The following is a 71,634-nucleotide window of genomic DNA, read 5'->3' as shown; positions in this document are numbered from 1 at the left end:
AGTTGTTTTATCACATAAATCCAAGATTTCTGAAGGAGTTTTTAATCTCTGTGGTTTTGGAGAGAGGACCTCTACAGCTTCTCCAGAATGTGGGTAAATAGCCTAAAATGCCATGTCTTGTAGTGAATGGCTGAAAAAGCAGAAAATACTATATGGAAATAATAATAATAATAATAATAATAATAATAATAATAATAATAATAATAATAATAATAATGCCTTTTTGTCATATAGTAAGACTCATCAACAGCACTTACAAGGCTTTGCACAAGGATTTATCACATCCTCTCTCTTTCTTAGATGAGGAAAGAGAGGCTTACAAAAAAGCAATTTTCCATAATAATAATAATATAATATAATATATTATATTTTCCAATATAATAATAATAAATCAGTGGATCAATGGGGGATAGGGTGTGAGTTTTGATTCCAGGATGCCTCTGGCCAGAACCAGAGTTGGAAAATAACAGCTTAGCAATTAGAACATCTGGGGTTTTTTCCTATTTGTTTAGGAAAAGGGCTAATTATTTTCAGATAAATTTTCATTATTCTTTTTCCCTTATGACATTGACATTTTTAAAGGGGACCAAGCAAATTATCCATGATGAAATATTTGACCTGAAACAAAACATCACATTTACTTTGTGTGGGCACTTGGTGAGACAGCATATTGAAATGAAAACTGGGACTTCTAACTTGCTTTGAAAAGATGTTCCAGCTTTTAGCAAAATCACAGGATTGAGAGTCTGGCTTCCTGGGGAAGAACATCCTGAAAAATGGCTGATTATGTGTGTGTCACTGTGCTTGAGTCTGTCCTCAATCATTTTTGAGCTGTGCATCTCTCAGTTGAGAACGTTTTTACTGATCTACCCACAATGTATCAGTGGAGTGGGGAAATATCTTCAATATCTTCAATATCTTCAATATGTTCCTTCTCTCACATCTGGCAAAACAGGGGCTGGTGCTGATCCTGTGCCTCTGTGTTCCAACATCCTCCTTCCCCTGCAGCTGAAATTAATCTTGAGGCAATTTCTCCTATTTCCAAATAAAAAGGAAATCTTCACATTCTGCAAAATGCAGCTATTGATCAGGCTCTAACCAGAGAAATCCTTTTGAAATGAAATTCCAATGAAGCAGTAAAACTTACTGCTCTAGCAAGTTTACAGTGCAAAACTTACTCGACAATGCAATAAAATGTTATCTCAGTCATGGAACAGATTTGAGGGTACCTTTTAAATGAATTAGTGTTTCCTCTTTGCAGAAACTCCAGTGCCAAGTCAGATGCAAGCTTATTTCAAAAATACAGGTCTGGTGCAAGGTTATCCTTGTGACAAGTTTCCAGCAGAGCCTGTAGGAACAATTATTCTTTTAGAGCTATTAGTAATTTCTACTGTAACTCCTCACAGTGGCAGAAAGCTTCAGTACTGGAAAAACTGGAGGATGGGCTGAGATTGAATTTAGTTTTAAAATGAATATTAGTAACATTAAAGTGATTTTTCTGGAAAAATTAGGCTTGTCAACAATATACTTACATGTCAAAGAGAAATGTCTTAGCATTAGAAAACTTATTACCATCATCTGGATTTTTAAAATAAAATATTCATAAAGCCAGATCTGAATTTCAAAAAGAAAAATAGCCTTTAAATTCTGAAGTAATATATTCTCCCATCTCATTAAAAAGCAGAAATCTATCTTGGATCTTATATGCTCTTCCTCATTACAAGACTATTTATATAACACTCTGATAGACATCAGCTCTTCTTGAGCTTACAGCCCTTGAAAATCATATAAAATACTTTGCTCACTGTTTTAGCCTATATAGCTAATTTTCCATTATTTATAGCATACAAGAGCTCGACTCTCAAGGTCACACTCCAAAGGAGGTTTTGTTACATCTCAGAATTCCAATCAGCTGAAAGGAAAAAAAAACACCACAGAAAACACAGTAAAGGCAATCAAGACCATAATATGGGTTTGGTAAATGCTTTTCAAGGGTGGAGAGTTACTGAGGAGCTTTTTAGCTAAGGCTTTGCTTTAATGGTACATTTAACTCATGCCAAATTGCACTGGGCTGGAGTGAATGTCTGTGTGATGTGCATGTAACTACCCAAGAAATTCATTCTGACAGTTCTTTTCTTTTTTTTTTTTTTTTTTTTTTGCAAAAATACCCTAAGACAAAAGGAGACCTTGGAGCTCTCCCTGCTTTGTATTTTTGTATTCTGACTCTTGCTTCCCCGAGGAGCATGTCCAGGCATTAATCTCAGGAAAGGTTTCGTGGCAGTGCATTATTCCAGGAGGGCAGAGCTGAGGCAGAACTCACCCTGCAGTCACTGCTGGTTGCCAAATATTTACCACAGAGCACCAGATTTTAACCCTGCTGGCTCTGGGAGGCTGCAGGCATGAGTTTGTGTCATAGGGGGAGGGAGACAGAGGATGTGAAGTCCAAAGTTGGAAGGGCTGGCTTTGGAGAACAGCTCTACACTTGGCACACACACTCTGTATTCTCTTTACAGCAGAATTAAATGGAAAAAGGACTCTGTAACATGCTGTGGAGCTCTGGAAATTTCTCTCAGGATGCAAACTGGCTTGGACTTGAACACAAAGCATAAAATAAAGAACAGGAACGGGAAGGGTCAAGATCACACTGGAGTTCAGCCCCCTCCAGAGAACAGGAACTCATTAGACACAGCACATCCTCCCAAGCTCCTGAAGGGGCTAAAGCTGCCTGTCACTGCACACCCAGCAGCCATGGCACTGGTAGCAATGTGCCAAGAGAAGAGCCACCCTAATTCCAAGCCATCAAAGATTCCATGTCACCCCAGTCATCAAAATGGTATTATTTCTAAAGCAAATAACTAACCAAATAGGTAGGTTCAACTGGATGTTGTTCTTATCCTTCTAGAAATACCCCTTTCCTCTCTATCTGTTGAAGATTTTATCCTATCATCATCATCATCATCACCATCATCATCATTTTTAAAAAGCCTTTTTGTCATACAGTAAGACTCAGCAGCAGCATTTTTTGGATGTTGTTCTCATCCATCTATAAATACCACGTTCCTCTCTCTCTGTTGAAGATTTTATGCTGTCATAAGAATGTGTTGCAGACTGCTGGCAAAAATGCTAAATATTCAAAATTCCCTGATTGTATATTTATGGCCTAGAACACTGTATGATTTATTTCACCTATTATCCACTGAAAGGGTCCATCATTTACTTGTCTCTTTACTTTCTAGTCTGAGAAGGACATGGGAACAGCACCATGGAAAGAAGGATGCCCTTCCCTCCTCTTAGAGGATTCACTCTTCTGAGCTGTCTGCAGAGCTGGGCCAGAATCTTCCCTTGGGAAATGCAGGCCTGCAGCATTTATCATGACTTGCACCATGGGTACCCAGTGGAAATTAGATGAGAATTTGGCCACTGCATCCAAGTGCTTCCCATCTATCTTTCCTGATAATGTTATTATTCTAATGCCAGTGGTATGTTGCAGTTCAACACCTTATCTTCAGGAGTGCCACAGCACAGTCATGCACTGCTGCTGCCCATAACTCACCAGTGTCCTGCTAAACACCTGCTAATGGGATTGCTCTGATTTAAATTTGGAATAAGCCCTCTGCTTCTGCTACTCATCAGTAATAAACTTGGCTTATGGGAAAGAAACCAAACACTTCTCATGTGAGAAAAGCAAAGCATACAGTGCTAGGAGAATTTTATAAGGACACCAAGCTCAATGACTCTTCAACAATTTTTTCCTCTACCTCAAAATCTGTTTTCAGAGTGTTACATGTGTGTCTCAAAGGTCTGAGAACTCTGGTGAGTTCCCCCTAAAGTCTGTAGTTGCCATCATGTGCTCCATCTGTGCTTGTTCTAGTTAGGAGTCTCCAAGCTTTACATCTCACTATGGAATGTCTAATTCTCATTAACTGAGATTCTCTGCATTTTTGAAAGATCTGAAAGCATCACATTTTTTTCCCATGGGCCAAATCCTGACATCACTGAGCATCCTTTAGGTTTACAACAGCCAAGACTTGTGGATCTTCCTTTAAAACAGACATGACAGCATCCTTCAGCCTCCTTCTTGCTGAGTGCCCAAGCCCTGCTGACAAGGTGGCTCCTGATTTCACTGGGCTGTTTCACTCATCACCTTCTTTTTCCCACATCCCATGGCCAGAGGTCCTGAGTTGCAGAGCCAGCTTTGCATTAAATGCACAGAACTTGTACAAACGGTATCAGCCAAACTTCTATTTGCCATCTTCAGCCTCACACAGAAACTGGGGAACTGGCAGCCTCAAAAACCTTGTTTCTCTTTCATCTCCCTCTCCACCTTTTCCTCTGGAATATCCCACAGGGATTCAGCAGGGACTCTGTTGTGTAACCCCACTTTTTCTACTTTTGAGAGATTTAGCACTTCCTAACAGTCACAAGGTTTCAGCAGACTCATGATGGGCAATCCCAGACCAGAAAACCATTTAGACTGAAGCTGCTCAGGTTCCTCAGCCTGGGGAGGAGACCCCCTGAGAAGGGTGGCCATGGAAAGAGCTGGGTGTGGGCAGAGGGCACATTTGGGTCCAGGGGAGTAGAGCAGGCTATCAGGACATGTTGTGACATACTCTGAACCACCTGCACAATGCAGCTAACAAACCACTCAGGGCTTGGGACAGTCTGTAGAACTCTTGGTTATGGGGACAGTTGTCTGTGACAAAAGAATTACTATGTTGGTGATGCCTCAGGTTTTGGCTTTTCTATTTTTCATGTTCTGTGCTGCTTTAGTGTGTGGGTCTGGGCTTCACATCAGGGGATGGTGAGCTCTGTGCACAGAGCAGGGAGACAAAACAATTCCTGCTCCAGCTGGGCACCAAGGACAAATGATCCAAATCTCAGCCCAGGAGCACAAACCCCGCGGGCTGGAGAGAGAAAAACAAGCAGGATGGGACTTCATAAGCTAAAGTTATAATTGGACAATTAACTCCAATAAGCAAATGGACCAGAACTGCTAAAAGTGAGAGACCCCATGCCCAGTCGTGCATTTTATGACCATTTTGTGACTATTTTGTGACCAGACTGATGACTTGTGCAGGCTGACCTAGAACAGAGGCTGGACAGAGCTAAAGAATAAAGCAGGGATTTATTGAAAAGCCTCAACAGATCCACCTTGGGCAGCACCAGAGCCCAGCCAGAGCTGCACCCAAGATGAACCAAAATGGTCCCAAATGGGAAACCTGAGGCTTTTGGCACTCAGCCGTCCTCCCAAAGTGCCTGGGAAATGAAAGCAGCCTTAGAACAGATTTAGCAGCTGTGAACTGCCTACTAACAGCAGGTAAAGCCCCAGCTGGGCAGGTGCTCTCTGCATTACCACTGTTACCTTCCCTTACCACTGGAGATGCCTTGGGATTTTAGCTTTTGTGCTTTTCATGTATTTGTCATCCTGCAGTTCTTTAGTGTCTAACTCTAAACTCCACACACAGTGTGAGCTGCTGCTTTCCCATTTTGGGCAGACACAACAATTCCTCTCCAGGCCTGGCAGTCAAGGACACCTCACTGCCTCAGGCTTCCAGAAATGGAAACAAAAGTGATTTGGGGGCAGCAAACTGGGGGTACATGGCTTCATTACCTGAAGCTGTAATTGGAAGATTAACCCTCAATATGCAAATGGAACAAACTTATAAAAGTGTAAAAACCTGTCACCCATGGTTCATTTTGAGGGTAGCCCCTGGGGAGCTTCATCTGCCCAAAATGTACCTGAAGGCCCTTCAATAAACACATCTGCTTTTTATTCCCTTGATTTTGTCTGGCCTCTGTTTTTAGGGACCAAAAATGTATTTTAGATGCCAAAAAGGCATCAGAGGTAGCAAAGGCACTGCATTCTGGCAAGTCAGATTTAATATGTGTCCAGCTGGGATTTAAGTGGCAGCTTCTGCAAACGAGGGAGCAGTGAGAGCAGCCCACCACCACATGGATCAGTGTCTCTGGGGATGCACCAGGGCACAGCATTCTCCTCTTTACAAGCAGTGTTTTCCTTGACCAGACATTGGCTGTCCACGTGAGCTGACAGTGGTTAAAACCCAATGCAACCTGAAGGGAAAATAAATGGAAATAGATGACCCTTAGTTAAAATAACATTTTAAAAAGGAAGGTAGACTTTCAGTGATTCATAACAAGAATTGTGACGGGAAGAAGAGAGGTCACCCTGAAAAATTTAAGGAGACTTAAGCAGGATCTAATTTGTACAAAAGGATCTGCAGTGCACCTTGAGGCTACAGAGCTATAAATCATGCTGTTTCAGGGCTCATTTATCACCACAGTTTGCCCCAGGATTTGGAAAAGGAGGTAGAAGCCTTCCAGCTGTTTCGTGCAGCAAAGTGTCATTGATAAACGCAGGCCTGCAAAGCAAACAATAAAATATCAATTACAAGTGAGACACTTGCAAGGAGCCTGCACAGAATCAAGTTTCCTGTGCCTTACAGAACTGTCTAGATAGTGTCTTCTTCCTCAGTAGTGACAGAGATTCCTGCATATTTGGAAATTCCTGCGTATCTGGAGATTCCTGCATATTTGGAAATTCCTGCATATTTGGAGATTCCTGCATTTTTGGAGCAATTCTTGCAGCTGAAAACAGGTGACCCAGGCTTCACACCCATTTTCTCATCAGCAGCAGTGGGCAGGGAGTGAGCAAGGCTGGGGGAAGGAGCTGGCCACTGTCCTGCTGTCCTTGCCAGGCTCCTGGCAGCACAGCCAGGGCCAGCACTGACACCTGGAGCCATATCCCACTGCAAGGGATCTCTCCTTGGAAGCCAAGGTTCTCTCAGGGAGGGAATGGCACTGAAACTGATTCAAGATACCTGCACCCAAATAAAGCCACTGGTGAGAGAAGTGCCTTCTGGCCAGGGTAGGGCAGGGCTGGGGTGGGTTTGGCTGCCCTTGCAGGTGCCAGGTGGGCAGAGAGGTTCCAGCTGTGTGGTGAGCTGGGGCAAGCTGGGACTCACCTTTATAAGTGGCCCTTGCCCAGGCCACTGGCAGCAGGCAGGAGCATCCCAAACCCACTCTGGTTCACAAGTTCTTTAACAACAGCTGATCCAGTCTGTTAGAGAATGAATTATTTATTTAATTGTAAAGATTTATTATTAAAAAGTTACATTGCTTTTTCTTTAATTGCCTGTAAAAATTCATGGATATTGTTAAGGAGTATAATTTTTCAGGCTGCTTTTGGACATTATTTTTACTAGGTGTTATTGTATTATAGGACAATTTATGTTTTGCCAGCAATCATAAGCAAAGTTACTGCATTATTAGTTAAGCTCATTAGCCTAAGACTGAAGGCAGGCTCCTGTGCTGCAGAAAGCTCCTCTGCAATCCAGCTTGACTTGGATGCCTTCTGCTGGCCAGAGGAATCCAGCCCATTTTCAAGACACCACTGTTTTTTTGGTGGCACTAATAATACAGTAATACCTAGTAAAAGTAATGTCCAAAAGCAGCCTGAAAAATTCTACTCCTTAACAATATCCATGAATTTTTACAAGCAATTAAAGAAAAAGTATTGTATTTTTTAAAATTAATTTTTAATTAATTCCTTACAATTAAGGAATCATCCATCATTTGTGGCTTGAATTCCCCCAGAACAAACAGGCAAGTCTAGAGGATTCTTATTTTCTGTTGGTGATAAAGGACTTGTTCTGTTTTCTGCTAAACTGATTTGACTTTGGGTATTTCCCTGGCTGTACAGTGTGCTCTGTGGCAGCAGCATCAGGTCAGGGAGCTGTGGAATTACACTCTGGTGCTGTGGAATTGCACTGGGTTCCCATCACTCATGGCAGGAGAGATCAGCAGACAGAGCTCCACCATCCACATTCTCTTCTCCAGCATGTTTACATACACACATCTAATTTTTTTACAAATTGAGGGAGTTACAGGGAGTTTACAACAGCTTTAACATGCAATGGCAGCTAACACCTTGGATAAACACAAGAAGCCTTGCTAAAAAAAGTTTGTCTGACAAGGAGCCTTAGTCTTGACAGAGCAGCTTTTCACCTGGTGTAGAGGGGCTGGAATGATTCCCCCTCTGCTCAGTAAAATTCTGGCCCTCTGGTTGTATCACTTCATTAAAAACAATTGCTGCAGTTTAAACTGATCAGGAAGGAAATAATTTTCAAGCCTTCTAAACCTGAGAGTAAGTGGAGTTGCTGGTGGTTTAATAATTTATCAACATCTTGTGAAAATTCCTTGTTTTCTGTAGCAGCCATCAGCCCTTCTGGAAAGCACAAGATGCATTAGCCAACCATGTAGCTAATCTGAGTAAATAACAAGAACTCAGTAATTTAAGCCCCTGTTTTCTGTCAGGATTCTGTAACTTCAGGGGAATCAGCCTGCCTAAATGTGGCTCATGCACAAGAGCCAAGCTCCCTGATGATCTCATCTGTTTCAGCAAGACAGAAATGTTTTCAGGCTCAGAGCTCCTGTGGGCAGGCACAGATGGAGCAGGGCCAGGGGAAGGCTGGGGCTCCACTGGCTTCCCCCAAACACCAGCCAGGCTCCCTGCACATCCTCACCCTTCCCTGTTCACATCAGGGCTGCTGGTCACAGTCTCATAGAGCAGACTCTGCATAGATATTGTTTTCACTTAGTGACTGGTGAAATTAGGAACTTTCTGGTCTTCATGCCTCAGGTTTTGGCTTTTCTATTTTTCAGGTTCTGTGCTGCTTTAGTGTGTGGGTCTGGGCTTCACATCAGGGCATGGTGAGCTCTGTGCACAGAGCAGGGAGACAAAACAATTCCTGCTCCAGCTGGGCACCAAGGACAAATTATCCAAATCTCAGCCCAGGAGCACAAACCCCGTGGGCTGGAGAGAGAAAAACAAGCAGGGTGGGAGTGCCTGGGCTAAAGCTGGGCTGGGACAATGAACTGCAAGGTGCAAATGGAGCAGAACTGATCAAAGTGAGAGATCCCATGACCTCGTGCCCATTTTGGGGCCATTTTGGTTCATCTAGGGTGCAGCCCTGGCTGGGCTCTGGTGCTGCCCAAGGTGGATCCATTGAGGAGATCCTTTGAATAAATCCCTGCTTTATTTTTTAACTCTGTCCTGCCTCTGTTCCAGGTGAGTCTAAATAAGGCATCAGTTTGCCCCAGATTTATTTCTTTTTTTCTTTAAAGAAAGTTGATTCCAAGAGTTATTTCCAGGCAGTCCATTACCTAGTGTATCAACTAATTGGTTTTTCCATTATTGCTCCTCAGGCTCTCCTTTAGTTTACAGTTGGACAGTCTGAGTCAGCAGGCCACGTTCAGCCCTGCTGTGATCCTTAAGGCAAGATCATAAATACCAATTCTTCTGTGTCTGTGCCCCCAGATCACTTCTGCTTGAGTTGCAGGGTCTCAGCAGCTCACAGAATTTGGCTGGGAGGCTGTATGGGCTATTAGCCAGTGTGGAATTGTAGAGAAGGTATTAAAAGTAATTGCTTTCAAACTTACTATGAATTATGGTTTAGGAGACAAAATGAAAAACAAACCACCTTGACTTTCCTCTGACCTCTTCACTGGCAGTCTCTTCAGTATGACCCTGAGCCCAAGCAGAGCCTGAATCCTCCCAGCCTCAGTCCCACAGCCTGGAGAACACCTAACAGCTGGAGATGCTGCTATGGAGCTTCTTCCCCTGCTTATTAAACACAACTGTCCTAATTCATCCAGCAAGCTGGAAACCCTGGGAGGAGATTGGGCAGCTGTGGCTGATGACAAGGCTCTATGAATTTTCCTTTTTCAGCCAGCTCCCCCTGTGCTGGGGCTTTCTGGTCTGTGGTTCTCATCTGGGATGTAATTTATCATTTCTGAAGGGCTCACACTGTCTTCACTCCTGCACAGGGTTGGATTGGAGTCAGGCTGAACCTAACCACTACTTGGTGCTCCAGATCTGAGTTTTTCTCTGACCAGACTGAAAGCTGTGCTGAGCTGTGTGCTGCTGATTTTCTCTGTCTCAGCAAACTCCCCCCAAATGTCTCCTGCCTTGCCAATGAGCCCTGATTTTCTAATGGCAAAAGGCCAGAACATCCTTATCCCAGCAAGTTAGCAGAGCCCCTGCAGGTCCTGATGCACTGCTACACTCTGTTATCTTCATTGTTTCCCTCTTCCCATCACTCTCAGAGTGTAAGTTATTGATTGTTCTGCCAGGGGTTGCTAAACCAGAAAATTTGGATCTCTCAAATGAAAGCGTGTATCACAACTTATTTACTGAGCTGCAGCCAGTTTATCCAGAACATTTTTCTGTTATTTGTGAGAGAGAATGACTGCCCTCAGGCATGGCAAGTTGGGAAAAATAATCATAGTGTGGATCTTTATCTCATCTCAGATAAAGGCTGAGGCCAAATTAAATCTGACCTCTGTTATTAGGGAGGGCTTGGAGAGGTCTGCACACTGTGATTCCACACCCTTCCAGCTCTGCTTCCTTCTGGCACAGAGATGCCCAGCTGCACCCCTGCATCTCCTCACTGCTTGCTGCAATGCAGAAGTGGCTTGGTTTGCAAAGCCAGGTGTCAGCCAAGGAAGGCAGGAGCCACCCCTGAAATGGAAAAAGTAAACCCCCTCCCTCTGAACTGTTATAATTTTGAAATTAAGGGGCTCTCAGGCGAAGATATGGGAACAGGAAAATGTCTTGGTTTGCAAAGCCAGGGGTCTGCTAAGGAAAGCAGGAGCCTTCCCTGAGATGCAAAATGCAAACCCCCTCCCTCTGAATTGTTATAAATTTGAAATTAAGGGGCACTCAGGCAAAGATATGGGAGCAGGAGTAACAGTTCTTTATTAGGAAAGAAAATAAAAAGATAAAATAAACAATGCAGTAAATTAAAACAGCACTGACAGAGCCAGAGCACAGCCTGACACCCTGTGGGTTAGGGTGTTGGGAGCAGTCCCATTGGAATTGTGGCTCAGCCCTCCTGCAGTGCCAGGGGTGGCTCTGCTGGAGCAGGGATCCTGTAGAAAGGTGCAGTCTGCCTCTGAAGGTCCAGGGGCAGAGGCAGCTGCTGTTCCTCTGGGAAATCCAGTGGAGAAGCCATGCTGGTGTTCCACAATCTCAGATTATATCCAGGTAGGAATGCTTGGCTCCTCCCTCTGGGCTCACATTTCCCAATGGGATGCTGTAGCTCTTATCAGCCATGCAGGGACATTCCATAGCTGTTATCAGCAGGTGTGTCCCTGGAGGGAGGAGTGGGTGTGGAAGAGGTGAGGAAAACTGCCCACTGAACAGAAGACAGCTGCCATCCAGATGGCAAATAGATTCAATTTGCTTGGCAATCCAGGGCAGAATAACAGTTATTTACTAGGAAAACTAAAAATACAAATGTAATAGTACAAACAAAAACACTGCCAGAGTCAGAGCAGGCCCTGCCCCCTGTGTGTCAGGCTGGTGGCACAGTCCCATCCCAGGGGGGCTCAGGGTGGTGGCACAGTCCCATCCCAGGGGGGCTCAGGCTGGTGGCACAGCCCCATCCCAGGGGGGCTCAGGGTGGTGGCACAGTCCCATCCCAGGGGGGCTCAGGGTGGTGGCACAGTCCCATCCCAGGGGGGCTCAGGGTGGTGGCACAGTCCCATCCCAGGGGGGCTCAGGGTGGTGGCACAGTCCCATCCCAGGGGGGCTCAGGCTGGTGGCACAGTCCCATCCCAGGATGGCTCAGGCTGGTGGCACAGTCCCATCCCAGGGGGGCTCAGGGTGGTGGCACAGTCCCATCCCAGGGGGGCTCAGCCCTCCTGCAGTGCCAGCTGTGGTTCTGCTGGAGCAGGGATCCTGCACAAGGGGGGAGTTTTCCTCTGGAGCTCCAGGGCTGCTGGAGATGGGCCTGCTCTCCCTCTGGGAATGCAGGGCAGGAGAAAGCTGCTCCTCTGGGAATGCAGTGGGCAAAGGCTGCTGTGCTGTTCCCAGGGCAGATTGGATCCAGGTAGGAATGCTTGGCTCCTCCCCTGGGCAGAGCATCTCCCCATGGGATGGTGGGATTTGATCAGCCCTGCAGGGACACTCACTGGTCATGGACAGCAGAGATCTCCTGGAGGGAGGATGGGCTGTGGGAGAGATAAAGAAAAAACTGCCCCATGAACAGCAGAGAACTGCCCCAGCTCTGACAGATGGGAATAAAATGCACACAGATCTTTCAGTCCAGGACAAAAAGGCACAAACATCCCTGCTCCAGAGCCCAGGGCACACAGGATCCCCAGGGATCTGGGGAATGGTGTGTGGAGCACCCTCTGAATACCGGACTCCAGGCACAGCAAGCTCAATTTTGGTGCTTCTGATACAACCCAAAGCTACATCTTAAAAGCCTCTCCAAAAAGGTTCAACTGTTTCACTGCAGTGGGAGAAGCTGGAGAAGTGGATTTAGTGCTGGCTTCACCATCATCCCTGACTTTCCTGGCTGGACAGCAGAAGCTGTCAGTGCTAACCTGTCAGACCTCAAACCTCGTGGTTTGAGGCAGTGGCTTGTGCTTTATGGACTAGTCTGAGAGTGTATTAGCTCCTGCTTTCCAGCTTCCCAGCTGCATTCTCTACTATCAGCAACACCTTTCAAAGTAAAAAGAGAGCCATGTTAAAAATAGCAGCGCTTGCTTTCAGGGCAAGGAAGCAGCTCCTGCTTCCTTTAAAACATAAAAATTTCCTTTAAAAACATAAAAATAATTTAAAAAATCTTGACACATTCGAAGTGTTGACTTTCAGAATATATTCCACAAATCAAAGCAGAGATCTTGGGTGTTTGACAAATAATTCCAGGATTAATACAGATATATATCCCTGAGTGCAAGGACTTTAATCAATCCCTAATCTCCCAGAGAAGTAGTTTGACTTTACCTGACAGCACTGTGAAAGATGATCTGTGTCTATGTGACTGGTGTAGTAATAGCAAAAGCCATTTCCTCCTTTTATTACTATTCAATTTTTAGTGCAGAGAGCCCACAGTTGCTGAGAGCCTTCCATTGAACTCAGAATGCTCTGGATCAAGCCCTTGGATACTTCCCTCCTAATAAATAAGGCCTAACGAGGCTGGCAGCAGCTCTCCAAGCCTGGAGGCCTTTGAAACTCCTGAAGCCCCAGCAGTTAAGCTTTGGACTGAAAAAATCCCTGAAAATGTGAGAGGAGGCAGGGAGCTGGGAGCTGGGAGCTGGGAGCCAAGATGTGCAGGCCCAAGAGCAGAAACACCATGGGCTGAAGACAGAAAAACAAGAAGGATGGGACTGCATGGGCTAAAGCTGGAATTGGACAATTATCTCCAATGTGCAAATGGACAGAACTGATCAAAGTGAGAGACCCTGTGACCTCGTGTCCATTTTGTGACCATTTTGGGGTTCCCATCACTCAGGGCAGGAGAGAGCAGCAGACAAAGCTCCACCATCCATGTTCTCTTCTCCAGCATGTTTACATACACACATCTTGATGTTTTTTTGCTGTTCTGAGGTACTGGGGCTGTTCCCAGGGGCTCTGCTCTCTCCCCCCTGCACAGAGGAGCAGCTGCCCCATCCTGCTGCTCTCCTCAAGTCCTTCAGAGCCCACTCAGCTCCTCCCTGGGCAGCCCAGCAGAAGGTGATGGGTTGCCTTGGAGCCTTTTCCAGAGCATTGGTGTGCCACTGGGCTAACCCAGGGCAAACTGCCTGCTTTATTAGCTGTGTAACTAAAGTGAGGGACCCTAACACAGCATTCTGTACAAAAATAATAGCAGAAATTCAACAGGCAGCTCTGAGAGCAGAGGTTGTTTAAACTCCAGCATATTCTGCAAGATGAGCATCAGTAATAACTCACCAAGAGACCAAAAATATCCTCTGATATGAGACACCAGGATGACTAAAAATCTAACAAATCAAGTGTTATCTATTAGCATTATATATTCTTATACAATATGTCCTTTTTATCTATTTTACTGATAGAAGCACTCCACAGTAGCATTGCAGAGGATCAGAGAAAACAGCTGCTAATTATCATCTTCACTATGGTTTGTTTCTCTTTGATTTGGACTGTGAAACTTCAGATATGCCCACAGCAGAACAGACTGAATTAATGTACCCTTGTACTTATGTTCTGATCATGCAACATCCTCAAAACTGATGGGATGGTTCAGTGTCCATGGATTACCCTGTCACCATGATATTTTCTGAAAAATCCTCTTTGCCCAGGATTTTCTCCTGAGAAGCTGAGAAGCCTCAGAGAGGAATGAAAACAATAATTATCTGATTGCTGCTCCTGTGTTTGCTGCTTTGGAATGTGGCTTGGACATTGTTTACCAGCAGGTGAATGTTGGATTGGTTCCATGTGAATTGTTTTTAATTAATGACCAATCACAGCCAGCTGTGTCAGACTCTGAGTCAGTCATGGGTTTTTATTATTCATTCTTTTCTAGCCTTCTGATGTGTCCTTTCTCTATTTCTTTAGTATAGTTTTAGTATAACATAATATATAATATGATATGATATGATATGATGTAATATAATGTAATGTAATGTAATGTAATGTAATGTAATGTAATGTAATGTAATGTAATATAATATAATATAATATAATATAATATAATATAATATAATATAACATAACATAACATAACATAACATAACATAACATAACATAATATAATATAATATAATATAATATAATATAATATAATATAATATAATATAATATATCAGCCTTCTGAGAGCTTGGAGTCAGATTCTCATCTCTCACCTGGTCCTGGGCACCCTCACAAACACCACATTAACCCAGCACTGTGAATGCTCACTCTTTACCATTTAGGGTCATGGCTAATGCTGGCTGACCCCATGGCTCTGCTCTGCTTAGCATTTTACTCAACTGGGAGATTCCTGAAAGGAATTTAGCATTTAAATAGAGGAGATGCCAGGTAACCAGGCTTAAAAGTAGGGATAACACAAAGCAAAGCTGGGAAAATGGCAAAGCAGTCTCTGTGTCACTGAAGAGACAATTCCACTGCAGCAGGCTGTGTGGTGCTTGATTGCATCTCCAGGTGCTGCTGCAACAAATTCAGAAGGTGTAAAAGCTCTGTGCCCTGAGCAGAGCCTGGTGCTCTAACTGAACACACCTTGTGCCCATCTCTTCTGGGGAAAGCCCAAGGAAACCTAAGTCTGCATTCCAAAATCACATTTTGCTGCAGTGAGCTTCTGAACTGAAAAGCCAATATGGGACAGGTAAAAGAACATGGATGGACCCACTCTGGCATCCCAATTCTGGAAAGAGAATTGTGTATAACATTATATTAACAGTTAGATTAGCAGGTATATTTTTCTTTAAATCTAAAAGTCCAGATTCTGGACTCTTTTCTCTCTTGAGAGACCTGTAGGTGACTGAACATGGGGATTTCAAGTGCAGGTGCCAGATCTGCAGTGTAACTGCAGCTGTGCCACTGTGCCAGGGCAGCACTTTGCAGCAAACCTGAGCCTTTGCATGCATATTTCCAGGAGGTTGGGGATTTGCATAACCCATCCATAAACCACTGCAAATCCCATAAGGAATCAAGCCCAGTGTCAGCTATGGCCACTCTATCACTGTGAATGAAAATACAGCTCCGTTGTGCCTTGACCTTTTCTCTTTGGAATTTGGATTTTCCAGCCCTTCTTCCATCTGTTTACAGAACCAGACCCTCAGGGAAACATAAATAAATAAATCTTTTCCCCAGTTCATGCTCATGGCATCAAATGATGTAATAAAATGAAATCTCTTTCCTTCTTTCTCCCCTTTCAATATTTATTCTGGGGATTTATTGTTTTCCCTCCTTTTCATTCAAGGTTTCCCTCTGATAGATCACCTCACTGAGGAGCATTTCTCACACTCTCCATGCATTACATCTCAAGCTATTATTTTAAAATGTAGTTGGAGCTGCTTTAAGCCAAAGACAGTGAAGAGATTTTCATTTTTCTTTCTAACTCTGCTGGACCTGCTCCATGAAAATTTCTACTCCATTTTTAGTTGAAATGCTGTTAACATGGAATTGTGCTTCATGTAGATGCATGAAGACCAAAAACCTTGTGTATGTTTACATGAGGGCTGTGTCCCCACGGGGTTCTGTTGCTGCTGTTATTCCAGAGGGCAGCAGATGAGCTGCAGGAAAATAAAATGGGAGTTGTAGAAATGTGGTGAGCATGACTTAGCTCTGCTTGTGCTGGAAGTATGATGGGAACAGAGTCAGGCTGAGGCTGAAAGTTCCTGAAAATCTCATTATGTATGTCCTTTTTATTGTTTACATCTTCTACATATATCATACAGTGCCAGTCTAAGAGCACTAGATAAGAATTGCTTCTTTTTTTACACAGATCCTTTAATTTAGAGACACCCAGAAGTATTCTAGTGTTCAGGTTTTCTGCTCCACTATTTGTAAATCAAAGTCTTAAGCTGTAGTTCTTTATTGAATACAGTGACAAATGGGGAGGAGCTGCATTCTCCCCTATAGTCGTAAAATTGATTTAATATTTCAATTAATCTTTGCTACCTTCTCAAAGAATTTATGGGAATACATTCTGAGTAAGTCATCTTCAGGACTTAAGTAAATACTAGCATAAATATCACTTAATTTATTTGCTCTCTTTCAAGTTCCTTTATATCACTCTTGCAGTCAGATGCAGGCCTTGCTTCCACCAACCAGAATGCAGGAGCATCAGCTGAGGTTGTCCTTACAAAAAGATTGTCACATTTTCATTAAATACTTCCATATTCACAGGCTGGTTTCCATAGCCAGTGAAATGGTTCTTCACAACTTTGCAGAGGATGGAAATTATGTCACAATCTATCCTTCAATATCAAACTAAAAGAAAATATGATTAAAAGGAAATATGAGTGCAATTTTTAAATCCAGAAAGGAGAACTGGACAGGCACTCTTTGTGAGGGCTTTTCTTTTTCCCCTCTTGCACAAGACTGCAGAGGGGCTGACAAGGTTTCATGCAGCATTGTGAGAACCTGCATTTTGTGATGTGATGTGCTGTGCTTCATTTTTTTTCCTGCAATGATCCTTTAATGGCCAGAATCTCATGAAGAGGAGACACACAACTCCTGCCAAAGTGCTAAGGTAGTCCAGAAGTGGTCAGCTGGATGGATGCATTGTTAACTTCAGATTTCTGAGGGCTAATAACACTTTTTGCATAAGAACTGCTGCTCTAATCCAGAATCTTAGCTTCACTAAATGTAGCAAGCAATTAACTGTTCATTAACAAGGTATTTGTGGGAGCCCAGGCTTTGAGTGGCCCCTCCCCAGCTCACCAAAGGCCTCACCCTGCAGGCTTTGCAGCCCCTGGCAAGGTGATCTCCTGCTCTGATGGCAAAGACTTGGACTAAAAACTGGGTTTAGAGGGTTCTGTGAAGCATAACATGCTGTCCTAAAAAGTGGTCTCTAATGAAAATAAAATATTAATATTAAATGGGGAAAAGTAATAGTAAATGGGCATCTTTCTCTCTTCCTGGCTCTGCCTTTCTGGACATTCTGTCCCTCCTGGTGTGTGACCTGGTGATGACTTTGAACTCCAGTGCTCCTGGAGACCCTCAGTCAGTCCCCTGTGTAGTGATGCCCACAGGTGGCAAAGCCCTTGCTCGGGACCCCCACACCAAGTTCTGGCACAGCACAAGATTCACTTCTTCACATTTTTAAGATTGAACCAATTTAAAAGCTTGGAGGTTTTGTGGGTTTTGTTTTGGGTTTTGTTTGCTTGTTTGTTTTGTCTCTTTTTTTTTGGTGGGTTTTTTTTTGTGATTTAATTTTATTTTATTTTATGGTGGTTTTGTTTTTGGGTTTTTTTGGGGTTTTTTTCCTAAAAATAAAACTGATCCTATTTGCAAGAATCCTAGAGAAATATGCTGGTGGTGCAGAGTTATGTTGAATAAAGAAGCTCTCCTATGGCAGGCCAGGCACTGAGAAGTGGTCAAGCTACCCAAATAAAGCTTGCCCATGCTCACTCTGAGCAGCAGTCACTGGTTTCCCTCACTGCATTGCCTGTAAATGGCATTTCCTGGGTGACTGCAACAGACAGATGCATGTAAAACACTGGAATGAAAAAGTACCCAGCACACAAGGTTGAAAGAATCACTGATATAGAGACTTTTCCCCTCCTATATTTCCTCACAGTCCCCCCATTTTGCTAACTTCTCAGCATAAGAAATTGAGTTAAGGGCCTTAAAATACATTGCAGTCCAGCTTGTTGAGCACAGCTGTAACAGGAAAGTCTGAGCTGCTGGGGGAAGGAGAAGATTGAGCTCTTTGAAGTGGACCTGGAGAGGAGGAGGGTGCTGGGTGAACTGGGAGAATCAGCTGGGAGAGGTGTTGGAGGTTACACAGGTCTGCTGGTAAGGGCAAGCACTTGGTGCTTGTTATTCCACTTCACAGGGCAGAGACATGTTAGGTGTCACCGAGATGTTTTCTGAAAAATCCCTGCTCCAGGATTTCTTCTCCTGGGAAGCTGGGAAGCTTCAGCTTCTCCATGTTTTGCTCCTCTGGATTGTGATTTGGAGAATTGTTTACCCAGCATGTGAATTGTTTTAATTTAATGACCAATCCCAGTCCAGCTGTGTCAGGACTTGGTCAGTCACAGGTTTTATTATTCATTCTTGTCTTGCCTTCTGTCTGTATCCTTTCTCTTTCTTTAGCATAGTTTTAGTATGGAATAAGAATAGGAATAGGAATAGGAATAGGAATAGGAATAGGAATAGGAATAGGAATAGGAAATAGAATAGAATAGAATAGAATAGAATAGAATAGAATAGAATAGAATAGAATAGAATAGAATAGAATAGAATAGAATAGATCAGCCTTCTAAGAACTTGGAGTTAAATTCTCATCTCTCACCTCGTCCTGGGGACCTCACAACAGCACAGTTAAGCTCTAAAATATCTGTGGAAACAGCAGATACAGCTAAGAGAATTCTTTCTAATTAGAAATGTACCACAATGCAGAGGGGCAGCACTGTTTCTGTGCTTTCTGATGAGTTGATGCTTTTAGAGCAATGCATGGCTCCTAACAAGGAGTCCATCCTGGGACCACCATCTGTACCCCTCAGCTCCAGCACAGTGTATCCATCATTTATTTAGTGCTGCTTTTCCACTTGGACTCACTGGTCTCTGCTCTCCTCCTGGTGCTTGCCAGATGGAGTTTAACTCTGCTTCATTAAGCCCTAAATGTTTGGGTTATGTTTGACTATCCTGCCTTGTGGTACCATCATGAGGCACGTGAGACCTCAGTGCTGTTGTAAATTCAGACAACCCTGACAAGGGGAGAGAATGATGAGGAGGACTCCATCTTATCAGAAGGCTCATTTATTACTTTATGATACTATTTTATATTAAAGAATGCTAAACTATACTAAAGAATCCAGAAAGGATACTTCCAGAATGCTAAAAAGATAATAATGAAAACTCCTGACTCTCTCCAGAGCCCTGACACAGCCTGGCCCTGGTTGGCCAAAGAGTGAAAACAACTCCCAGCAGAATGCAATGGAACAATCACCTGTGGGTGAACAATCTCCAAACACATTCCACATGAGCACAGCACAGGAGAAGCAAATGAGATAAGAATTGTTTTCCTTTTCTCTGAGGCGTCTCAGCTTCCCAGAAGAAAAATCCTGGGCCAAGGGATTATTTCAGACAATGTGAATGGCACACAGAGCCACATGCCAGAAGTTACTGAGACCTTTGTCATCAACCTGCTACAGGGAGTAAGAGATTCTGCCCCCTCCCAAACCAAAAATTCAGTGTGAGCTTGGTCAAGGCTGCCTGGAGCAGAACCTGAGTGTGGGGGACAGCTGACCAAAGCTGATGGGATCTCTGCTCTGGGGAAGAGCTGCCAGGTGGGCAGGGAGAACCTGTGATACTTTCAGTTGTGTGTGGTGTATCTAAAGTGGAAGGAAATGTGAAGGGAAAGGAAAAACTAAGCTCCCAAGAAAAGGAAATGCCTGTATTCTGATACAGTGAATGCCTAACTATCTTGGAAACATGGGTTAAACATGATATTGGCATAGCATCAGCCCCATGAAGCTGATGATAATTCTATCCAAGTGCTGTGCACAATTATAGAGGTCCAGTACAATTAGTGTCAGCTAAATTAGGTTAAAAATAATCAATAGGAGACAGTAATTTTGTGTGTCAGTTTAGATCACACGGGGGCTTTTTATAAATCACAGTGTGAAGAAAAGTATTTGGTTCTTTTCCATTTTAGTTCACACAGTGAGGGCACAGATGTCTGGCATTTTTTCAGTTGCTTTTTGCAAGTGGCACCACACTGCCAGAGGGTGCAGTGCCAAGCTCAGGGCTCCAGCAGCAGATGAAGTCCTCACTCGCTGCTCCTCTCACCTGCCAGCATGGGCTGGCAGTGGGCAAACATGGGACAGAGCTATTTATAAACAGAACATTGCTCATTTCATGCCTTCCTCTGGAAGCAATCTGCAATGTGTGGGGGGACTATTCTGTTTGAGCACAGCAGGCAGAGTTCTGAGCTGGGTCCTGGAGAGCCCCAGAGCTTCAGGAGGCTGCAAGGCTGGGAAGGAATCTGGTCTGCTGTGCTCATGTACCCTGGGCAGAATGTCTGACACCTCAGTGGAGGCTTTGGCAGCCTCCTCCAGCCTCCCCCAGCTGTGCTTCCTGCAGCACACAGGACAGCATCCACCCTGGTGGGTGCCTTGTGAAGGCTGACCTAGAACAGAGACCAGACAGAGCTAAAGAATAAAGCAGGGATTCATTAAAAAGCCTCCATGGATGCACCTTGGGCAGCACCAGAGCCCAGCCAGGGCTGCACCCAAGATGAACCAAAATGGCCCCAAAATGCACGGCCGGGCACGGGGTCTCTCCCTGGGATCAGCTCTGCTCCATTTGCACCTTGCAGTTCATTGTCCCAGCCCAGCTTTAGCCCAGGCACTCCCACCCTGCTTGTTTTTCTCTCTCCAGCCCACGGGGTTTGTACTCTTGGGCTGAGATCTGGATCATTTGTCCTTGGTGCCCAGCTGGAGCAGGAATTGTTTTGTCTCCCTGCTCTGTGCACAGAGCTCACCATGCCCTGATGTGAGCCCAGACCCACACACTAAAGCAGCACAGAACCTGAAACATAGAAAAGCTAAACCTGAGGCATCCCTGGAGCTGGGCAGGCAGTGAAAAGTCCCAGCAAGCCCTGCCTGATGTAAGTGGTATGGACAGGCATGGGTGTGCAGGATGTTCTGAGTGCAAGAGATGCATCTGATCAAAGGAAAACAATCTGATTGTTTTTCTTTTCTTTGAGGCTTCTCAGCTTCCCAGGAGAAAACCCTGGGCAAAGGGATTTTTCAGAAAATATGATGGTGACAGAAAACTAGAGTTTAGGAGTTATAACAGAAGCATCTCTGTGTATGTATGACAAAAGCCCATTGGACAAAAGTATCCACAGTACAGTAAAATTAAGTAAAGGTGATAGGTTAGAAAAGCAAAATAAACTTTGTGGTATCCATTGGATTAGGAAGTTCTATATTGCCTTGTTACAAAGAACTTGTGACCACTCTGACCTGTGGCTGAATGCTTGATCTCATAAACCTCACAGCCTCTGAGACTGATGTTTATTTGAGCAATAAATCGTTTTTAGCCCAAGGATAGTCCCATTCCTTCATTAATAATAACATGGTGCCAGGTGGGAGTCAGGTGTATTCCTCAACAATCCTGTGAGTGGCTCTGGGCAGGAGTGGGCGTGCTGTGTTATCCCACAGCTGGCTGCTGCCAGGGGAGCAGCCCTGCTGAGCTCACAGGGATCACACACTGAAGCAAAGCAAAGCAGTGCTGGACAGAGACTGAGATGGGTCAGTGTGCTCCTGGGGATAGCTAAAGCATGGGCCTGGTGCTTTCTTCTGAAGTCTCTCTGCATCTGGAAGGGCTCCCTGGCACTGGAATTTCACATCTGGCTGTGCTGGTGCTTTGTGTGGGGCTGGTCCAGCCCTTGGAAATGAGCATCCACAGGAGGACAGTAGCAGCTGTAGCTTAGGCTTAAGCCTAAGCTTAAAAGGTGCCTAAACTCAATGTCAGTCTGCAAACTACTGGGGGCACATGCTGGATTGTGGTCTGGTTTTCACATGGCTAAACATCTGTGACTCCAGCTCTGTCCAGCACATTGGTGTGAATCAGTCCATTGTTTTGGTCATGTGTAACCTGCACAGCATCAAGGGCACAGATCCACCTTTCCAAAAGAAAAACAGCTTTGGATTTCCCATACTGAGCCATCCAGGCTTCCATATTGATTCTGACAGCTTTCCCTAGCACCTGGAGCAGTGGAAGTAAATAGTTCCTTGTTTTACTGACATAGGAGAAAAATCAGTATGGCCATGCAGATTGGATCTTTTTTCCTTTAGATTAAATGATATTGCATCCACAAAAGTCATTAGAGTTCCAAATACTTTGCAATTAATCATGAAGTGAGTAAATGAATCATTGATTTAACATTAAGAGAGGTTTTTTTTTTTTTGGCAATGTATTCTCCTGACAACTTGCATTACCACTAACTATTCAATAAAGAATAAAATAATACATTTGGTCTGGTTTACAATGTGCCTCAAACTCCATAAATATCAATACAGATACAGCTAAACAAATCTTCTTGTGATTGTGAGCTCCAGCTGAGCATGCATCTAGCAGTAAAGGTTGTCAGTGGAAAGCCCTGATGGATGCAGGGTTTTGATGTGTCTGGTGGCACAGTTTGTGCAGTTGCATGTGTGTTTGCATGGCTTAGGGGCAACTCTTCGGTGAGAAAGAGTGGAGGGAGGTACTGGCCTGCACTGGAAGATGTGCCAGCTTTTTCTAAGGGGTGTGTGGGGGTGTAAAAGTGCTGTGAGCCTATGCCCACAGTCCCACAGTTGGCTGAGTACATATTTGAGTCCATGTGTAAACCACCTGCACTGGAAAGGAAACCCCAAGGATTTTATGAAGGTTATGAACTTAAGCACCCAGATATTAAAAAATATGCTCAGAGCTCTGTAAGTGGCTGATAGGTTTGATGTTTGTGTGTCAGGAGTGTGATTTCTGGACCAAGGTCTCCCTGCTCTGGGGCATTTGGCATTTGTTAGGGTGGATCAGATGTGAAGAAGGCTGCAGCAGGCGAGGGGGAAGAGTGGTCTGAGCCTCCCACTCCATGCTCTGCATCTGCCCTGTCCAGCAGTGCTGTGACCACACACACAGGGGTCAGCCTGCTGATCCAGGAGAAAATGCCATTTTAATTTTCAATTTTCTGAGAGCTCGGTGAGATGGACCGTGCACCACACACTTCACAGCCTGGGGCAAAGGAGGCTGCCAAAGCAGGAGAGAGGCTGAGCAGCCCCTCTTTTCTCAGCCAGCTGGACTGGCTGCAGTGAAATCCAGAGCTGTAGCCCAAACAGGGAGTACAGCTCCAGTGTCAAATGGAGCACAAAGTCACGTGGCAGCTTTCTGTACATTGACATGGGCTCTCTACCCCAGCAATTCCCCAGCCTCAAATTACAGAAACATCCATGCTCTGAGATTCTTACTCACCTGTGAAAAACCATCTCTGCCCACTGGTGCACCGTGGGTTACTCCCTGTGCAGGTGCAGGTACCAACACAGATGGCTGTGCACTGGGAGCCAGGCTGCCATTCCAGGCTTGGTTTGCTGCCTTCCTTCCTTTTCCTTGCAAACTAAATATTATCTATAATCACTGGATAAAATAAAAAGGCAAATCAGAGAAAATATTAGAAAAACAAAAAGGTGCCCTTAATTTGGGTCAAAAGACTGAATATTTGGGCATCTGATGTGTATTTATATCTGAGCAAACTGTTAAGGCCGGGGATTTATCCAGTGTAAGAAGAAGTGCATTAGTCAATGAAGTGCTTTAGGAAGACCTTGTAACTTTGTGCACATGAATTTTCACCACTTAAGTAAAAAATATTGCTTTTTAAAAAAGGGACTTGATTTTAGGTACCTTGCTCAATTGGAGTCCATTGTGTCAACTTCTCCAAAAGACTGCTGCTTGGATTGCTCACAGAAAGTTTTCATAGGGCTCCAAGGCTAATCTGCCAATGTCTTTCTTTCCTCTCATCCCCAAAGCAACACAATAACTTCAAACTTCCTTTGTAGCTTGTTTTATGGTTTTGTCAGCTCTAGTGGTCCTTGAGCTTAAAAATGTTTTCCATGCTCATAATACATGAGGGGTGGAGGGAAGTTTTTGGTGCATTTCACACCCCAGTATCACCTACAGGTGAAATAAAATGTTACACATATAAAAATATAAAAAATGGTAAAATATGTGTATCTCCATAAATCTGTTTAAGCACAATCAGTGATGGATGAGTGTGTTTAAATCTTAGAATTGCATTTCTTCTAACTTACTGGAAGGGGACTCCCATAATTCACTGGAGAGTCTCATTCTTGTGAATTATTGTCTTCATCATTTAAGGAATATTTCATCTCCTGAAGATGATCTCCAGCCACTGTAACCTGTATTTGGCTTTCAGCTATATTTCTTTATCTTCCTTAATGCATATGATCTTGTGCACTTCAGTGCAGAAAATTGGATAGTCCTTGCTCTCTGGTTCCTGGAACTTGTTTATTCAAGAGTGCTATTTAAGTAAACACAGTGCAGCACCGTGGCCAGCTTCTGTTTTCTCCCTCCTCCTTGTGATCATCACTTGTTTACTTCAGCAGCATCACCTGAGGCCCCTGAGCAGCATGGGGCTCCTGTGCAGGTGCCCTGGGCACACAGAACTCATTAAACTGGTGACAAAGGTGTAAGAGCCTGAATGAGGGATGTGGGACTCCAGGCAGCTCTCCAAAATGCAGTTTATTGTACCCAAGATGTCACAGCAGCCCAGAGTCATGGGTGACATTGCTGTGCTCACAGCTGTCAGCTCCAGCTGCAGGCAGGCCTGGACACCCCTTGGTTTTGGTTACAGTGCCTTATATACTCTTCTTTGCTGGGCATCTTAATGCAGAAGAACCAATCTGTACCTTAATTATTATCTCTAGCCTATCATAACTCCTGTCATTACCATATTCATGTTGCTGCTCTCCAATCACTCACAGTCAGTACATTGCAGTTTAAGTTGTTTTCCAGTTTTCTTGCAGTGGAAAATTCTGAGCCCTTTTTTCTCCTTGCCACATGGGCTGACTTGTTTGCCTGTGCTCTCTTCCTGCTTGGTAAAAACATCTTCTTGTTTGGGGTGGGTTTATCCTTTGCTCTAAGCCATAAAAGCCTCTTCTAACTAACACACCCTTGGCCTCCTTGGTTATCCAGTCAGGCTGGCTCAGCAATTCTTTTCTTCTGTATCAAAACTTGCTTCCATCTCTATTCCTTCATCAGATTCTACATTCAAAAATCTTTCTGCCAAGCACACATATCTGTGAGACTCTTATCAAACTTTCATCCTTCCCAACACAAAGGGTTTGCTCTGGTGGGGAAACGTGGGGCTAGGGGACAGCAGGACAGCTGAGCTCCCACCCTGGGACATGTTTGTGGTCACTGTGTGGCCTGGGGGCCCCTTTGCCTGGTGGCATTGGCAGCTGCAGTTGTGTGGTCACATCTGCTCCTGGCACGGGCACACGGAGCTCAGCTGGGCTTGGCAGGGCTGGGAGAGCTTTGTGCTGGGGGAGTGGGTGGGAAAGGGACTGCAGGCTTTGGGATGCTGATATTTCATATTTCAGTTGTTATTGAAAAAAGGCTTGGGAGAAATGCTGCTCACTTTCAAAAATGTAAAAGGTTTATTAAAACCTTATCAAAAATACAACAGCAGACTGAACAGAGAAAATATTTCAGCGCTGGGAGCAGAGGATTTTTCCCACCATGTGCTCACCCACACAATGGAGGTTTCACCTTTTAACCCTTTAACCCCCCAAAAGTTCTGTCCATTGACTCCTCTCCAGTGGTGGAGATCACTTCCTGACATCCTGATTGGGGGTCAGGTGCTCCCACAGTAACAATCTCACCTTCCCAAATGCCCCAAACCCAGGGCACCCCCTGAGAACAACACAAGGGGGTAAAACATAACTGTAACTCTATAAAGCTTCTCTGAACATATATCCATGATATTTGCCTTTTAATTGTGAGAGCCAGCCATGGCATCACTCATCTATCACAGGCAGAAGCACTGGTGAGTGCTGCAGCTGGCAGGGAAGGAAGAGCTCTAAGGAGCAGTGCCCTGGAGGTGAGGAGGGAGCAGGCAGGGCTGAGGCTCTGAGCACAGCATTCAGGAGGGAGGGACACCTCCAGCTGGCCTGGGGCACATGATTCCCAACATAAATCCTCCTAGGAAGAAGTTCTGTGCTTTAAAGTCATGTCTTCCCATCTTTCCTCTGGAAAATGAGGATAATAACACCTGACCTATCTTCTGTGAGTGTTGCTTAATATTTCAATACTGCTTTGATCTCATGGAGTGCTGAGGATTATGGCTTTATAATCCTTATAATTCTATTATTCCATGAGTGAAGTGATTCAAATAAAATTGGAAGGATCTTTTATGCTGACCCAGAGCCAAAGCAGAACCTAAATTTTGTATCTGTAGATAGTGGAAGAAATTAAGCTCAACCACAGAATATTTTGGGGGTTTTGAGTCATGCAAAGTCTGTGGGGGTCTATCTTTATGCCAGTGTGCTTTAGATGGGTTCAGTAGAGACAGGAAAGCCTGACAAAATGGAGGAGGAATCCCTAGGATGCTAATTCCAATTCTCCAACACAGTGTTCATCATGCCCAGATTTCTTTAAAGCTTCTTGCTATTTTTTGTTTTTGACAATCTCCATGGACATGGGAAGGGAATAATGCAATTCCCACAAAAGAACTGATGCTATTCTCTGAGCCAGGCATTGCATCTCAGCTCTGAGTCAGCTCTGATTTCACCTGAGCCATGTGGCCCTGAGCATGGGCTGTGAAGGTCTGGCTAGGAAGTTTTCATTTTGCTTCTTTCCCTGCACTCCTTTTTCTTCCCAAGTGTGCCTCTCTGAAACTTCTCAGCAGTGTTTGTTTGTGGAGCAGTGCAGCCACTGGAGATGGGTCAGTGGGCAGAGCAAGGATATTTCAAATGGGTGATAGATGAGCACCATTACAAAGCTATTAGCACACAATGCAAAACTCGAATATCCTGAGGATATGCACGGGTTTGCTAGTGAAGAAAGGACTGTGGGTGTAGAAGACATTAGAGTGGGAGTGCTCATGCTGAGGGCACTGTGCCAGGCTTGTGTGAGGGGCAGCAAGGGGTACCTCACCATTTGGGGGTAGCTAACAGTACTGTGTCTTCTTTCAGGCCTGATTTCTTATTGCTAACCACATTCTGTGGCTGAGATTTTATTATTGCCTAAGAGAGCCCTGCAGATGTAAAAATCTGCTCATCAGTCCATGGCCCTGTGAGGCAGGGGGTGTGGGGGGGTGTCCTGGGGGCACTGGTGGCTCTGGCAGTGATGGTGCAGAGGCTGCAAACAAGGTGTGTATGGTCCTTCTTCACTCATGCCTACAAAAACTGTGTGAGATACCTTCCAGAAAGGATGAGCACCTTGTGGGATGGAGCCATGGGCAGCCAGCACTGTGCCTGCAGGCCCTCCTCAGATGGCAGATGAGAGATTTCCAGCTTGGCTGGCTCCTCTCTCCACCAGCCAACACTGCCTGTCGTCCCACAGCCCCCAGTGCCTCTGAGCAATAGCACAACGTTTTGCTTCTTAGTAAATATCTTTTAAACTGATGAATTCAAAAGGCACTTTAGATGACATTTAAAATTTAGAAGCAGATGACTGAGCTGTGAATAATGAATCTTGCCCAGTAGATGGATGGCACGTTACTGTGCAATTCTCTCCCTCTCAGTCATTGTCAGCTGAGGCATTTTTCTCTTCCACCTGGTTTCCCTCCTCTCTTCCACCCCTCACACCCAGAATACACAAGGCCTATTCAGAAATGCTTTATTTTGAAGAGCATGTGCAGAGGGAAACTTTCAAACCAATCAGACAGAATCAGAGAGGCATTTCTCTCTTTCTCTTCAATCCTGACCTGAGGGTTGGTTATTTATTACACCAGTCTTTAAACTGGGGCTTTCTCTGCCCATCCTCACCCACACTTTAGCCAGCAGTTGTCTCCCAGGTGCACAACAGGGCAGCACAGCAGCCCCTGTCACCCCCTTGGACACTGCCTTGGTGCCACAGTGCATGTCACCAAATGTGAGAAACAGATTTGTAAAGAATTCTCTAAATTTAATAGAAAGTTTACATAGTTTTGTGTATTTGTGTATAAATACTGAGATAAGGGTGCTGATTTAGGAAATAGAGATGATATTGTTGAGAGAGAAATTGAACTAGGAATAAGTTTTAACAAGTTTTAAAATATGGCTTTGTAAGAAGACTAAATATTTTAGAAAATTAAAATTGTGAAAGATGTAGTAAAATTACGTGGGGCAAAAATAAAAATGATTAGTGTTGTAAGTAACAGCAGCATTGTGTGGCAAAAACTAATAAGCTGAAAAATATTTATAAGGGATTGTAACCAGGAAATGGGTTGGCTTCTGATAAAATGGTGTTGAGTTTTACATCTGTTATGTCTCACCCTTCATCGAGGCTGATAATGGAATAAAATCTTTTTAAATGCCTCTCAGTTACCCCATCTCTGAAAAAGCTGGGAAAACCAACAAGCAAACAGGTCCCTGTCACCCCCCAGGACACTGCCTTGGTGCAGGACAGCAAAGAGCCCCCCTTCATGCCAAATGAGAGGTGCCACTTTCAGTGCCCAGCCAATGTTTGGGGCAGCACAGGGCTGCTGTGATTGTACCTACAATGGCTACAGCACACCTGCCCCACCTTCCCTTCTGGAGATGGCACTCCTTGGCCATAGAGCTCATGTCACACTGTCCCCCAGGCTCAGCTGTGCCTCCTGCCACCCCCCCAGCCTCTGGCTGGCACTGCAGGGAGGTGTTTCTTTCCTCATGGCTGGCTCCTGCTCAGCAGCCTGAGTGCTTTGCTTGGTTTGAGCACATCCCTTGCTCAGGGATGTGCTCAAACCCCTGCAGGCAGGGCAGGCAGGGCACAGTGTCCAACAACTGCACACTGGCAACATCCAGTGTCCCCCCAAGCACCCAGAGTCCCTTTGTCACCCCAGAGAGGGAGCAGAGCATGGTCTGAGGGGGCTGCTCAGGATGCAACAAGCAGTGGGAACAGCATGAAGCTGAGTTCTGGCACCTGGAATTGAGCTGGGTCACAGGTGCCTCAGCACTGGGGACAGATCCAGATCTGTGCCCTGTGTGCTGTGGGCTCCACACCTGGGGCAGAGGTGGATCATGAACTGAGCAGGAGGCTCCAGCAGGTGGGAGCAGGGATTTCATTAGACTTTGGTTTTCTGACTGCCTTCAGCTGGCTGTCAGTGTGATGCCTGGTTGGGCTACCTAAAAACAGAGGCCAGACAAAATCTGAATAAATGTTATAGGGAATAAAATAGGGAATAAATAGGGAAATAAAATAGAGAATAAAATAGGGAATTTTATAGGGAATAAATAAATAAAATAAATAGGCAATAAAAAGCAGTTCTATTTATTGAAGGGTCTTCAGGTACATTTTGGGCAGACAAAGCTCCCCAGGGGCTACACCCAAAAATGGACCATGGGACACAGGATTTCATACTTTTATAAGTTTGGGCCATTTGCATATTGGGGGTTCATCCTCCAATTCCAGCTTCAGGTAATGAAGCCATGTACCCCCAGTTTGCTCCCCCCAACTCACTTTTCCATCTCTCAGGCCTGAGGCAGTGAGGTGTCCTTGATTGCCAGGCCTGGAGAGGAATTGTTGTGTCTGCCCAAATTGGAAAGCAGCAGCTCACACTGAGTGTGGAGTTTAGAGTTATGAACTAAAGAAGTGCAGGATTGAAAATATATGGAAAATAAAAGCTAAAATCCCAAGGCATCAACTGCTACGAGGGCTACATTTCCAGCCTGGAAAGGCTAAGGGCTCTCAGCTTGCTTTGGTTGCTGCATGTTTGATCCCACTGTCTGGACAGGGGGTTGGAAAATCCTTGCAGCACATAGGAAGTCAGGGTGAAGACTGTATTTATTATAGCATTGCTTTCTTTATGCATCCTCCATTGTCAGATGGAATGGTTTTGTTCAGAGGAATTCTTGACACTGTGTTACATATTACCTCCCAGTGCTGTTGTCCTGTTCCAGAAGGAAGCTGTGGGAAGTGCTGATTTTGGTAATTGCACTCAGATCTTTGAGGCAGAGATTATTCCTAGAGGAAGACGGGACATCAGCCTGGAGTGAGCACTCAGACTGGAACAAACCAGCAGGGCTAACAGCCCTGGGGCCCTGCTCCTGTATTGCCCTTAGGTGCCTGCCCTGGTCCCCCTCCCTCCCATTTAATGCTGCACTGCTGGGGTTTGCATGTGAGCACCAGGAAATTCCACCCAAGGACAGAGGAAGCAGCAGGGCCAAGCTGTCTCACACACAACTCAAAGTAGGAAAGGCTGTGTGTGTTCCTATTCTGCCAGTTGTTCTGATAAAAGTACTTCCTCCAAGCTAAAACCCCCTTCATCTATGTCTCCTGCAGTCTACTGATTTGTTTGTGCCCTTTCTCTTAATGTTTCTTGAGACTTTTTGTATGATTCAGTCAAAATTCATCAGCGAGGAAAATAACATGTTCTAAGAATCACTTTCAAACTGTATTATTCCTTGGTTGCTGGATGGGTTCCTAAAATACTTCTTCTTTCTCTTTTTGGGTTTCCAGGTGTTTTAACACAGAGATTTGAGCCTCTTTCATGTGAGAAATGCTTTTCTGCTGTGAAAACTTGCAGAATATTTGCTATGAGTGGAGGTGAAGGAAATTGCCCTGGGTGGTCAGTGCTCCCTGGGGAAGCTTCTGCTCTGTAGTAGGATGAACTTACAGCTCTGTGTGGCATCAAGTAGCAGTCAGTGGCTGTGTTGCTTTGTATTTAAAAGGAAGGTAAATGAATGTTGCAAATTATTGTTCAGAAATCTGGCTTTCACATCAAGGAGCCAAGGTAAAAAGGGGATTTTATTAATAAAATTATTTCTATTATTAAAATTATTTATAACATTATTTTTATTATTAAAATTATTTATATTATTAAATTATTTATTTATTATTATCCCCACTGCAGAACTTCTTTGTATGCCAAATAATTGCAATGCCAAGCCAGGGCATGGAAAATTGTCTTTTGAGAGAGTTACTTGAAGCATTATTAAAGTAGCACTGACCACACCTGAACCTCAACCCACTGATCCACTGTAAACCTGAGCAAATAAGGAGTCTCTGCAGAACTACAGGAAGAGTAATGAAGCTCAGATAGGGAGGGAGCATTTGGTGAGCTAGACTGTGCTTTCAGTGTGGTCACACCATTCAGCTGAACTTTGAAATGCTCAGAGAAATATTTGCCCTCGAGTATGATACAGCTGATCTGACACAGGAAGGGGTGTCTGGAATAGGGCCTGTGACTGACTGGAAATCCTTCAATAAAGATGAGGGAGAAGGAGACCTGCAAATCATGGGATTGCTCCACATAAAATAAGATTTTATTTTTTAAATGAAAGCTGGGAAAACTCAGCTGAGACTTTGAAGCTGGGAAATGGCTTAGTGGTAGGTATTGGACTGCTAATGAGCTATGAACTTTACTGAACACAATGTATTGATTAAAGTGGTATTTTCCTAATCTTGTTCTTAACACTAATTTACCCTTCCTTAAACTTCAGAGAAAGTATTGCTGTAGATACCTGTTTATTGGGTCTCAGAGTAGCTACACCTTCCTACTGGCCACCTCCCTTTGTACTCAGACCAAGTAAAAACACATTCCATGGTGCAGGCAGGTGTGTAAAGCAAGCTGGTGCTGGGAAAAGCCTCAGGTCTGGGGGCTGATTTATTTATTAAATATAAATCAGTATTTATTAAATAGTGATTTATTTGGACGTAACACTGGGGTTACATCCAAATAAATCAGTGTTCTGTGCACACCTCCCAGAGCATTTCAGATCTGAAATGAAATTTATTGCTGCTGCCTGTGGAGTGGGCAGAGCTGGTCTGTCCCAAAGCTTGCAGGTGCATAGGGGTGACTGTGCTCACCAGTGCCTCTGAAGGTGCTGCAGCACAAGGTGGGAATTGCATTGTGTTCCAGCATTAATTGCTAGGGCCTCAGAAATATAAAGGAAGAAATGTTTTCCCCTGGCTGAACAGGCTGCTCTGCTGGATTGCTCTTAACCAGGGATGTCAGCAGAGCACACAGGCCCATGTGCTGCAGTCCTTAGCTCAGGGCTGCTCTGTGAAATCAGGAGTCTTTCATGGGCCTTTTTTATTCCATTTGCCCTGGAAATATCAGAGTAACAGTCTTCTTATGTTAACATAGTCATTTTCTTTAAATATTTTCTAAAATGCAGAAAAATCTAAGGAGAAAAGACAGATGTTAACTAAAGATCATTCCCAAGGTGCTGGTTTAGCTCTTAGGGCCACAGTTCTTCCAGACAAATGACTCCTCTTTGCAGTTCTTTTGGGGTTTTGAGGTTTTCTTTTTTAAAAAAAACTTCTTCCAGGTTTTTTTCCCTCTTTCTTTCCCCTAAAAATTACTTACTTCCCCTAAAAGTTACTTCTTCCCTGGTTGTAAAGCCTTTCCTAAGTCCTTACCTCACAGCTGAGAGGAGGAAGCAAGGGCAGGGGGAGGAATCAATGTCTGAATGTGCTCAGGCCCAACACTCACACCTGGATAAGTTTTGCAGTATTACTTGTTTTATTTTACAGCTGCCTTTTTTTTTTCCCTTTCACTTGGAAAGTACTCATAGCAAAACCTTTATTGCAACATCACATGTTCTGGAAACATGATTAATAAAGAGCTTTCATGAATTGAATTATCATGAAAGAAATTGCTTGTATTGCTTTACTCTATATACATATAGATGAAAAAACTTCTTTTGTGACATGACTTCTCCTCTCCCCACAATTCCTGGCAGCAAGAAGAAAGCAAATTTCTACCAGATGTATGGAGGCAGCTCAGACTCTGCTGTGGAGGTGATGGCACAGGTGTGGGCTGTAAGACCACCAAAGGACTCACTGATAAAAGCCAGTGCATTGCAAATTATGGCCAGGAACCAGGAATTGACTCTGCCTTGGGCTGCTACTGACACTGGAATTACTAAAAGCAGTTTTGGGGTATATTCTGTTGCTGACAGCTGTGCAACAGCAGTACAGCCTCTAAAGCATGTAAATAATGGACATTGAGAGCTTTCCTGAAAAGCTTTAAAAGTAAAACTGTGATCATAAAGAAATTTTTCTTGTATTAACTTGCCTTCCCTGGGAGTGACTGTGGGTTTGGGAATAGCACTGTATGAACTGTGGGAAAGGTCTGCAGCCTGCCAAACCCAGGCTGGACCCACTCAAACTTCCCCTCCTCTCAGGGAATGTGAGGCTGGCCTTGGCCTCACAGTGAGAGCTGCTGCAAGCTGAGAATGTTTGCTGTGCAGTTCTGCAGAACTGATCCTGTGAATGATCTTCTACTTCACTTATTTCATAGGGGAGCAGTGTCAGAGCATGGGCTAAATACACAGGGCTGTTTTTTGGACATGCATGAATTTTCACTGATTGTTTGTCAGCATGCAGTCCTGCCTGGTGATTTAAACTTCATGTGGCAAACGTAATGGAGGATGTAAATCTTCATCTTGCTTATCAACCAAACCATAAAAATAAGATAATCTGGTTCATCCTATAGCTCATGCTCAAATGAGTCATATGCATGTGTAAACACTTTACAGGGGTCATTACTGAAATTCCTACTGGTAATAGGTTCAAGAAAATCCCTTCCAAGGGAAATAAGCCAAATAGCTTTGCTCTATCATCACTCCTACAGAGGCAGCCACTGGGTCCCAGCAGGGATGTCAGCATCCACCAATCTGTGTTTTGAGTGAGGCACCAGGAAGCACAGCTTTCTGGGCCTGTATTTCAGGAAAACATATGGCAGTGTCTGCTGCTCATGAAAGGCAATGGTTTAGTCAAGCACTCCATCAGGGCTTTCCCACTGCACAGACTGAGGGGGATCCAGTCTTCCCCACACTGGATTCTGGTGCAAAGCTGTTTTGCATTTCCTACAGTAGCTCTGATTGAAATTTGTTTGCAGCTAACCCATGCAGGATCTGCACTCCTGAGCATCAGCATGGAAGTCCTCAGGCTAACAACACCCAAGTCCACCAGCCAGCCTCAGGAACAGATAAGTGAGTTTCTTGCAAAATGAAAATACTAAACACTGCTTTCTATTGTAAGCTGTATTTTAATTTTGGTGTTGTAACACATCACATTGAATAGAGTTAGTAGAGGGTGACCACTTCTGTTCCTGATATCCTGTTAGGATGAGGAATGGGCTAGCACTGGGGGGAAAGGGCACTTCCCACTGCTCTGTTTTACTGTTTGAACTGGCATTGAAGTTGGTTTTGGTCTGCCTGCCCCAACTTTGGACACTGCTGCCTCATTGCTGTTGCCCTGAACACACTGAACTTGTCCATAATGGACTGTTGAATTAGTAGTTGCAAATGGACCTCTGGACTTGTAGACTGAATTTAAAAGTATATAAGTTATACTAGTTATGTCAGTTATATCAGTTATCCTGTGATACAGTCATGTTCCTCTGCTTGACAGGATAAGTAATTTTGTCTTCTGAAAATCTCTTGTTGTAGTCTTTTTCTAAAACTGGCATTAATGTCACGGATTCTAGGGACAGAGCATTCTGACTTCTTTGAGATCCTCAGCAGTTTGGGCAGCAGGTGATTGTAGGACAGCAGCAACTCTACCATTAATCACCTACCACAGTGCTATCTGGTCTAGTAATTTTTTGTCATTTGGGACCCAGTAATAAAGCAGATTTCCCCTTAAGTGTAGATTTACTTTGTTATGTAAGGTAATTATTTTCTTCCTTTCATTTCAAATGAGGTTTATGTTTTTCCAGTCTATAACCAACGTATCAGCACAGTGTGAGCTGTAGGTGGGATTTTAAGCAAGAATTGCCAAAGCATATAAAGTATGGAAATCCACACAGTCAGATGTTTCATGGGGGTTCTCATCATTAAAGTACTGTATTAGTAGCTCCCATTATGTTGCTCTCCTGGGGTGCAGCATTCTGGATCAGAAGAGACCTGCTATTTCACATGCACTCCAGCTGTTCCCTTCACCCACCACAGTCAAACCTCGTATTTTCTTATTTTTAATGAGTTACATGTGTGGAAAGCCAAAACAAAGAATTAAAAACCTAGCAGAGGGAGATGGTTAGATTGTTTCCAGCATGAAGAAGCTGAGTGAGATTACCAAGGGCCCAAGAAAGTTTTTCCCAGCCTTGTGAAATGCAGAGCTGTGAGGCTGATTCATTTCCTTGACCACTGTCCAAACAGACCAACACCAGGCTGGTTGCCTTTGTCCCTGGTGCTTTTGTTTCTGAGAGCTCTGATGATTTCTGTTTTCTAGTCTCCTTTTGTTCTTGCTCTTCTGTGCTCTGGGCTCATTATTATTCTGTTTTGATTTTGGTTTTACAGGCCATCAGGGATATTTCCCATCTCCTTATGTCTCATCTCAAACTATGTGTGCTTCAGAGCTCTGACTGATGGCCCCAGGATGGCTGGCTGTGGCTTTGATGCATGTCATAGCCCAGGAAACTGAAACCCCAACACAAATCACTGTACAACTTGACACAACTCCTATGTTTGTGGGGAAAAGCTGCGCCCAGTGAAGTCAAAGCTCCAATGAGAACAGTGTCCCTTCCTCAGGAGCCCCCCAGGACAGCACAAACTGCCCGTGTGTGCCTGGCCCACCTCTGCAGCTCCAGAGGTCCCTCCTGTGTCAGTGGCACACCTGCAGCTTTTGTACCTCATGCCTCCTGCATCCAGCACAGCCCTCCCAGAACAGGGGTAGGTCACTCCTGCAGGATGCCCTGCTGCTGGGGGTGATCTGTGGGTGTCACACTGGTGTTCAGAACTTTCCTGATGGTTTTTGGGTCCTCTCAACCCCTGCTGTAGCTGAGCGTACTAGTTTGAAAACAAACCAGTGGGAGAGTCCAAGTCAGTACAACTTGATAGAAAAATGAAAACAAAGGCAGAAAACACTGGCTTAAACTGACAGAGTCAGGATACAACCAGGCACCCTGTTGGTCAGGGTGGTGGTAGCAGTCCCATTAAATGGTGGCTGCAGCCCTGTTGGAGGGATAGATGTGATTCTGTTGAAGTGGTGATCCTGTAGAAGGGTCTGGTGTTCCTCTGAAGGTCCAGTGGTGGTTATGTAGCTCTAGTTCCCTGGGAATGCAGTAGGTGGGGACTGGCTGTGGTGTCCCAAACCTCAGCTTATATCTTAGTAGGAATGCTTGGTTCCTTCCCCTGGGCAGAGCATCTCACAAGGGGATGATGTAATTTTACCAGTGTGACTTGATGGCCCATGAACAGAAGGTATCCCCTGGAGGGAGGTATCAGGGATGAGTCATGGAAGAGACAAAGAACACTGCCCCACCTGGTTTTAACAGCTTAGGGAGATGGTGACAGAACACAGACTTTTGGTGACATCTTCCATTGTAACCTACCACATGGAGGCAGGGACTCTTGCTCTGTTTTGAAAGCTTGCCCATCATCTCCAAAGAACTGACATAACCATGGCCACAGACCTGACCACCAAGTTGGTCCTGGTGCTTCAGTGCCTTGTGACTTTGAGTAGTTGCACAGCAATTTGCAGAAAACTTGCTGACAATAACACAAATACTGGCTAGCCTCTGCAGAGGAATATCCCAACTCTTGGCATGCAACCAACAAGGCACATAAGCTTCTGTTTCCTCTTTCTTTGAACCATCTTTCTGCTTCAAATAATCTTCAGGAAAAAAAGGATTTAAAACCTCAGTATCAAAGTCATATACCCAGTGGTCATAAAGAGCTGCAGAACAAACAAGATTTGTCTTGTAGCAGAGCTGAGGGGAGGGAGTGGGTGCTGTTGCTTGTCACACTCCTGTGATGGAGCAGGGCCTGGGAAAGTGGCCCTGAGCTGCTCTGGGTTAATCAGAGTGGCATTTTAAGGTCCCTACCCCCCAGTTATACTTAAAGAGCTTTCACATCGTTAGTTGCTTCTGTACTGCTTCAATCCCTTCTGCAAGAGACCAATCCATCCCCTGCAGTATCTTTTGGAAAGAGGGATGAGTTGAAGCTCTGGTGGTTTGAGAGTGGACCACCAGTACTTAAAATCTGTGAACTCTGTATAGTCTGGAGGCCTTTATAGCTCTGCTGAGCTACCACTGGTCTAAAATACTGCCAGAATGCATTATTTGTCTCTGGAAGCCATTTGTTTTCATTCAGTGCACAAAGTAAAACAGGCCCAGGGTTACAAACAGCTCGGTCTGTGCTGGGGCTGTGATTCTGCTGCACTGGTAAAGGCCACCCTCACAAATGCCACTGTCACTGACATAACACAATAGCTCAGGTAGCTACTCCAGGGTAGTGGCACAGCACAGGTGCTTGTGGTGCTGATTTTAGGAGCTCTTTAAACACAGACACAGCTTTCTTAATGTGAGGATGATTAAATCCTGAAGTAGGATTACCTAGAGAGGTTGTAGGGTCTCCAGCTTCAAATATTCAAAACCTGACTGGCCACAGTCCTGAGGAACCTGCTTTAATTGACCCTGCTTTGAGCAGGGCATTGGACCAGATGATCTCCAGAGATGCCTTCCAACCTCAGCCCTTCATGATTCCCTTCAGAACCCCTTCAGATTCCTTGAAAAGGGGTTCAGTGCAGGGCACAGTAGTCTGAGAACTGCCTTTAGCACAAGGACAGAACTCCACTCTGCTCCTATTCCAAGAGGCCTATCAGCAATCTAACTTTAAAATCTGCATTTCCTGGCTTATGAGATCACCCGTGGAGGTAGATTCTCATTTCCTGAAATGATAAGAGCCCAACAGATAAGCAAAGGGCAAGAGCTCGCTCAATCTGTTAGTTATATAAGCACATAAATATAACAGTCACTTTTCTTAGCATCAAGTACTTACTCTGTAATTGGTACCACTTAATGTAAAGCGTTGTTCTCGATTTAAAGGCTAATGCAATTGCAGTTTTGCAGACCTTGTAGCATACCAATGCAGTCACTTCTGTGCAGAGTAAAGCACTTGGTGTGCTGCTTATGATGTGTCACTGTAAGACTTGGATGTCACAGAAATAGGACCAGATTTTTGATATAGACAGCTGGTTTAATACATTTATTATTATTATTATTATTATTATTATTATTATTATTATTATTATTATTATTATTATTATTATTATTATTATTTTGTTTCTGCAGTATTAACCCAACTACCTACATTTTCATATAGGATAGGTAGACAATATAAACATAAATATATAATATAAATGTAAATGTAAATATAAATATAAATATAAATATAACCTCTGCAGAGAGTGAGATGCAGAAAGGCTTCAAACTAATTAATATATTTTGTAAAACCATGACTGAGAGGTGCAGGTGTCAGGGGCTCGAGCCAGCACTTGAGCTCCAGCTGTAGAGCTTCTGGACAGTATCTGCTTTCCCTGAACATGCTCACCTGTGTCATACCTGACTCAGACAGGAGCTCCACCAAGCTTTGGGGCTGCTCCTGCCTCTGTTTTATTCAGGGTGGTAAATGAGCTATTTTATACAAATAGCAATCTCATTAATACTGACTCTGCAAGATTAAAATTGCTCCCTCTCCTGAGATGCTGGCTGTAGTCGCTGGCAGCTTGCAGTGCTCTGCTGTTTCACATAGGTGCATTCAAGTCTCATCTTTGTCTACTTTGTACTGAAGAGTGGTGTTTCCAGTTCTGGAGTGTGAGGAGAGGAAAGAAATTGCTGTATTCATGGTAAATTCTCAGCAGAAGAGTGAAGGTTCCTGCTTGGAAATGCAGGCAAGGTCCCCATGAGAGCTGTCCTTTGGGAAGTATCCAGAGAAAAACTAATCTGCTCTGGTCTGAATATTAATGTGGTCAGTTTTAGTAAAGTAGGCTTTCATCTGCAGTGAGATCTCAACTAAAATGCTCTTGCAAGTACTTATACCAGCAATATTTGGAACCTCACAGTTGCTTCAGTGCTGGGACAGGACACTTCCCTTCCCTGGAACTGCTCCACCATGTCTCATTTACTCAGTTTTACTGAGATGATGCCTTGGAGTGGCTCCCTAGAGCAGAGGCCAGACAAGACCCAGAGAATAAAGTGGGTGTTTATTAAAGGCCTCAAACAGGTTCACCTTGGGCAGCCACAGCCTCCCAGAGGCTATACCAAAGCTGGACAATGGGCACCAGTTTTTCAGACAATTATAAGTTTGGTCCATTCACATATCAGAGGTTAATTCTACAATTACAGCTTCAGCTAATGAAGTCATTTACCCCCAGTTTTCTCCCTCCCAATTCACTTTTGTTTGTACTTCTTGGTGCCTGAGGCTGTAGGGTGTCCTTGAGCTTCAGGCCAAGAGAGATTTTTTTTTGTCTGACCAAAATGTGAAGACAGTTAACAGTTTTAAACAGTTTTAAACTTATACACTTGAAAAATATAAAAGCTAAAATCCCAAGGCAACGGGAATATGATCATAACCAAGATCTCTCCTTCCTGCCCACAGTGTCTGTAACAATCTAGCACAGCTCTCAACTTCCCCCTTTCCCCCTGTGCCACTAAAATATGGTGCAGTGTGCTGCAACATCTGGGGGGGATTCTGTGCATGCAGAAGGATATTGATGCCTCTGCAAAACACAAGATTGGGTCACTTCTGAAGCATTTGGTAATAATTCTGATTAAGGGAGCAGCAAACTGATTTGTTAATGGCACAGGCATTTCCTTAAGTTAAAATGGCTCTTTGGGAGCCTTCATTAGCTGTAAAACCAGGGAGTGGGCTGGCATGGGGGTTCATTAGTGTTCTGCTTATTTATACTGGTGCAGATTTTGGCCTCTTTTGCACCATGTGCTGACAAACCCAGCATTCAGAAGGGTTCCTTCCACTTCCCCCACAAATTACTAATGTATTCTTGGGAGCTTTGTGTTTTTAGAAAACTGTTGTCCTGTCCAACAACACAAGAATTTCAGGATGCACAGTACATGCCACTCAAGTCAATACAGTTATTTCCATGCCTACAATTTAGCACACTGGCAGAGCTGAAATAATGGAAATATTTCTGGATTTTATTTTTGTGGTGAGGACAAAGAAAGCACCAAAGTATGATTTTTCTGCTAAACTGAAATATGCCCATCCCAGAAAGTAGCTGTGCTTTGCATGCATGGGTTGATTGTGAGGTTTTCTTTTGCAATTACACAAGGAAAACACATCTTAGCCTGACTGAGCAGAGGTGCATAGCTTTATCAGCAATTAGTTCCACTGGTAGGTTATCTGAACAGCTGTCAGAGCTATTGATCAGGACAAAACCTGGTTTAGAATAGTGACATCTGAAACAATTGGTTTTAAAACAGTCAGAAATATAGCTATTGATTGACTCAAGAGGATTCTTCTGGTCTGTACACGTACAATTTTGCTTTAACTCAGCAGGATGCTATGGTGTGAACTTTGGGAATAATCTTTAAAGAAAGGTTTGGGGAGAAAAATGATGCTGGGTTGATTGAACATCTTTCAGAAAAGTTGTGGAGGAGTATAGGAAGCCAGGGCTCTTTTCCTGATTATTTCTCAGCCATCCAAATCTGAGATTGAAAGCATTGCCTAGATCTAATGAGGAAGATGTAAAAAGGGCCAGAACCAGCCTGGAAAGACCATACACACATCATGCTCCTGGGAACAGGAACTTTATTGGGACTGGGAGATGGCTAAGTCACATTTACAAACTGAGGCACACAGAAATTGCAAGTGGTTTGTGATGCTGAGCAGCTGATTGAGAAATCAGGACTTTGATTTATTCTAGATCCAGGCAAACTGTCCTGGGCTGGTGGGATGGATTTTTTTCCCAGATGTGTTTTCTTCAGGCCTCACATTATCAGCCTGCACGTGCAGGTTCAGTACAAGACACATGGCATCCCACGGCATTACGCTGAACTTGCACCTCTGGTAGTGAAATTTTAGTATTTTTGAGGGTAGTTAAAGAACAACCGTGTCTCCCTTTTCCCCTTCCTTGTCAGCCAGTCATTGCAAAAGCACACAAAGCACTGTAAAGACTCAAGTTCCAGACAATCAATTCATGTACTCAGAGTCATGCATGGTCTGATGTGAACGACACAGTTGAATCTCCATCTGCTGTACTCGGCAGCAGTTTGAAGGATGGCAACCTAAGTGAAATGCTGATGTTGCTTATGCTGCTGTGAATTTGAAGGGAGGCACTTTCTAAATTCATTCTTCCTGTCTAGATAGACAAAGTGAGCTTGAAACATGGATTGAAATTTAGCATTTCCTTTTAAAAACATCTGTCTAAGGACAATGCTGTTTCTTTACTTTTCCTTCCCTGCTTTGGAATAATGCTCAGTCTTGCTGGTCCTGTCTGTCTGCATCAGGGGGAGATTGTGCACCAGGGACCATCCTGGGTTTCCTATATGTGCTGCAAGGTGATGGAGCTGAGTCTGCTTTAGATCAGGAAGGGTTAAAATTTCTTCCAGCTCTCATGTACTATATTCTGTGTGTAAAGAAACATGGTGCTGTTATTGAATTGCCAGCCCTTGCCCTCTGTATTCTAGGCTGTTTCTAATTTAAACACTGTTAATTGTTGTTTTTCATGATCATGTCAAAGGCCTCCGAAAATGTCAGCCCAGGCTGATATTGCTGTGTCCTCAGTGCATGCACAGAGTGGAAAAGCTTTACAGCTTTTCATGAACTTGTCTGTTCCTTTTGCAAAGCTGTCTCTCTTTTGGGGAAGTGAGAAGTGAGATGTGACAACATAAAGTGGCTCTTCCCAACATCACACAAACAGCCTGTGACAGAGCAGGGAAAACTGACCCAGAGCATCCTAATCCCAGGCCAGGGCTCCTAGCCCATCTTCCCGTGTTAAATACAGGCAGGGAAAAGCCAGATCCCCAATCATCAATCACCAGCTTTCCTTCACCTCCTGTGCTCTGCCAGCAGCCCCTGCCTGGCTGCTCAAGGCCTGCCAGCACCTGCCCAGCACCGTGGGGCTGCTCCTGTTTGTCTGGGGCTGATCCTGCTTGTCTGGGACTGCTCCTCTTTGGGGGCTGCTCCTGTTTGTCTGGGGCTGATCCTGTTTGTCTGGGACTGCTCCTCTTTGGGGGCTGCTCCTGTTTGTCTGGGTCTGATCCTGCTTGTCTGGGACTGCTCCTCTTTGGGGGCTGCTCCTGTTTGTCTGGGGCTGATCCTGCTTGTCTGGGACTGCTCCTCTTTGGGGGCTGCTCCTGTTTGTCTGGGGCTGATCCTGTTTGTCTGGGACTGCTCCTCTTTGGGGGCTGCTCCTGTTTGTCTGGGGCTGATCCTGCTTGTCTAGGACTGCTCCTCTTTGGGGGCTGCTCCTGTTTGTTTGGGGCTGGTCCTGCTTGTCTGGGACTGCTCCTCTTTGGGGGCTGCTCCTGTTTGTCTGGGGCTGATCCTGCTTGTCTGGGACTGCTCCTCTTTGGGGGCTGCTCCTGTTTGTCTGGGGCTGATCCTGTTTGTCTGGGACTGCTCCTCTTTGGGGGCTGCTCCTGTTTGTCTGGGGCTGATCCTGCTTGTCTAGGACTGCTCCTCTTTGGGGGCTGCTCCTGTTTGTTTGGGGCTGGTCCTGCTTGTCTAGGACTGCTCCTCTTTGGGGGCTGCTCCTGTTTGTCTGGGGCTGATCCTGTTTGTCTGGGACTGCTCCTCTTTGGGGGCTGCTCCTGTTTGTTTGGGGCTGGTCCTGCTTGTCTGGGACTACTCCTCTTTGGGGGCTGCTCCTGTTTGTCTGGGTCTGATCCTGTTTGTCTGGGACTGCTCCTCTTTGGGGGCTGCTCCTGTTTGTTTGGGGCTGATCCTGCCTGTCTGGAACTGCTCCTCTCTGGGGGCTGCTCCTGTTTGTTTAGGGGCTGCTCCTGCTTGTCTGGGACTGCTCCTCTTTGGGGGCTGCTCCTGCTTGTCTGGGACTGCTCCTCTTTGGGGGCTGCTCCTGTTTGTTTGGGGCTGGTCCTGTTTTTTGGGGGCTGCTCTGGGAGGCTCTGAGCCCAGGGGCTGCCTAAAGCTCAGACCTGTCATCTGCCGGCCTGGCAGAACAGGCAGGACAGCCCAAACACCCCTTCACCTCCGAGCAGGAGAAAAACGCCCTCACTTCATCATCAACAGCTCCTCAGCCGAAGCAGCTAGGGATTTGAGCATGGAAATCTGGCATGGAAATGCCTTTCATTACACTCGTGTGCCTGAGCATTCCCATGAAAAACTGCTTTTGATCAGCAGGCGGCTTGGGAAGGCTGCGCAGCCCCGCGGGGTGTCTGCCCGTGGCCGTCCCCGTTCGCAAAGCCTCGGCAGGGCCGGGCCCAGCGCCGCCATCGCCGGGGCCGCGGCGCCATCTACGGGCGGAGCCGCGTGAGGGGAGCGCGGCGGCCGGAGCCTGTGGGGCTGCCCTCACCCAGCCCCGGCACCGGCTCTCCGCCCCCTCCCTGCGAAACCCGTTCCTATGGCTAATCACCCTTTCTGGAAAGAAATTCATCCTAATGTCCAGTCTGAACCTCCAGCACAGCTTAAGGCGATGTCCTCTCATCCTGCCCCTTGTTCCCTGGGAGCAGGGCCGGCCCCTACCTGGCCGCAACCTCATAGAGAGCCATAAGGTCCCCCCTGAGCCTCCTTTTCTCCAGGCTAAACACCCCCAGCTCCCTCAGCTGCTCCTCACGGGACTTGTGCCCCAGCCCCTTCCCCAGCTCCATTCCCCTCTCTGGACTGGTTCCAGCCCCTCAATGTCCTTCCCGAATTGAGGGGCCCAGAATGGCACACAGCACACCAGGTGTGGCCTCACCACTGCTGGGCACAGAGGGACAATGGTGCCCTGGAACATGGGTGTGACTTTTCTCCTCCACTCCACTTGCGTAGCTGGTTCCATCACCACTGAATCTTCACCAAAGAACAAAGTAAGCCAGCCACACCATTGCTGACACAGGCCAGGAGCCTTTGGCCTTCTTGGCCACCTGGGCACACCTGGGCTCATGTTCAGCCACTATTGACCAGCACCCCCAGGGCCTTTTCCTCTGGGCCACTCTCCAGCCACTCTCCAGCCACCCTGTAGTGCTGCAGGGGGTAAGAGCAGAACTTGGCACTTCACCTTATTTGAACCTCATACAGCTGGTCTCAGTCCATGGATCTAACCTGTCCATATCCCTCTGCAGAGCCTTCCTGCCCTCCAGCCCAGCAACAGTCCCAATCAGCTTGGTGTCATCCATGAGCTCAGGAAGGGTAGACTCAGTTAGGGACAGGACTTTCTGCTGGCCTCCAGACCTGGGGCTTGGCTGTGGCCTGCTGGCTGGGAGCGCCCAGGGGCACAGCTGGTGGATGGCAGGAGATGGAGCTGCTGCTTGGGGTAAGCTCACCTCAGCCGCCATGCACCTGGCCCCAGAAAGCTCAGGGGGTTTATCAGGGGTCACTCTTTTTGACTTTACCTGTCATACTTTGCAAAATGCATGGCTAATCTTGGTACATAAAGTACATGGAGGATTGGGTAGAATCAGTATTACAACCACCACAGTGAGCCAGGTTAAGCTCAGCATTGTTGGTCTGAAACTTTCCCAAGTTCTCAGCACCTTAAAAATCATCACATGGCTCTTAAACTTGAAGTTATTAGTGCAGATACACTGGAGTTTTTATGAGCCCTGTGAGTTCTGAAGCCTTTTAGAGATGCCTCAAAAACCCTGAAACCCAGTGAGGTGTTCTGTGGCATCTGGGAGGCTCCAAACCAGCTGGATCTGTGCCAGCCAGCTGGGACCAGCTCTGTTTGTGGTTAGGGACTGCTCACAGCATACTGGGTGGGGGAACACTCAGCTCCACTGAAATTCAGGGAACGTTGAGTTCACTGCAATGCAGTGCAGTCAAACTGCAACAGGAGAGAGAGAGACAAGTACAGGTACTTTTAGGAATACAACCCAAGTTAATTATGGCAGTGGCATTTTGCAACCACAAAGAGGAGAGGGAATGCAGGAGCAGAGGCAAAGCCCATTCTCTAAGCTGTTGGAAGCTCAGGAAGGTGTGGAGCTGCTAAGCCTTGCACAGCAAATCTAGTTCTCTAACTTTTTCTGGTGCAGAGAATTTCAGTACAAGTGGGCTTGGGTGGGTAGGGTTAGGTATACATGATGTGCTAATAAAACCATCATATGGAACTGCTGACTGACAAAACAGTCAGCATGATGTGGAGAAAAGCACTGCATCCTCTGACATTAGCTGATGGGTTGAAATAGCAGTTTTGTTTTCATTCCTTCCCCAGTTTGGAGGCTAAAAACCCACCATCCCTCAGCAGTAAAAACAAAATGTGCACAAAGCAGATATACTGTTTTACAAAATGTACTGTTCTCCTTCAGAAGCACAGTAGTTTAATTCCCTGCAAACATGCAAGCTTGTCTGCCTTTAGGAGGGAGAGCTAGCTGTGGTCATTTAGTGTCTTCGTCAAAGCCAACTTATTGACTGTACCCAACTGCTGTGAAGCAATTCATAAACAGGAAATACCAATACAGCAACCAGTAGCATTTTGCCCAGAGCAACATCTGTGCTCTAAGCAGCTTAGTCTAACACTAAACAGTACAAATCTGTTGATAACACAATGTCAAATGGTAAATCTGGATCGGTGTTGCATATATCCAAGATTAAGCACTTCTGAGTCAAAGCCTTCAACTCCATTAGAAAGAAATAGGTCTTAATTCTAATCTTGGTATAGTGGTGTTAGTGTGGAGTTACTTTGCTGATTTCACAGACCTTACATCACGCTTATTAAATGGTAACTGAGATGCCCAAGGTATGTCAGCCTGAGCTGTGTGTACTCCAGCTAAATGAGAAGTGTTGAATAAAGGCTAGTAAACATGTCAAGACAAAGAAATTACACTAAATATGACTTTTATTGTGATGGTTATTTTGCTATAAATTAATAATAAGAACGAGAACATACAGTAAAAGCTGCAGTAAAGACAGGGAGTGCACAAGAACATAAAGGTTCTGGAGGGGAAACTTGTTGCATGCTACCCTCCATGACTTACACAGTCTTATGCTGAGGAGGAAAAGCACAAACACATCTGAGGAACATGGGTGTGAATTTTCTCCTCCACTCCACTTGCACAGCTGGTTCCATCACCTACTGAATCTTCACTGAAGAACAAAGTAAGCCAAGGTTGGATGACATGCAGGGTAGCTCCATGTGGACACTACTCAGTATGTGCTTCAGCACTGGGGGAGGTGAGTCTGCTGGCAGTCAGTGCAGTTGTTCTGTACAGGAACTCTGCCCACCCCCTCCTCCCTAGTCCATAAGCCTTTACCCACTCACTGGAAGAGACTGGCTCTCCCTCAAATTCATGCAAGAATAACCCTGGTTGACCTCTTTAATGTGGTCAGACTTTTCAGAGAGCTGAGCACTCCCACCCTGCTCTCAGGAAGCCTGGCTCTGTCCGGCTGTCCATAACTGCGAGCCCAAAAGGAACAAGTCCCAAATGAATATCTGGACTCGTGACCTCCTCAATTCTGAACAGACTGGCACTGCAGTATGACAATTTATCCTTCCCTGACAGTATACACTGCACAAAAACAGTGCTGCTGTGGTACCTATGAACCTCCCAGAGCTTTAGGGGGCTAAAGCTTCAGTATTGGGTCCAAAGCAGGAATGTGTGCTTGAGTACTATGCAAATATAACTGGAATTAGAGTCATGAATAGCACCGTTCAGAAACAATCATTTCAATCTGCTTGGAAAATTATCTTGCCACCTGCTGCCTCTTCCCATCACTGTGGTATCAGTGGTCTGCAGAACCTGGCATGGCTGTCCCTCCAAGCCCCAGATCCCATCTCCTTCAGCACCCCACCAACTGCAGATACATAAAGTGCAGAGAAAGGCTACTGAGTCCCGACTGTGCATCCAGCCAGACATTCCTGTGCATCTGACCAAAGCTCTGCTCTGTTCTGAGCAACAGAGGACAAGGGCATGTCTTCAGGAAGCAAGTCTGAGCTTCAACAACCAGAGACTTCAGGTGGCCATCTCCATGCTGCTGCTTTGTGCACCAGGATGTTGCCACTTCTGTCTCTGCAGTGAGATCAGAAAGGCTACAAGCACCTGCAAGGAGATAACTGTGCTCTTGATTTCAGGCTCCAGCACAAGTTTGTACACTTGCTTTCTGGGTTCTAACTGCCTGTGCTTCTGAGACAGAAAATAGTTCATGGTTTTTGTACAAAAGCAGCCTATTGTTTCCAAGCTGAAACTAAAATCTTTGGCTTCAGTTTCAAGTGTGTTTTTCCATTGAGAAGTGTAAGGTTATCTTCTTAATGGAGAATTACTTCAATTTGAACTTTTAAAAAGAGAATTTCTTTTGAATTTCAACCCAGGAATGTTTTGCAATCAACAATCTTTATTTTATATACTTCACTTGAAGAAACTAAGGACCTAGACAGAGTTATCTCCTGAAAACACAAAAGACATGTTCCCCTGCTGTGACTAACAGTTCTTCTGAAAAAAAAAGCCCAAACCAAAACAAAAACCCAGCTGATTCACTTTTTGTTATCCTTTTCCAATCATTAGGAAATTCAAAAAAATCATATGATGCCCCGTGGTTTTATTCTCCCCTACTCCTTACAAGTTAAGAATCACAGAGGAAGAGGAGGAGATGCAGGCATTCTGCAGAACTCACTATTGCAAAGCACAAACCAGACAGCAGCTCAGACTTGTAATCAAATTCACCTCTTAAAGGGCTTTTGAAAAGGGCAGACATGTTTGTGCACTTACATTCCATCCCTTTCTGACCTCAAGGTCTCTAAGAGAGCTTCAGTAGTGTACTGCAATTTCTTTTGGTTTGGATTAGCAATAGAAAACGTTCACTTTAGTCCTCTTTTGCACTTCCAGAACGTCCTTTCAGTACATCTGACTGGCTGAACACGTGCAGCTTTGTTAACCTGTGAAAGGACATGCCTGCACACTGGTGTACAGCTCAGAGCCAGCCTCCTGAAAGCAGTTTACCCTCCCTGGATTAGGCCACTCTTAGTAAAGCAGCCACGATGACATCTGTCTGTTTACTTCCAGTGATTCCACTAGCTTGAGTTAGTCCTAAGGCTCATGAAAGCTTAGTGCTTCCCCTGGCTGCTACCAAAACTCTTGTCCAGGACCTCTATTGCTTAAATAAGTAGGACAGAGCCAAGATAATTTTAGGATGAAATGGAGAAGATTGGGACTTCAGCTAAATTTATATAGGTGCAAGTTCTCATCTATTTTCATTTTCCTGACATGAAACCCTGTGAACCATAAGGAAATTAACCTTCTTTTAAATGGAAGCATAAGACTTAACATTAAAACAGTATGGGAATACAGGAAGCTAAGAGTGGAAGTATAAAAATAAGTCCTCTTACTATAAGAACTCAGCTTAGGCACCCTGCCTCATTTACCTGAACAAGAAAGCCCATGCATTTCTTTAGAGCTTTCTTTCTCTGCCAAGCACAGCTCAGCATGGATTAGAACAGGCCATGTAACACACGAAACAGCTGCACTCCAGGGTACAGCACACCGTGTAGAGAAACCACACATACAAGCAAAACCAGACAGATTCCTTGGAGTGTTTTTCTTAACAAGTCATGGAGGGAAGAGGAGACCTGCTGAATGTGAGGTGAAAATGTACAAACAACAAACCCAGGCTCAGCTGTGCTCAAAATTAGTTGCAAATAAGGAACCTGGTTCAGCAAACCGTGGTGGCTAATAGGCAGACATCTTATCCTAGCCCTGACAGGATCAGCAAGGCAGCTGATATCAAAGTGCCTGTGTGCAAGGTCTACTTCTGTTGCTTGTCTCTCCCCTCCTGTTCCTGCTGCACAGGGGCTGGCAGGCCCAACACAAAAGGGCTGTTCAAGTTCCTTCTCCTCCTGCAGCCTCTGCAGAGCCATGGCAGTAAGGAGCAGAGACAATGGCTGGCTCCTAACAATTCAGCTGCTGCAGTGTCTGAGGCTGGTGCTCTGCAGACACCTGCAAAGCTAAAGATCCAGTACTTCCATCTGACCATGACCACAGAAGAGGTATCCAGGATAAAGAGGGAGCTAGAACAATAAACACTGCTCTTCCTTGCCACTAGTCATTCACATTTCTGGGAGAATAAAAGAATTGAGGAGTGCTGCTGCTTCCTAGTGGTTTGCTCATACATTCTCAGAGACAACTTCACCTGGATGGTGTGAGAAGCAGGTACAGGGCTGCACCTAAGCAAACACAAGACCATCTGCAGGCAAGTCTGAAAACAAAAAAAAAAAAACCCTCAAGCATGGCAGACTGTCTAATGCCAAAGAATCTCTGCTCAGCTTTCTGTTTTTCCAGGGAATGTTTAAAAGCCAGCAGTATATGTACACTAGTGCAGGACTCCTGTTAACCTCTTATTTGAACTAGATCTTAGACTCCTCTCCAAAAAAAACCAATCTTTTTTCCTGTGGTGTTTAGTAACAGTCTGTTCATAAAGCAGGTGACTGCCACCACGTGACACTGGTGCTCATATTGATCCTTGTAATTCTGAACATCAGACCAGAATTCAAGAGCAGCACATGCCATTTCCAACCACTTAACTAAATGGTGCCTCTAAACTCTCATTAAGACAGTTAAGAACCAGTTATTAAGATGTCACTACTGAAAAATAACTATTGCATTTTTCAAAGTTTAACAGTAAACAACATTGCCAATATATTATTGCACACAATAAAGGGGTTTGGAACTACAGAGATAAGGAAAGGGTAATCTAGAAGACCCAAAAGAGTGATCCCAGAGCCATTCCAGTTGCTGCTCCAGCCAGCATGCCCAGTGCAAGGTCTCCATCGCTGTCACGGTAACGCTCTCGGATGATGACGTGGTTTGCAGGGGGCTGCCCATAAGGTCCTAGGAAATAAGAGGGTGTTGGGAGGAGGGCAGAAGAAATGTATTTCTTAATACCATACACTGCAATTTCAAAACAGGCCGTTCTTTCACCTTCTTCCTTCAAATGAATACTAATATTTTGTCAGCTGCACAGGTAGAATACATTTCTGCTTTGGATTCAGCCTCCACATTAATTAAATCCAAGGGCAATCCTAGCAACACTTCTAGCCCTGTAACAGCTTAATATCTGTGAGGAAATCTCATCACAAATGTAAAGGTGAACATTGTTCTGCAAACAATTGTATTCACTTTGTGGATTTAATTTAAGAAATGGGTCTAAAAATTGATTCAGCCTTGAAGTTAAGGCAAATAGTTTAGTTCTTCCCCCTTACCTCCTCCCCCTGAAAAAAATCTTTGGCAGGTCTCAAGCCAGTCATTTGTCTGAAACTGTGCATCAGTTATTTACATGTACTGCCTGCTGCAATTCAGCCTTCACATCCTGGATTGATCTGTGGGGTGGTGACAGCTGCTCCGTTTCAGTTCAGATGAAGATTGGCCAGTAGTAAGAAATTAACCTTGGACTCAAGAAGCCACCAACTGCCCCCTGCTCTGTAACAGACTTGTAACAGCTTCACCTGTCATGTTTTCTGATTCAGCTCCTAGTTGCAAAGCAAACATAACAGTACTCATTTCCCTTCCAGACATTTCAGGGAGAGTAAATATCCTTGAAAATCTCACAATGGTGTGTTGTAACAGATTCTTAAGTAATCCAACTAAATACAACTAGGAAAGGCTTTCATTGACTTTGAACAATGCTTGACTCTCTCCCCTGAGCAGGACTATGTCACTGCAGAGGAGCAGCAGAGCTGAAGGTACAGGGGTTAAGTGAGGGGCTGTGGTGAATCTGAACCCCAAGGTTTAGTTGCAGTGACTCTGGTGAAGGAAAACATTGAGCCTTGGTTACTGTGCCCAACCAGTAACCAGTATATTAACACACTTGCAAACTGCTCAGGGGAATTTGATGCTGCATTGTTAGCATATGGGTTTGGCCTGCTGGAAGTTTACAAAAACAGTTCCTGGGTTTTTAAAAAGCTACTGCTTTTCAGAACCAACAGAACACGTTCTTCTCTGTTTGAATATGTATCATCGGTATCTTAGGACTTCAGTAACTCATATGAAGATAACTTTAAAAGCTTTAAAGGCTGATGCACCTCCCTTATAATAAAAAATGGAAAAGGCAAGTGAAATAACCTGAAAAGTGTCAAATGGAAAACAAAATCTCCCTCAAAAATGAAATAAATTCTCAGTAGAGATTCTTGTTTGCAGAGCCAAACATAAACAGTTTTCTCATTTTTCTTACCATACAACTCTAAAGCCCCAGTTCTGTAGGACTGGGGCTCTGTGCAAAACTAAATTAAATTAAGGTGACTATGTTTAAAAGCACACCCTACAATTTTACTCTTTGCTTCCCGTTTTTGAGATTTAAAGCTATACAAATCTGAACAGAGCAACAGGAGATTTCATGTGGCTGAAATGATGCAATTACTGCAATTCCAGCACGTGGGGAAGGAACCAGCTACAACCTTGTTCTGAGAGTGGATTTACCTTTGAAACTTGTGTTCAAATAATTAAACTAGGTTTAAGAGCAGCAGATGAATGAAAAGCTCCATCAATGCCCAATATGAAGTACTGAATCACAAAATCACATCTTCTTCTGGATCTTGTACCTTTCCTTAGGAAACATGCTGTAGTTAGAGTTCTGTATGCTTCAAAAGGAAATTATAAAGCAATGTATCTATACTGAGATCACATTGGGAATATTAAATCCCTTAATAGCAATTTCACTGCAGTCCCTTTGATGTGAAAGTGTGAGTGGACTGGGTTCCAGCTCCAGGTCAAGTTTCTTTCTCTGTGTGCAGAAGTGGTGGCTGGTAAAGGATGATGATTAATAGAGCTGAAGCCAGAAAGATTGACTCAAATAGTTTCTGTGGGAAGGTGAGGATGTGCTGATTACCTTGGTATGGATACTGATAGGGCACAGCATAAGCTTGTCCATTGGAGGCATAGAAGATCTGAGGGCCCACCGGAGGGTACGCACCATTGTACTGATCATAGCCATAGCCATAAACCTGGGGAAATTGAAAAGGGCTGTTACACAGGTACACTCTGCTATGGATCCAATCAAGCACACTGTTCAGTTTGCCTTTATTTCTTTCTCTAAAGTATCCAGGATGTCCTGCTACAGCCAATCTACTCCCTGGAATGGACTCAGAACAGCTGCTTGGAAAAAAAAAAAGCTAAGCAGCATTTTCTCTCTTCCTTTCCTCGATAGGCAATGGCAGAGGCACAGCCTGGATCATCAGGCAGGGGCACAGCAGCCCTGCCAGCTTCTCCTCTCTGCTCTCATGCCAACAACAGCTCTCTGGGGAGCTCAGAAGTGCCAGGAAGGCAGCAGCCAATCCCAAAAACTCCAGCCAGCCCTCCGAGAGGGTACACTGCAAGCAAATGTCAGATTAAAGACAAATGCTCTAGAGCTGTATGCTTTAGAAGAATTTTTTTTCTCCAAAAGAGGAGGCTGCACAGAGCAAGATTCCAGCACCACAACTCATTCTTAACGAGTGTGAGAGGCTGGAGCAGATAGTGCAACAAGCAATAGATGCCCTCACATATTACTGCACCTCACTAAGCATATCCAGAATTCCCCAGCATATCCTGGTTTGGTCCCAAAGCTGCTCCTTCACTGCAAAAGAACTGTGTATCCAGGAACTAGAGTTATTGTGTTGCTGTGACATCTTAGTACAACAAAATCCTTATGTGTTAAAAGTGGCAGCTCCAGTCACTACAGCCCATTTCTAAAACTCCTGATCTTTCCAGTGCTTGCACAACATCAAAGTGTAGTTACACCTCCTTTTGTTAGAAGCTGCACGACCACTATACTTGAAGATCAGCCAAATAAATTCTGCCCTGTCTCTTAGAAGCTTTATTTTTCAAGTTCACTGAGCATCCACCCCTTTATACACCTTCCAAGGAAATGTGCCTCATCCTTTTCAAAGGAAATCCATCTCAAATAAGAGCAGCAATAGGCTGATAGTGCCTTACTCTCTGCTGTAAAAGCTTTAAAGCTGGGTGTAAGAGTACAATGCAGCACTTTGTGAGTGCTTGAAGGAGGCTGCTCCTGCTGCTTCGCTCATGTTGATGCTTCCTGACTGCAACTCTTACCTCAGGTGATGGTGTGGCATAAGCTGTGTAGGGAGGAGGGGCTGAGGAAATGGCTGTCTCATCATACATCACATCAGATCCCACGTAGCCCTAAACACCAAGGAGAGAGAGCAGTTTTCACCTGTTCCTACAGACAGACAGAGCAGTCTAAGGATTAAAGCTTAATGACCCCAAAGAGAAAGTAACCTTTAGCCACACTGTGTGTTAAGAAAGCAGTGAGTTCCTTGTAAAGGCTGCAGAAAGAAAGTACCTGGAGACTAGACCTGGGAGAATACAAATTCCTGATCAGCCACAGAAAGGAGCCATCAATTTTTTTCCCTGTGTGTGTGCCACAGACAGGGAAATGTGTACATGTAAGCACCCTGGCTCTTCCCACCATGCCAGAGCCTCAGATTTAGAAATTACCCTCCTGTTCATTTTTTGTCTTCAGACAAAGAAATCTTCACAACTAAGCTGGCTGCTTCCTGGCACCCTAGAGTTATTGTATCACCAAGTGGTGACTTGGTATCATCAAGTTCTGTAGAAGCAGGTAAAGGAAACAAATACAGTAGCCAAAAGTGGTACCTGAGGCAGAGGTGGTAACACTTGAGTCCATTTAGAATAAGTTCTCAAAGACAATTAAGATTTCTTACACTACCTTTGTATTTTTGCCCCTAATTTCCAAAATCTACAGTGATGGTCTTATTCCCATTTCCAAGGCAAAAGCCAGCTCCCATTCTTTAATTCACAAGGGAACATTTTAGTAAATCAACAGCAAATGTTGTATTATCTCTTGGACTAATGAAATCATGGCATTTGAGGACATCATATGGTTATATCCCAAGTCAAACTCATGGTGAAGATTCTAAGGACTGCTTGAAGCACTATTAAAATACTGTATGAAGTGGTATTTCCATCACCTGAGAAATCTGCTCAGATCTTAGCAGTAAATGTGTTCTGCCCTGCCACAGGGATCTCTGTACAAGCCATGCACAAGACTGCAAACACCTGTAAATGACACAGTTCTCAAAGCTAAGGTGATCACCCTGCTATTCCAGGGAAATTAGGAGGCACTGCTGGATGCTTGGAATTTTTGAAAAGTGTGTCACGCACCTACAGACTCAGACCCACTTCCCCAGTTAGTCCAAGTCTTCATTGGACACCTTTAATAGCTTTGGATGATGTTAATTTATGTACCTACTTGTGTAGAGGGCTACCTGCTCTACTTTGAGTAGCCTTGGGGTCTGCCTTGCTGACCAAGGTCAGCACTGCCACGTTCTGAGCCATCTATCAAGGCTGGCAGCAGTGTCAGAGGCATGAAAACAGCAGTTCCCATTTCCTGAAACCACAAGCCACCATCTCACACACAGGTGAGATAAACCCCTAAAACTAGAGCAGACAGACCATGAGTGTTGTGTCCTCTGCATGAGGACAAATCCCTCACTTCTCATTAAAGGCCACAGGCAGTGTAGCATGGCTGCAGTCAGAGGCAGTCATGTCTGGGGTATTGCCATGACAAGTGTTTGCTTTGGGTAGCTACAAATCTAAGTTATATCATCTGACAAATGCCCCAGTACAGTGGCAATGTTAATGTGACCCATCAGAAACTGAGATAAGCTTCTACAAAACACAGCATTTCCCCTGGGCTGGTTCAGCCTAGTCATCCAGGGAAAGCTAGTGCTGCAGAGTACTCTGGAAGGCAGTCTAAAGGAAAAACAAATTGCAGAAAATGCTGAGGTAATACACTCCTCCTCACCATGCCTGCACTCCCCTCCAAGCATCTCACTCTTCCCCATGTCTCTGCCAAGAAGCATCCCACAGTGGCATGGATCTACATTAACAGCTGCTGTGTAGTAAGCTTCCTTTTTAGCACTGCACCCACCTGGGAGGCAACAAACACCAGGAGTGAAAAGTTCATTTCTGCTGGTTGCAGAAAATTTGCTTGTTGCCCACAGCCTCAGTGCCCACAGACCAGCTTTCCAAACATTCACTTCCACCCAGAGGAATCATTCCTTAAAATGATTATTTTCCACACAGCACGCATGTGCCTGGACTTGGCTGCTAGGATGTGTTTGTGATCCATAAAATCATTCTTCTCCCCACCCACAAGCTTTACTATCATGCTCATGACCCTGTTTTTCTCTAGCAGAGAAGGATGGAAGATGATTTCAGAACTCAACTGCTGGACCACACAGAACACTGATGTGCTGCTTCTCTATCACTACAAAGTCCAGGTAGGATACTCACTGTGTTTGTTCTGGCATCCTGGAGAGCAATTTTCCATGCCCTGCAAAAAAAAAAAAACCATTGGTTATTGGAACACTGATAAAAATTAATGCCACCTTTTTCTTTCAGGTCAATGAAACAAACAAGGTTAGCAACTAGAGGTACTGCAGGAGCAGAGTTTTAGGTACTGCATGTGTCAATGCCTAACGAGACACTCAAATGCACAAAAGTGTCACACCAAGACTAACAAAAAATTACTTTCTTGCAGAGCTGAGAAAGAACAAGGAGGAACAAGAGGAGGAATGGATGCAGTTTTGGAGGTCCTTGCTGCAAGCACAACAGGTAGGAAATATGCAGTCATGCTTAGGATGAGGTATTGGGAAGGGATGCACCCCAGCAGAACAGCTCATCTGTGCTGATTAGAGCAGGGGCCTTGCTGCTGCTGCTGTTCCCAGGAGGCAGGAACACCTCACCCAGCTCCTGCCCTGCCACAGGGCTGGGAGCATGCTCCATGGAACACACTTCATGGCAAACAGTGATTGCAGGAGTTATCTAATTCTACACAGCCCAGAGAGTTCACAATAGTGGAATATTCCTCCTATTGCTACTGGGATGTCCTTGGGCTAATGCCACATCATATGCTCTGGAAGAATGGCAAAAGTTAAAAAAAACCTGTTTAACAAGCCTTGCATTGATCATATTAATCAGATTCTTCTACTCCTCCTCACCCTTCAGTGTTTTCAGTGACTTAACTTGCAGTTAGTTTCCATGAGCTAGACAATTTCTAGGAGAGATACTGGAGTTTTTGTCACTGAAAACCTGCTTTTATTTGCTTGAAAACTTTCTTAAAACATTTCTCTGAAAGTTAGAAGGGAGAAAAAGAACTAGGGAGGGAGATAAAGAGGGATAAAAGAGGGAGAAGCAGCAAAATCATTATTCTCTGGCTGTCTTACAGGCAGTCATCTGCACTCTCTGCACAGAGGTTGACTGTCTTCCCATCACGGCAAACAATCTGCAGTAAACAGTCTCTCTGCTTCCCCTCTGGAGGCTGGAAATCTGAGTAAGAAAAACAGGCATGAGTTATGAGTACAAACAGCACTACATGAGCACATGTACAAGAAGGGAGTCAGTTTAAGCAAGTCTGGACAAAATAAAGCAGAGCCAGTTGTAGCTGCCTTCTATGGCATCAGAACAAGCCCCAGAAGGAAATAACTTCTTCTTACTCCTCACACTGTCTTGAAAGTAAGCAGGTCTGAACATCTTCCCTACGAAATGCAAGTGTCTCACAGCAGAACCAATCCATACTTAGCAATGGTACTGTCCAGCACTTGTGTCCTTCCCTTGTGTCAGCACCAAATGGAGCACTAACAAATGCTAGAAGTGAACTTAGCAAAAATATCTGCTGAGGTTTCCTATTTCTAGCCCTGCCTCTCCATCCTGGTTACACCAGGAGTGCTCTGTATCAGACACAAAGCCCTGCTGAGGTTTCCCATTTCGAGCCCTGCCTCTCTGTCCAGCCAGCACTGTGGTTACACCAGTAACTGTATCAGACACACAGTCCTGCTGGGAACACCCCATCCTCCTGCATGCATGGTACACTGTCCTCACTGAGTTTTAACAGGAAGCATCAAACCCTAACCTAACCTACCACATGTTGATACCACACCCTGGGTATCTCCAAAGCAACTTAGGAGTTGGTGGGGTTGAGTTTTTTGGAAGGTGGGGGATTCAAGACCAGTGAGGCTGCACACACTTTGGACACATTCACATCTGCAGTAGTGCTGTATGTGGTATGCTGGGCAGGCACTGAAGTTGTAAAGAATCTCTGTAAAGACACACAAATCCTGAAGGTTTCATGATTACCTCGACATTCGTTCCCCACTCTGAGGTTGATGCAGTGGATTCTCATGTGGATTTTATCTTCTAGATCACGCCGACTTTGATCATCATAGAATATTAAGCGGCCATCAGACCACAGATCAAACCAGTTCTTCTTCCAACGCCGTAAAATTGTACCTTAAAAATCACACAGTCACTTTGAGGGCACATATCGGGAAATGTTTCTGTCCTGAAGTTAATAAAAAATAAACCAAGAAATCCATCCCCAAACAAAATTCCAAAGTGCTAAGCAAAATCCTGTATTACAACATCCCCACTTGGGAACATTAGAGAATTTGGTGCCATATTTCATCTAGAATTCAAAGCAAAACTGGTTTTATTTTAAGTGCATGACCTGACACTTGTGTTCTAACTTGCTACAGGAACAAGCAGAGGGCATGATTAATTGAAAGACACTAAGTTGAGGTGTCAGGTAAAGTTTTCAAGTCCCCACTTACACAGCACTAATTAGAGAGCAGCATCTGAAGCTGAATGCCAGTCAGACACCTCAGATATGTTAATATCCTGTTTCCCACTGGAGCACCCAAAGGTCACATGGGAATGCCATCATGACACGTCATAATGTGACGTGTCCTTAAAGTAAAAAGGAAAAAACCCAACAAAAACAACCCACAGAACTACTTGTTTTAAGAAAACCTGGGAATTACTCCAACATCAGCTGCTGGGATGTTTTCTGAAGAATTCCCAGTGAACAGGGAGAGAAGGAAGAGAAAGATCTGTGACTTACTTTGCCGGAGCAGCCATCCGCTCTTCACAAATGCCATTGCTGCTTAATCTAGTGGGCAGAAGAGGAAGGGGGAGGGGGGAGAAAAGCAGTTTTCAGTATTTCACAGTAACACATTAGAAAGAGACATCTCAATACCATCTATTAGAGCTGCAGTACCCAGCTCACGTAGCAGAGACGCAGCAGATCCCAGGTGAAGATACTCACTAAGCACAACAGGTGGTGCAGGACGTAACAAATGTGCTGTGATCCAGTGTGACTGTCAGAGACCACCTTGGTGTTTAACTGGCAAAAAAAACCCTACAGCTGCTGCTCTTAGAAAATGGGGAAGAGACAGACTGCAATGACTCCTTCCTGACTCACCAGCAGTTCCTTTCAAGTCCTCTCTGCATACGTGTACATCCTGTATTCTGCAGTCTCAAGTTACCAAGCACTTCTACCTGCCTCTCTCTTTTTTTTTTTTCTGTACTTCCTCTTCTGTGTTTTTCATTCACTGGCTCAAAGTCCAATCAAAACAAAAGCTGGAACAGTTTAATCTTAAACAGGAAGGAGAAAGCTGTTTTTATGACTGGTATTTCTTTCAAATCATCACTAGCTTGCTCTAAGAATTAAAGTAAGTAAAAGATGAGCCCATGAAGTAAGATTCTCAGTTCTCCTCAGCTTTTAAATGAAGCTTGAAATAGCATGGCAAGGACTCTGTGTTAAATTCAAGTCATCACACGTGACATTAAGTACTCGGCCACTGCATTCTGGTTTATGAGCATGCTGAAAAAAGACATCAAACATGGGATATATTGGAAAATGAGGTTTTATTTTACAGCCTAATGGTGTTCTGATTATTGTTTTAAAAGAGATTATAAAAACTCAACTATCCAGATGCAATTGAACTAGAAAAGGAAGAACAGAAGCATTTTAAGCCTCTCCTGAGAAGGCTGCTTTTTAGAAATTATTTGTGGGGCCTGTAAGAGAGACAGATATGAGAAACAATAGGAGAGACAGATACTGAAACCCAACAAATAACAAATAATTCTACTTGTGGCAGCATAAAGGGGGTCCATGAGGGGGTGAAAGGTGGCACAGTAGATTTGATAAACAGAGGAACTCCTCCAGAAAAACTTCAGCAGAATGTGTTTAAAGCTGAGGAGAAGGGAGAAAAAGAAGAGTTTTGTAATCTTCTTGTAAAATATGAAGTTAGTAAGCATCCATCTGTTCCCTGATCTAATGGATATTACTTGTAGCTGTGTCCTCTTCAGACTACTGGGCAAATACTGTAGCACACAAGATTATAAACATCAGGATTTTATATTTAAGGAATGCCACACCCTGCATAGGCTTGGATATGATGGTGAGAACCACCTGCAGGTAAAGTCTGAACTCCAGGATAAACCTCTTATTCTTGACTTTTGTAACAGCTTGCTGGGAAAAAAAAGATTCTGCTGAGAGCCCACTCCTGAAAGGGAGTGTTAGACTCCTGTCCTGCTTTAATTGTAGTCACCTGGTCCTGCTCTGGGGTCTGAGCATGCTCTTGTCACCCCTATACAGAGAGAGAGCTCCAGAAATAGAGGCCAACTAATTCTTCCAAAGGAACAAAGCAGTACAAAGCACCTGAGGCTCATTCTGCCACCACCCCAACAAAGGCTTTTCTCCCCTTGATTCTCCTTTACAAGGAAACAGTCGACTTGTTCTTCATTTTCACAGCAATGAGTGTCTCTAATGGTGTTTCCATGTCTTCCAGTTTGCCCAATAGGGTGAAATCACTATTTCTGGAGGCTGTTTCCTAGTCTACAAGCCAAAAAAGAATTTGCATGAACTTCAGTTCTGCTGCAAGTGTTAGACTAGGCCATGGAATGTTGTTGCTACCTTTAAACCAACTCTGTTACACAATAGCATAATTAGATTTAACTTAGACACAAAAAGGGGAAGAACAGAAGAAGAAAACCTCTCTCTTGACAAATTGAGCTTTGCCTGTGATTACTGAACAGCTCACAAAGTCTCACATTCAGAATGTTTCAGAGCTGTCTAAAGCTACAACAGCAAATGGGGCTCCAGCAGCTGTACAGCACCTTGCATGTAACCTCAGAGGCACCAAACAAAACAGTTTATTTATATTATAAATCACTTTCCCAGTTCAGAGTTTAAGTGCCTAAAACTTCAGTTCTGGAGAGAGAGCAAGGAATCACACAGAAGAATCTGTCAGCACTTAAAGTGGGAGGTGCAAAAACAATTAGATATTCTTCCTTGTCCTTTTTAAGCAGAAGGGCTCATTTGAAGTCCTATACAGTATTCACAGTCCACCCACATGATGTTTAAAAGTGTGTTTGCAGAGCTAGAAGATAGCCTAGCACGATCAGCTGCATCTGAATAGTATTTGCTTGTTAAACCAGCCCAGTGCCACCGACGTGAAAAATGGGATTTAACCAAAGATAAATTAATTTACAACCAATATGAATAAAAGTGTTTTGGTGGCTGAAATCTAAGAGTAAAACTCTAAACTGAACTTGAGTTAGGAGTAGATGTGGCAAAGGAGTGGGACAATTCCTTTCTCCTCCCTGGAACAGCAGTTTTCTGCATGGAATATACTGTGGAATATCCAACAGTCTGTTCCAGTCCCCTTCTTGATGAAACACACTTTAAAATAAAACAAGAGTTTCTCCCTGCAGCTTGTAATCCCTAGCTGAGCTAGCAGAGGGCCCGACCCTGCCCTCCGTGTCGATGGAGAGGGCTGAGACAGCAGCGGCAGCCCCGGAGCTGAGCCGGCGGGGAGCAGCAGTGCCCGCAGACCCCCCAGGTTACTTCACTCGCCGTACTTGGGCAGAGTACAGAAGTACAGCGCTCAAACGTAACCCTGACCGGCCCCTCCCGCTCCCGACAGCGCAAGTTTTCTATTCCTGGAACTGCCTGGCTCGGGCCCAGCTGCGCAGGCCCTTTACCCGGGAGCTGTCCGTGCTCTCCGAGCCGGCTCCCGGCGCTCGGGGGCCGCGGCTCCGTCCCAACCCTGCCCGGCGGTGCTCGCTCCCCCCGGGACAGCCCCACGGCAGCCCCGGCCCACCGCGCCTCTGCCGCCGGGGAGCGGCCTGCGCTGCCCCGAAAGCCGCGTCTCGCCCTCCCCGGCACCGCTCTCGGCCGGGTTTGCGCCCCGCTGACCTTGGCGGAGCTGGCGGTGGTCATGCCGCCCCCCGGAGCCGGCCCCCTTGGCCCCCTTCCCCCTGCCCCAGCCCGGCCGTACCTGCCGCTCCCCGCGCCCGCCGCCCGCCGCCGGCCCCGCTCCGCCCGCGGGCAGCGCCAGCCCCGCCCTGACGTCAGCCGCGCCGCCCGGCCCGCGCAGAGCCCGCACGGAGCCGCGGGGAGAGTGCCCGGCGCGCCCAGCCCGGCCAGGCTCGGTCCTCTGGGGAAGGCCGAGCCGGGACACTGAGCCCGTCCCGTTACTGCCTTTGCCGGCGCTCTAAATCCATGGCCTGCCGCCCGGGCCGGCGGCTGGCACAGGGGCGGCCTCACGGCACTAAGCGGTTCTTTCCACAGGCTTTTTCTTTTCTACCACAGTTTCTGATCTCTCGCCACGGAACTGCAAAGAGAGCGGCGGGGGCTCTGTTCAGGCAGTCCCGCAAGTAGCGGAGGCCGGGAGAGGCCGGCTGCTCTGGGAGCTGTTACATAAGGCGGCAGCAGCCGCGCTCTGCCGGGCCGTGCGGGCTCCGCAGCCCGGCCGGGCTCAGTGCTGCCCGCACGCAACGCACCGTGTCACGGCTAATTAACAACATCCTTCAAACTGCCTTTCCATTTCTAACGCAGAAGGTGTGAGATGGTTACTCTGCGTGAAAAATGCGTATTTTATGATTGGCTTTTCGCAAATGTTGAAATGAATATTATATGTGTTATGTTAGGAAGTTATCTGTGTTAATTCTCTTAAGTAGTGTGTTAAATATAGTTTTAGGTTACAACAAAATCTTAAAATAGAAACTACTCTATGTAGGATACTTTTTTTCTAAAGAAAGGACCCACACTGAGATAGCAGCCACAGGACACCTCAATCTTTCAGAGAAAGAGAATTTATTGCTCCATTATCAGAAGAAACGAACTTCTTCCTGCCTCTCTCAGCTTTGAAGACGCCGTCAAGAGGAAGAAGTTGACACTGCCCAGACAGAATCCCGTGTTTAAATGGAATTTATGCACCATGTGTGAGGTGTATGAATATGCAACAGGCTGTTGTTTTTATCCTCTGTTAATGTGGGTCCTTTTTTGTGCTTATTTTGCCCAGAAAATGGTACCCGGACATCCGTAACTCTTTGTTTTTATTGTCTCATATTATCCTAATTCAAATCGTCCAAATTATTATTACTCTAATTATATTGTTATTTTTATAACCTTTTTATTGTCATTAAACTTTTAAAATTTTAAAAACAAGTGATTGGTGTTTTTCACGCCAATCACTAATTAACTCCATTGTTCAAATTGTGTTTCCATTTGTAAGGCAAAATGTATGAGATGGTTTCTCTGGAAAATGAGAACAGCCTCTTATGGAGATGTGATATTTCCTCTGATTGATGGGATTTCCTATTAGAACTTTTCCCAGGCTCATTCTGGCAGCTTAGGAGGGAATACTATAGTGGATATTCGTGCCTCTGACATCCAGGAGGAATGATGAGGAGGACTCCATCTTATCAGAAGGCTAATTAATTACTTTATTATACTATATTATTCTATACTGTATTGCACTATATAACACAATACCACTATTATAACAACTGTTAAGTAAAAAGAAAAAAATCATTAATTTGTTTGCTTCAATCAATCTCTTTATGCCTAGATAATACAGAAATAATATTCATCATCTATACAATTTGACTTGATCTGTCAACAAGCTTCTCAAAATTCCTCCTACCCATCTATTATCTCTTCTGAGCACAAGAGCAGCTCTAACTAGAAATTACATAGAAAGCCTGTGGCCCTGGAATTCAAGGCTGCAGTGTGGCCTTTGCTTTCATGTATCTCTGAAGGACCAGAAAAGTGGTGTAGGCAGAACAGGAGGGATAAAAAGAGATCAGCTATCTGTGAACAGAACACATTTCAGAAACTACCAGTTAGCAAGATTTGTGTAGGTCAAATTCTATTTATGTAGGGTCCTTTCTCAGAGGCTAAAACTGTCACCTTTCATTGCTGAAAAAGTATTTTCAGAAATGGAGGTATGAGGTTGGTGGTGGAAGGCAAGACAACCTATACACAGGGCCAGAGAGCAGTTTTCTTCTGGAATGAAAAATACTCCTGTCAAGGATTTGGGAATTCAGCAGCTCCTGCCCTGGGTGAACTGTCACGAGGGGACAGCTGCCTTTTTGGCACATTTTCAAAGCATTGGCTGTCTGGATTCATATAAAACTTTAGTTTTCATATTAGGTTTAAAACCATTTTAAACTTCCTCAGGCAACTGTCAGGTGTTTCCTGGATGAATTATCTCCATGGGTGCAGAGCATCAAGGCTGTGTTTTGGAGCTGCCTGGGACCATGTCCTGTCCTGTACCCACCCTGGAAAGTTGGGATGGGCTCTGAACCCAGCCACAAGAAGTGAGTGCCACACAAATCCCATCTGAGGCAGCAGCACAGAGGCACAAATCCAGGAGAGATCAGATCTTCAGTGTGCCAGCAACCCAAGCATAAGCTGGAAACATGCAAACATCTCTCAGGCTTATCATTCTGAGATCTTTTGAATTAAACATGCTGGGCTCCTCATTTGCTGAGGAAACTTTGATCAGTGAGTTTCTAATTAGGTGTGCTACAGAGCTGAAGGCCTGAGTATTAACACCCTGAGCAAAAGAACCAGAACATTTAGGTGAATACTATTGCAACTGGGATTTCTTTTCAAGCCATTTGCCAGTGAAGTGTGAAAGTGAAGGCTTTTGTTCAGATGTTCAGCCTGTTCATAATTGCACTGTCAGTCTGGTAACTTCCAAAGCATGATGTAAGGTTCATCCCTCACTAATAATTTTGAAAAAATGTTTGGAATGTTAAAGACTTACCAAACCCTGGCTTTTTAACTCCCATTCTTGTCCTGAACCAAAGCAACCAAGGCTGAAGTTCAACTTCCCCATCATAGTTACAGCATACCAGTTAAAATTGAATTGGCAAATTAAATTTCTAAACACTTAAGAAATTGCTGTTTGGGAAAATGGATTTGGAAACATTGAGCCATATGTGATTTCTAATTCTTTGTCATAATGCAGCTGACATAATACATCTTTTCAATACATGCTAAATTTTGATTGCCATCAACATAAGCATTTGAATTCTCACAGCCATTTGAGGGTCTTCAGCTGAAATTTGAATTTCAAATTTCATACTTTGATTCATAGAATATAATTAGACTCTAAACCAAGCAGAATATACATTTGCATTATGAAAAAGCATTTCAAACAAAATACATGCCAGCATTATTATTATAATTAATGCTATTAATATTACTACAACTAACACATGCTCAATCAGGAAATTTTTTTTTTTTTTTCAGAATCAGCATTGCTTACAAGGTAATGAAATTAAAAGTAGTAAAATCAAGAAAACTATTATTCAACCAAAGATCCCTGCTTGCAACAAAAAGATCAGGAGAGCTGCTGCTGCTGGAGAACACCTGAATAAGGAATTCAAAGAACTAGGACTCCAAAAGGGTTATGTGGTTATTATTTATTAGTGATTCAAAGCTTAAATATGAAGGTTATGGGCAACCTGAAAGTAGTTAGGCATTAGGTGAGAATAGCAGAGCAGAAGACAGGTCCAGAAATAAGGCAAGCTTGATTAACTGTTTGGGAAACTAAGCCAGGTTGCAATAGTTTGTACATAGCCTGTAAAACTTCCCTGATGAAAGAGAGATGGAAAAGAACATATTTCTGTTTTTCCAGAAGGCTGTAGTGTCTTAGCTGTGTGCATAATAGTCCTGAGCAGAAAGGTAAATCACAGACTTGGAAACATCTTCCTGCAGGCTGCCTTAACACCCTTCCATGCCTCCTGGAAAAGGCTCTTGGCTTTCAGTTCCTGCTCTTTCTATGGGTAATTCACCTGCACCCATGATTAAAATTCCTTGGCAGATTTTACCTGCAGAAATGACCCAGTGGGATTGGTTTGTGTGGAGCTGAACCCAGCTGAAGGGGTTCCTTGGAGGTCCTGGACAGGGTGCAGAGCACAGCTTTCCCTCCTCATCACTACAGACAGGTCTCCTAGCAGGACTATTGTCTTACACACCAGGAGCTGAAGTGAGGGCATGGATTTTTAAATTGCTTTGGGTTTTGTTCTGCTCAAATTTGCAAAATACAATGTATCCATGCAGCAAAACATAAGACAGAACTGCCAAGCACAGCATGTGTATAATGCATGTGGAATGGAGCTGTCTGGGACCATGTCCTGTCACAAATGCTGTGCTCCAGCTGAACCTGGCCAGTGCTCACTACCCAGCACCACAGACTGTAGCATGTGCCAATAATCTGGGCACTGTGAGGCCTTGGGATTTTAGCTTTTCTATTTTTCATATATTTTATTATATATATTCAATATATTTTATCTTTTATTATTATTTTATTTATTATTAATTCTTAGTAGTATTTATAAGTTTTATTAATATTTATTTCATTTAAATATATTTAATATATTTTCATGTATCTGTAATCCTGCAGTTCTTTAGTGTATAAAGGTGATGTGAGCAACAGATGTGTTGACAGATCTGAGAAACAGTTTCAGAGCAACTCAAGGACTCAAATGCCTTAGGAAAAGTGTATTTTCTTAAAACAATCAGTGAGCTAAGGCTTGAGAAGGATTAGCTCTTGCATACTGACAGCAGGAGTGAGAGACTTGCCCGAGGGCATGAGAAGGCTGTGGCAAAGGCCGAGGAGCTCCTTGACCTCTAACAGAAACCATTCTTCCTCCCCTTTGCCTCCTCCTGGCCTGCAGCTTGTGCAGCACTCCAGACACTCATTTCTGCCACGAGGTGATCTCTTCAGACACTGACTGCAGAGGAAGCAGCACAGAGAGGTACATTCAAATAAGAGACATCTGCAGCTTCCAGGTGGCCAGTGCAGCTCTCTGGAAGCAGTTTGCAGAGTACCCTGAGAACAGACAAACTAAAAGACCAGCCAAAAGCTGAGGAACTTTCTGGGTGAGACTCTGGCATTTCATTGTCAGCTTCCATGGTTCAGATCTGACTAAAAACAAACTGGCAGGAGGAGGACCACATGCTTATCAGACATCCCTGCAGGTCACACCACTAGAAAGCCATTTCACTGTCACTCATGTGGCCTGTTTGGCAGGAACAGGGTTTTGGATCTCACTTTTATTTGTAGGCAGTTTTGAAAGGCATGGGATTATCAGGGATGGGTTAGATCCTTTGCAACTTGCAGAAAAGTTCCTGTCTCTTTGCAACCATTCTGAAGAGGAAGAGAAGAAAAACCTAGAAAAACCAAAACATTTCTGTTCCCATTAATAACTGTGAGGCCTGACAGCCAGCCAGCATCAGTGGGAGCATTTCCCCTGAATTATCTAAGCTTTGACTCTCACCTTTACTTTACATTTGCTGTACTACTCCATTAGCATGTAAAGAGTGCTACATGCACAAAGGAGAAGGTCTACAGTCATTGCCAAAAGAAAGACATGCCAAGGAAAGAAGAGCTCAAAAGAATAATTACACCTCATTTTCACTGAGGGACTAAAGCACAGGGACAGTCAGAATTAGATGCAGTCACCTGGAAAATCTGTGCCACTGTGATGAAACAGATTTACACTTCCCCTTGCCAAACTGTCAAATATTTGTGTTCCCTCATCAGACTGCCACAGTCCAATGGCCACCAGCAGAGAAGCTCCCAATCTATATTTTGGTCTAGGACTATTTTTTTAACCTTATCTTCAGTTCCATGCTCCTTGTGATTTGGACTTTGGAAGAACTGTTGGAGAGGGGGCATCTGCTTTGCCTAATTTCATTCTTGAAGCTTGCTGGAACTGGTGAGTTAAAAGACAATTCTCTTACTCTGAAGACCTGGTGCTATTTGTCTTCAAATGCACATTGAATTCTTAACTCTTAAACCCAACCTGCCAAACACTGGCATCAGTAGAAATCACCATGTCTTCACAGGCTTTTGCATTAGGCCCCAGATTTTTCCCCTTCTCCTCCAGCAGTCAGACACTAAAACACTGACCCAAAGTGGAAGATGAACATCCATTACCTCTTGGGAATTCGTGTGCTGAGCTACACTGCCATGTGTGGGACATGCTTGTGTTTGGTTTCTGCTTTTCCTAGGGACAGGATCCAATTCCTGCCTCCCCCAGAAGCCTCTGCATGCCTTTTGATCAAGCAGCAGGAGCTCTGGCTAGGAGTATAGCTGCTTGACTGATGGAATTTTATTTTACAGCTGAGATCTGCTGAGGTATTCTGGTTTTTTCCAAGTGGCCATAGGAAATCCCACAGTTATTTTTCAGAACCAGGGCCCTGTAAGAGGGCCAGTGCATTCCTCATGCCCAAACCCAGGTACCCAGAATTCTTTGCTAAGAATAACTTCTGCCCAGCTGTGTATTCCCACTGAGGCCCTCTGACCACATTGCAGCATGGTGCCAGTTGTTGTTGCTGCTAAGACAAGCCAGGAACAAATTATCTCCTGCCAGCCAAGGAAAGGGCCAGCATGGAAATGTGTCTCACAAGTGTCTCTCTTCATCTACCCCTTTTATTTAGGTCTTCTGAATGATCATTCTCATTTATTCTTGTTCTTTTTGAACCTCCACTCTGTCACTTCTGGGACTGGACGTTTTCACATACACAGATAATAAACAAAAGACCTTCTAGACCTGTGGGCTGCAAGAGTTAAAGCAGAGAATCCAAGATTTAGCACCAGCATTCAGCTTGTGGAGTTGGAAGGAGATGGGCACCTGAGGAAGCAATCAGGAGAATTTACTCATCTGAGCACAACTGCAGATTGCATATCAAGCTGCAATGTTCCATACATAAATCTGACTGCATGGTAGCTCCCTTCCAGCCTGCACCTAGGTCTGCCTTTTCTAGAAAGGCACAAAGGATGGGAGTAAAGGCCTAGGCTGAGCTAAGAAACATCCCTTCTCTTCCTCACCACCAACATGACAGCACGGTGTCTGGAAGTCTAAACTTAGCTAAGATTGGATTTGAATCAGAGCAGAAATGTTCTCTCTTACTTCCTAACTGTGTCAGGTCTGGAGGTGTTTGCAGGTAATTGTAAAATGCAAGCAAAATGAAAATGGTGAAGATTTCCATTTGAAGCACATGAAAGTATTTCCCCATGTAAATATGTCAGACCAGCATTAGAATGTAGGGAAGAATACTATAGAATGCCTGCTTCTGCAGAAGTTTGTCAATCTAGGAGGATAATAGTCTCCATATCATATGTTCTTTGCAAATACAAAAGCTTTGGAGACAATTACTTGACAATTCCTATGTACCTTGCAGAAAGCATTCAGCAGAAAACAGTGATGGGAACAATTAGGCTGCAGGCACAGAGCCAATATGCAACTGATTTGAACAGTGTGTGGATCAATTGCTGAAAACCTCATCTGTTTAGAAAAGGCTTCTGAGCACACACTGAAAGCTCTTTGCATGACTTGACCCATGATCTACCAACGACCAGAAATGGAAAGTTCTGCTGTTGTTTGTGTCACAGTAAGGACAGAGCCTGGGTGTGTCTGTGTGTGTGCACAGAGAGGCAGCCCTTCCTCCAGTCACTTATTTAACACAGCTGTACAGAAAGGGTTAATGCAACCCATCTCTGACACCAGCTCACCAGATAAGGTGCTGTTTATTTACTTGGAGCAGGTTAATAAGTTGGCTCCAAAGCAGAAAGCTGTGTTCCAAAACCATGCAAGCAGGAAAAGCAGATGGAGTGATTTCAGGGACTGTGGTTGCCCTGTGGTTTTATTGTCAGCTGTGTCTGTATTTCAAGGTGCACTGTCTGGTTTCCAACCACCATAACATTGAGCCAACACCCATGTCTTCAAAGAAATTATTTCAGCCAAAGACACAAGAAAGAAGGGCATGTTTCAAACATTCTTTGTTCAAGTCCTACTTGACTCTAAAAAAGTTACAAACCTTCAGAAAAATGTAAGATCTGTGGGACTTGAATTTTTTCTGCTGTGTTTTGTGTGGTCCACTACACACTGGGGTTTGTGCTCAGCCAGGCCCTCCTGCAAGTCTGGCACTGAGTGTGCTTTTGGTTTCAAATTCAATAAATCCATTAAAATCACTAATCTGGAAACATTTCATTTCTGAGTTCCTTCATGGTGCCCTTTTCTTTGCCAGCCACTGAGTCCCTGTAACGTGTAATTCCACTGCTGACAGAGACTAAATGAAGCCAGCCAAGTTATAATGTGTAATAGGATTTCCTGGAAGCTTCCTCAGGCTGTCCCTATTTGTGTAGCTGGAAGTGCAGACTTGCCAATTTATTAGGTGCCTAAAGAAGTAGTTAGGAATGAATGTTATAAATAATCCAGGGAGGTGCATCATCCTGCTTCTTAACTTTCTGAGGCACTTTTCAAACACTTGCATGGTACTAATTCATCCCATCAAACTTCAGACACTTCATTTAGGCACTGGGACAGAGTACTTTTTTTAGATTCCCTCTAGAAGACAGAAAGGCCTTCCCAGAGATTGCTTCCACCCATCTCAGCTTCAGTTCTTTAGGAGTGTCTTCTTTTCAACTTCACTTTTTAGGGGTGCCAGTGAATAAACAGAAACCCTAAAGGGATCCTTCTCCTAATGTAGGTATGTGAGGAGTTTTCCACTGAGTAGAAACATCCTGGACCTAGGGTTTGCCACAGTTATCTTGGAAGGTTTGGAAAATGTAGCTCAAGGTGATTGCTGAGCATGGAGTTCATGCAGTCCCTCTGACTCAAAGACAGCTTTGGCTTCAGCCTGAGCTGTGCCTCCAACCCTCTCCACTGTGTCATTTCTCAAAGCTTGGCTAAAGATCTGCCTGCTCTTTCCTGGGGGGAGAGGGAAGGGTTGAGAACCAAGTATAATACTCATCAGTATTGTCTTGCTTTGCAGTAGCACAGAGCTCTGCCCAATAACCTAAATAATGCTTGTCCCAGGAAAAGCAGAGGTACATTAAAAATGCTGGAAAGCTTTAATACTTGTATTACCCTTTAAATGTACATAATTATCTTTGAGTCTCACGGGCTTTCCTTTTGCTGAGTTGAATTCCCCAGCACTTGTGCACTGCAATCCTCATTCCTGGAGACTTCCATCTGAGGGCTGCCTGCTGCCATTGCCCAGCTGAGTGCCAAGTGCTTTGCATCCTCCTTCTGTTTGTACCTGTAACCTCTGCATGGCATTAATGCTCTCACCTCTGTGGCACTAATGCTTTCACCACCAGCCCTTGTGCTCTGCATTCAAGAGGCAATGATGACAGAATGAGCTGCTTAGAGGAGCCACAGCAAAGCCCTTTCCTAATGAGAAAATAGAAAGCAATCCCACCAATTTACTTAGGAACTTGTCAGTTTTCTTTTATATTTCATTCTTTAAGCATGCGTGGGAATAAAACACATCATCTCCACAGCTAATGCAACTGGAACAGAAATACAGCACAGACATCCCCATTAATTGCAAGTGGTTTTTTTATGTTTGCCTCCATGCACTTGCTCTCATCAGAAACCTTCATTGACCTCCTGGGAGCTCTTTGGTTTCACACAAAATGGAGGCAAAAACGATGCCAAGTTGTAATAGGACTCCCATTTGTTCTTGGATCAAAAGACTGCCAGATAGAGAAGAAGGGAGTATCTGGTTCCTGGTGTCACTCTTTATACCAGCAAGCTGAAGGAAACAACATCACTGCTGGAATCATCTCTGCAGCCTCAGCTGACAGGACTGGCACGGAGCGAGGTGCACGCTGCAGGGATGGAGACAGAAGCCTAATTATTCTCATGTCCATGATACACTGAGTGCACTCAGTTCACCAGGGGATAAACAGAGCTTTCAAGGGGATGGGGACAGCTGAGGAGAATTCTCTTTTCATTTACATCCCCCAGCACTCGTCACATGCAGTGCTATGAAAACAGCATGGATGTGGAAGTTGCTTGCTGCAGCTGAGACATTCCTGGTTCCTTTGAAAACTCAGTTTCCCAGGAAGAACAGATCCAGTCTAACAGAGCCCATCACAACTGGCTTGAGCAGAGAAAGGCTCTCACTGCTGGAGCTGTTACTCTGCTGAGACGTGGCTGTTATGAGCCAGCAAGACTTCAGAAGTGCCTGCCTGCCTATATAAACAGAAAACTTGTGGAAATACAACCCCCAGAGGATATGCAGCATACCAATATGTGCTTATCAGTAGCTTGTCCATATTTGCTTTGGACTTCTTTCAAAGTTATTTAAATGTGTAGGGGGATAATTGACTATATAGCCCTGTATTTTGGTTCACTTTAAAACCTGTACCTGCCTCAGGCTCAGGTTCATTGAAGTCCTGCAAGGTGCCTGTAGCATCTGGGTATTTGCATTCTCTCTTCTCCCTGCACCCCTCGATGGCTGCAGCAGTTTGTGCCCTGCCATGGCCTGGAGCTGGCTCTCAGGGCTGCAGATGTGGGCACAGGAGTGCAGCTGCAGGCTGCAGAACAGGGGCTGCATTGAAACACCAGCCAAGGGGCTGCAGCCATCAGACTGAGTCTGTCATGAGCATCTCCCTTTTGCAGGGTTTGTTTTGTTCTTCATCTTTGCTGCAGAAAGCCTCTGCACTGGCAGAGAGAAAAACCTGTGAGGCTGAGGTCAGCCAGCTGAACTGGGAG

The 71,634-nt window shown here is 44.6% G+C and overlaps 1 protein-coding gene across 4 annotated transcripts; it reads right to left on the bottom strand.

Annotated features, from left to right (window-relative positions):
- Window positions 1–45,851: 45,851 nt before the first annotated feature.
- Window positions 45,852–61,168, bottom strand: PLEKHB2 (pleckstrin homology domain containing B2). 4 transcript variants are annotated; one of them, XM_059854974.1, is made up of 8 exons: window positions 61,104–61,168; window positions 57,881–57,928; window positions 57,118–57,270; window positions 56,208–56,310; window positions 55,276–55,315; window positions 53,050–53,139; window positions 51,845–51,959; window positions 45,852–49,851 (listed from the first exon to the last, which is right to left on the bottom strand). In XM_059854974.1, exons 2-8 carry the CDS (start codon window positions 57,915–57,917, stop codon window positions 49,715–49,717), a joined length of 675 nt encoding a protein of 224 aa, XP_059710957.1. In that variant the 5' UTR covers window positions 57,918–57,928; window positions 61,104–61,168; the 3' UTR covers window positions 45,852–49,714. The 4 variants fall into 4 exon arrangements, with proteins under 4 accessions (XP_059710957.1, XP_059710958.1, XP_059710959.1 ...); XM_059854975.1 differs by lacking the exon at window positions 61,104–61,168 and adding an exon at window positions 58,241–58,330; XM_059854976.1 differs by lacking the exon at window positions 61,104–61,168 and adding an exon at window positions 58,037–58,234.
- Window positions 61,169–71,634: the final 10,466 nt, after the last annotated feature.

Source organism: Haemorhous mexicanus, chromosome 10 (assembly GCF_027477595.1).
Source record: "Haemorhous mexicanus isolate bHaeMex1 chromosome 10, bHaeMex1.pri, whole genome shotgun sequence".
Lineage (NCBI taxonomy): Eukaryota > Metazoa > Chordata > Aves > Passeriformes > Fringillidae > Haemorhous > Haemorhous mexicanus.
This window is presented reverse-complemented; position numbering and strand designations above follow the sequence as displayed.

What these genes read in the sequence shown, in the direction of transcription:
- PLEKHB2 (XM_059854974.1), bottom strand. Translation starts at nt 57,917, where the DNA reads ATGGCATTTGTGAAGAGCGGATGGCTGCTCCGGCAAA. An exon ending in ATGCCACACCATCACCTGAG is followed by an intron (nt 51,960 to 53,049) that starts GTAAGAGTTGCA and finishes CAATTTCCCCAG; the next exon opens with GTTTATGGCTATGGCTATGA. An exon ending in CTATCAGTATCCATACCAAG is followed by an intron (nt 49,852 to 51,844) that starts GTAATCAGCACA and finishes CTTATTTCCTAG; the next exon opens with GACCTTATGGGCAGCCCCCT.